At 34.2% G+C, this 72,089-nt stretch overlaps 2 protein-coding genes across 2 annotated transcripts in view; one reads left to right on the forward strand and one right to left on the reverse strand.

Moving 5' to 3' along the window:
- Nucleotides 1-14,895: 14,895 nt before the first annotated feature.
- Nucleotides 14,896-38,545, forward strand: LOC123548601 (uncharacterized). Its single transcript, XM_045336021.2, has 4 exons — nt 14,896-14,961; nt 16,225-16,678; nt 18,985-19,098; nt 37,723-38,545. The coding sequence occupies exons 1-4, from the start codon at nt 14,959-14,961 to the stop codon at nt 38,178-38,180; spliced, it is 1,029 nt and encodes a 342-aa protein (XP_045191956.2). The 5' UTR covers nt 14,896-14,958; the 3' UTR covers nt 38,181-38,545.
- Nucleotides 38,546-68,903: 30,358 nt separating this feature from the next.
- LOC128558083 (uncharacterized) overlaps nt 68,904-72,089 on the reverse strand; it is an 11,322-nt gene continuing 8,136 nt past the window's right edge. Inside the window, exons 4-5 of the mRNA XM_053546900.1 lie at nt 70,984-71,253; nt 68,904-68,973 (exon numbers count right to left, since the gene is read on the reverse strand). Coding sequence (XP_053402875.1) covers nt 68,904-68,973; nt 70,984-71,253 — 340 coding nt within the window. The remainder of the gene's footprint in view (nt 68,974-70,983; nt 71,254-72,089) is intronic.

A 72,089-nucleotide genomic window follows, 5' to 3' on the forward strand; every position in this document is an offset into this window, starting at 1 on the left:
TTTGATTGATGGAAAGATATTTAGAGTAGTATTTAATATGTATTAAAACATCAAGTCTTGTGTAAAGCTCAATGGCACATCCGAATTCTTCACATCCGAAATTGGTGTAAGACAAGGTGAAAATCTTAGTCCAATACTTTTTTCTCTTTATTTGAACGATCTCCAGTCATATCTGGAGGCAAACGGTGCCGTAGGTATAGAGCTAGATGATATTTTCAATGATCAAACTTGGTTTAGACTGCTTATCTTACTCTACGCAGACGACACCATTTTAGTTTCTAATAACGCTGTAGATTTTCAAAATTGCCTTAATTGTTTTAATAATTATTGTAATCAGTGGAAACTTGTTGTGAATCCCAACAAAACAAAAATTATCATTTTTGGTGCCAGAAATGTTGCACGCTTTCAATTTTCATTAGGAAATAACGTTATCGAGGTAACCGATAAATATCATTATCTTGGACTAACTTTCTCTGCATCAGGATCGTTTCTAAAAGCTCGGCAACATGTGAGCCAACAGGCTGAAAAGGCCCTTTTTCTTCTCTTTACAAAAACAAATAATGCTGATCTGCCACCAGATTTAACCATTAAACTTTTCGACCATACAATTGCACCAATTTTGACATATGGATCTGAAATATTTGGTTAGAAAACCTTGATTTGTTAGAAAGAGTTCAAAATAGCTTTCTCAGGAGAATATCATTCTCTCGTAAAAGTACCCCTAGATATATGCTTTATGGAGAATTCGGGAGATATCCCATAAATATTGATGTATATACTAAAATGATTTCATTCTGGTCTCGCTTAGTTTTGGGCAAGGAAGACAAGTTATCACACAAAATTTATATCTGCATGCCGAATCGCCGATTTAAATTTCAAATGGATTAATAAGATAAGAGAAATTCTCCAGAGCATAGGTAGACCAGATATTTGGTATCAGCAAAATCAAATTGTCAATAAAAATACATATAAATTAGTAAAGCAAATACTTCAAGATCAATATAAACAACAATTTTGACATTCGAGGCGAATACACGAAGTAACGAAACATTGGAGGCGAAATAACGAAATTTCAGAGGCGAACACACGAACTTTTGTATTAATCACTTTTCGTGTCGGCGGGTATCAAAACTTCGTTATTTCGCCCTTCTTTTGTCGTGTCTTCGTGTATTCGCCTCGAAAGTCGAAAGGCGAACACACGAGAAATAAGCAGTTTTCGACCTTTAGACCTTTCGTTACTTCGACCCGCCGACACGAACACACGACAAATGTGCAATTTCGTCCTCTTGTGTATTCGCCTTCCGGTAGGCATGTGCATAACAATTACACATATGCTGCTGAAATGAATATGCTATCTAAATAAATTGTTTTACCATCTATAAAATAATTTTTGTCCTAAAATGAAAGATAATGATTTGTATTCCATAAAAGATGTCATTGTGTAGATATTTTATCACTAGTATAAACTTTGTATATACATTAAGCTTCTGTCAGTCTTACAGGGCATATCTTTAAATATACGCCGACCTGAACTTTGAATGCCATCTAGATAACGTGTTTTACCATTTATACAAAAATCTTCTCCATTTATGTTAGAAAATGTTTCATATGCAAATAAACATGTCACTCTTCAAGTATTTAAGTTCTGGTATTAATTTCATCTATACATTACACCCCATTTCGCGCCATTTTTAGGCTGGCGATATTCGCCAGACTATTATAACCATATATCGAGTTTCTGGAAAGTTCAACAGGTGCTGAGACTGACAACACAAAATATAATTTCGTGCGCAATTCAAATAGTCCGCCACGTTAATCAGTTTTGCCATAGAGTTGTATAAAGATTGTTAAACTAACCTGTTTCAATAGATCTACTTGCGCAAACATGTTATAATAATGTTTTATTTTTCTAACGGTAAATACTTGAAAGATAACATTAGAAAATATTACATAATGATGGTAAATTAATTCGCCTCCATGAATGAAATGTCCGTATGAATGGAACTCAACGTTGACCGCTTCGTTATAGATTATGACCTCCGTCTATAAGGAGCTAAGTAAACAAACGCTGGTTCCGAGAAACAATCGTCGATATGAATTATACTGCGCATTATTCGACGACCTGACATAACGTGGAAAATAAAAAGATATAAAATATCAATTAAAATGAACTTATAGTGATATGAGTTATGTCAGGTCTTATATTTAGGGCTTAAGTTTTAAGAAACTATTCTTTCAGATAATTTGCTATAGGTACTAAGGGACGTAATCGCTCCGTGATTGCCCCAGTAACGTGATAAGAAACAAATGACCACATTATACCTGTTTTTAGGCTATTTTTATACTAAATTCGTTTTAAACATTCTGACGAATACTAAAAGACATAATGTAAAAAGCGCTTTGTCACAAATTTGCTTTAAGGGTGGGGTGTAGATGTAGCGAGTTTTGTTTAAACACACGTTTTCAACTTTTTTCAGGTTATATTAAGATAGTGGACCCGTATTGGTAATGTTTAACAAATGCACTAACTTGATACAGTTCTGAAGTTAACATATTTCGCACTGTGATTCATCTTTAAATGACTTTTACCGTGTCGTTGTTGTTATGTTATGTTATGTCTTTTTTCCTCCATCTGAAACAAAGACAAATTTCAAAGTGATAACCATTGTGCAAAACGATCACAGAGAATTCATTTTACCAAATATTTTTCTAAATGAAACCTCAAAATATTGCGTAACGATTATAAAACACAAAATAAAATTGGCGATAACAATTTTTCTGGGGATCCTCGAGTAAAAGGATTTAATCGGAAAGAAATTAAGCTCCAATTTTTGAAAATTATGACCTTGCTCTATGCATTCATAAAGAACCATAGGGCAGAAGTAAAACCTACCTATATACATTTATTCAAAACTTTGTAAAAATAAATGCAAAATCAAGAACTTTTACAAATGTAATTAAGTAATTTTCAAAGATGTCTAAACATTCACCCTTCAGGTCAAATTCATTTGAAACAGCAAGAAATGACTAAGAAATGGCTAATCAAATAAAACATTTCCGCTTCTGTACGACAGATCAATGATAATATGTCTTAAAAAAACAACAGTTCATCTTACTCGAAAAAAGAAAAATAATGAACAAAGTTTGGTCCTAGTAGGGTTTGAACCTACGCCCTCCTGAAAAATAGTTAAAGTAATCTCATGGAAGGAATTGAATACTCTTCAAAAAAAAAACAAACAACATTATTACGGGTACGTCAACTTTCCTAACCATCGTATTAAGGAAGCAACATGACTAGACAATACTCATTAACAGTCCGGTTTATGGCGGGGTTCGAGCCCAAAATTTCCCTCATACCGACAAGAAAATCGCCCCATTTGATCAATGTTCATACATTCACACATAATGTGTGTGTTGGGTGGGGGATTGCATATCGAAATATAGATGTTGTGTTTGTTACCTTTATATTTTATCTGATATTATGTCCCTCAATGTTTATTATCGCTTCGTAAGAAACATATATTATATAAATATTGCATTCCTGAGGCGCCGAGGTCAATATTCATATATCTCGCGGTGAACATTTTTCATATCACCCTCTCAGAAATGCAATATTTATTTTATTATACCGAAAGCTTATAAGGGTCAAAGCATTAGCTGGAAAATCAACATAATAATTTATTTAACATTAAAAAGTAATTACTAACCAAATAATGAATACAGAATTAACGACTGTTTACTTGTTAGGACTCATAATTTGTGGCGACTTTGCTGTAATAAGACTTTTTTGATAGATTTTTAGTCGAGACGTTTACATATCGCTGACCCCTATATTTATTCTAATATTTCAACGTTGCGTCAATCAGTAGCATTCGATAAACGGCGATAACTTTCTTTTTCTAAATGAAACATATAAGTGTGAGCACTCATTTTCTTAGTTAGATCATTTCGAAACTTATTGTTGTAGTTTCGATTCAATATTTGATGAAAAATTGTTTTCGAAATATTTTGCACGTAGCATAAAAAAGAAAATAATCAATGCGAAAGTATCAATCTCTCAACGGGTGATATGAAACAATAATATCACATGCGCAGAAAAACAAAATAACGCTGTTGCGCATGTGATATGAAATTATGGATCATATCACCTGCGCAGAAATTGAAAATAACGATTTTGCGCATGTGATATAAAATCACTGGGGAATATGATATATTATTCAAGTTATACTAATGGTAAATTTGCATTGGACATTTATGTGAGGTATAATAAAAACGGTTATGGCACGCCAATTGTCCAATAATAACGTTAACCCAGGTGTACGGTAAAAAAAGTAGAATTAACAATTACAGATAAACAAGGGTTTTCGAACGTAAAACCAGGTTTTTCTAACACTTATCCATATTTTCGGGCGGAAACACGCCCGTGAACCCAGGTTTCAACTAGGTTTTTCAATTGAACTTTGAATTTCGGCCGTTATTTTAAGTTCACGAGCGTGAACCTATGTTTATGGGAGTAAACCAGGGTTCTCGGGTGTAAACCATAGTTTACGAACGTGAACATATGTTAATTAACGATCGAGAACTTAGGTTTACGACCGTGAACATGGGTTTACAACCGTAAACATAGGTTAACGCTTATGAACATAGGATAATGACCAAAAATCATAGTTTTGTTCGAGAAACCAAGTTTTTCGAACTTAAACCTACGTTCACGTTCATAAACTATGGTTCACGCTCGTAAACCCAATTTCATGGTCGTAAATATAGGTTCGCGTCCGTATACAATGGTTCTCGGCAATCAAATTATCCAACAATTACATATTTTGTCGAAAAACTATGATTATCGAATACCAGCATAAATGTTCGAGCGAACACACAGTATAACGGGCTTAAACTATAGTTTACTCTCTTAGACCCATGTTTACGTCCGATAAACTAGGTTTCTCGATTGAACTTGGATGCACAAGTTAATCAAGATCACAACAATACCCTATGCTCGCCTTAGTTTAATATGGAAAACCCATAATATCTAAGATTTTGCAAACATCTTTCCTGCACAGTTTCCATTCAGTGTTTTGTGGTGGCCAGCCTTTCTGTACTTTCAGTACTTTGATTTATTGTGTATTAAGGCAGACCCTACACGAAAAAATTGTCGTGTGTTCGTATCGGCGGGTCGAAGTAACGAAAGGTCGAAAACAGCTCAATTCTTTTGTGTTCGCCTTTCTCATTCCGAGGCGAATACACGAAGTAACAAAATATTGAAGGCGAAATAACGAAGTTTTATTACCCGCCGATACGAAAGTGATTAACACAAAACTTCGTGTGTTCGCCTCTGAAATTTCATTATTTCGCCTTCAATGTTTCGTTACTTCGTGTATTCGCCTCGAAAGTCGAAAGACGAACACACGACAAATAAGCATTATTTCGACCTTTCGTGTTTTCGTTACTTCGACATTTCGCCTCGCCGACACGAACACACGAAATGGCAGAAATCAGCCACCATAGGAAGCGAATTAATAGCCTATGTGGCATGTAATCCGCTGCATTAATGTATAAAATGATGTTAAACTGACGTATAAAATTTTTTAGAATTTTATTTGCAGGCGTATTATACAACATTTTCAAGCCAAAAATCAGCCATAGTTGTAATTACGTCCAAAAAACATTTTCTGATTAAAAAGGCATCTTGTTTGTTCACAATTAAATTCACATGCTAATTACTAAAATTGCACGAGCTGATGACAATTTAATAAGATATTTAGAATATAATCACTGCAAACAATAGGTATTTATAACTTAATGAAAATTTGAAAAAAAATAAATTTCTAATACAATTACCTTTTGAAATATGACACAAAAAGTTTGTTGAGTTTCCGCGATGACCAGCTTCTGTAGCCGTTTCCATGGTTACGGCACACCGCTAGATTTCTACGACCGATCTTAAAAGTCAGTTCTTATTTTACTTAATTGTTTTTTCATAGTAAAAAAGTTTTGTATGATGGGCAAATTCATAAACAGGTTAATTACGCACAAAATGCAACATGAACCCATTATATGATAGTTAATATTTTAATGGGTTCCAAGGACATATAATTTGTTGCCGTATTCGTTTTTATTGCACGATAAAGTATTATGCTTTTACGTTATAAGGTACCCATCCCATGTTTTTCAATTCGTTTGAAATTAAAATCCTTGAATTTCAAAATACAGAGGTAATTTTAGAACTCAAGGTTGTGCATTTATTTCAAAATGTAAACAAGTCGTTTATAGCAACTAAATCAAATACTTCTATAAAAAAATAAACGACCCCGAACAAATTCCTCTTTGAATCTGTGGAAATGAGGCCCTTGGTAAAAAATCTTGTTTGAGCTAGTTGATCTGTAAAGACACTCGACAATTTCCGTGCGCTGACATGTTCTCGTCTGCTATTTCAGCATCCTTTGGTCCTAATATAACAACCGGATAGTGTCGAAATCAAACACGGAGATCACGTAAGGCCTAAAAATTGTTTCCGGTAACATGCTAAAAAATAGAGTAGGTAGGTCGATAATTTTGTCAAAAAAAATGAATATAAATAAGGGATTATGTCTTTAGAGCATGAGTAAGTTGATTTCTGTCATCACTGACCATGTGTAAAGCATAAAAGTGCAGTTTTGCAACTTTTTGTTAAAAAGTTAAAAACAATTCTCATATGCCGTAAAAAGATTTAGGGTCGGGTCAAAAATTTAGGGTAGGTCGGGATACCGGAAACAAACAATTTTAGGCCTAATCAAACGGAGACCACTGAGTGTCCTTAAACATAGGTATCACTGAAAAACTACAAAATTAATGTAAAGCGTCTGACATTCCTTTGATGTAATGTTCTTCTTCAGTACTTATTTCAGTACTCTCAGTGTTTGAATAAAAAACTTTAATACCATTTTTAAATCAAATTTACTAGTTATTTCTATATCGGGAATAATTCTAATGATTCCGTGTGAATGATTATTTACAATTTAATTTTCACACTTGCCGTGAACGAGAAGCTTTTAAATGTCTGTTTAACAAAGTACCAGCCATTACCAACTTTTAGTAACATCGATCTATCGGAAAATCGATAAATTTGCCTATATGAACAAAGAAGGAAAAAATCACTTAAACTTAAATAAAAAAAGTTCTATTTGGAAATCAAAAATTCGATACCCCACAAATTAAAGTTTGATTTATTCCGGATATTATGAATATTTATTTTAAAAAATATTTTAATATTTGGTTGGTCCTTTTTTACTTTAAATAGACCCACCTCAGTTCATATAGACTCTGTAGGAAACGGGTTAAAAAAAATGACTTTTTCAAATATAACAGATAAAATGAGATATTTTCCGCAAGTAATCAAAAATTCGATACCCCTAAAACTGTAGAAAAATTATTCAGTTTTCGTTATGTGTAATTTGTTTTAAATTTGATAATGGTTTGTTTGGTCCTTTTTGCATTTTAGTGTGTACAGTGAACATTTCTTTAAAAATCCGGCTTTTTTCCGCAGTTATCCGTAAGTATTCGGAAGCAGTTACGGAAAATATTGTCGTCTGCTAGCCTGACTTTGTCGGTTCAAGTTGTTATAGCTCAAAGCCTATGAATTGTAGGCAACTTCACATTGACAAAAAAAAAAAAAAACAAACTGAGATTGTAATAAGACAAATTAAAACAAATTAATTGTTGAACTCAGAAACGCCGAAACCTAGATCTGCTGTCGTTTAAAATAACGCTATGGAGGATTAAGTGTTCATTCGCATTTATAAAATATACAAATGCTTTTAATTTTCATCGCAAAAAAGATACTTCAAGCAATTAATTCTCATGTGTTTCTGTAAAATATAGTCTGTCAGTAATTGAGTTTCAAAGCATTCTTAAGAAATATAGCGATAATTAATTTCCAGATACCTATATTACCTATATTATTTTTTGCCGCTTGTGACATTTTTATTGCCGCGGCGGTCCGGGTCCGATCTCTAACGCGGTCATCTTTTTTTATTCATATGGGATTTATTAAAAATAATTTTGAAACAAAAAAATTCATTTTCTATTATTCATAATATGACCAAACTTTAATTTGAAAGATAGCCTTGATGAACTGATAATTCTGCTTCTTTCCGAATCTCCTTTGTATATATTATTCTGTATTCTTAAATTAATGCATGTTTTTGGTACATTCTTAAGTCATTCGTTTAAAAAATTGCGATATCTATTATTTGTTTTAGTCCCAAGATTGCACAAAATCACATCAAGCATAAAATAATTTAATTGTAACAAATATCTTAAAATTACCCTTTGACGTTTATTGTGTATTACAATATTGCCTAGGGGTAAACAGTATCCGTTCAGTGTTGTTTCAAGCCGGACGTACTTCTTGTTCAGTAGGTATATATGGAGAACTTGGCAGATACCCATTGTTTGTTAATCGTTATGTACGTATTATTAAAGTAATAAGTACTGGTGTAAAGTTTTGAATACAGACAACATTGTGATGAGTACAGTATATAAACAGGCAGTGAACGATTGCAATAAGGGTTATAAAAATTGGGCATTACAAGTTAGAAAATTATTAAATGATTATGGTTTTACAAACGTCTGGAATGATCCTTACTCAGTTAACCTAAATACATTTGTTTACGCATTTAAGCAAAGAGTGATAGATAGTTTTATCCAAGGGTGGACTGTTAGTAAGGAAAATAGTGGTGTACTAGAGTTGTATAATTATTGTAAAACAACATTTGCTTATGAATCGTATTTAGACCTCGTACCACCTTCTTTAAGAATGTACCTAACACGCATTAGAATTTCGGCCCATTCTTTGAGAATTCATACAGGTAGATATTCAAGAAACAGAATTTCAAGAAATGAAAGATACTGTTTATGTTGCAATAGGCTAGATTTAGAAGATGAATATCATTTTGTTTTAATTTGTCCTTGTTTTGAAGAAATTCGCAAAAAGTTTATAAAAAGATATTATTACACTAGGCCAAGTATGTATAAATTTATCGAACTAATCCAAACGGAAAATAAAAATAAGTTAACATTGCTAGCAAAGTATATGAACAATGCATTAGCTTTAAGAACCTCAATATTAAGTGCTTAAATTTTTCAATAATACATGTGAGCTATATAGTTGGCGAAGCCCATATATAGTTAAATACAGTGAATATTTTATATTTAGTTAGTATTGCATATTTTAATACTAATTTAAAGTGACATTATGCGCATCTTAAAGTTCTATTGAAGCAATTTTCAGTCGCTTTGCATTAAAGGTATTACATTATGTAAATGCCGCATGTCTTAGAAACAAAGAAATTGGACTAATGAAATAACATTATGTTATTTTGCTGTTGTTATTGTTTTTGCAGTGTTGTGTTTATGTAGATTGAGATTACTATAGTGGGAAGGAAATAACTCTTGCATGCAGTTCATTTTCCTAAATGCAGTAGCTGGATTAATGCTTAAAAATGCGCATAATACCACTTTTATGAATTTTGTACATGTATATAAATGTAATGGATGAAATAAGTACCCACACGGTTATCAAAGTTCATCCTCATAAATCGCTGATGAAACGACTACTGTTTCAGTTAGATTGTTTGTTTTTTCTGACTATTTATGTAATGGTGGTAACTTAGATTGATATAGGTTTATTTATCAACTAGAAGTAGTATCATATATAGTTTACGTGACTATTAAAATGTTATATGTGTGTATACTATGTATACGTTACAACGATGTACGTATGTACAAGTTGAAATAAATTATATGTTCTGTTCTATGTTCTGTTCATAAAAAATATGTTACCCCACTTACTACAAGTGATAGGTATTTTTATGGTTTTATGGTTTTTGCGTTTTAATATGTTTATTTCACTTTCTTCTGTCTTTATATAGTCTTTTCCCTTTCTTTCAGGAACTTTGTTTTTACGATTTTTACACTTATTTCATGAATCGTATGGCAGTACAAATTTAGAATTCACGTCGTTAATAGAGTTGTTCCGTAAATATTTACTGAGTAAAGATCTTGGCCCAAATTTCACGAAAAAAACTTATTTATTCTAAAATTATAATTTAGTTAAGTTTGCTATTCTAAAATTGAAATATTAATTAAGTTATTGTTATTTAATGTTGATTTTTTCCTGTAACGATATATTTATAGTTAAAGTATACTATGGTAGTAGCATTTGTCAGCAGTACCTATTCAAGTCACGCAAATATGATATTTCTATTTAGGCACGATATAAGAAGCTTAATCCTTACCATGCTAAATTACAATAATAAACTTGTCAATCTTTCAATTTGGACAGTACTATGAAAAGGGTGCATACCAAAAAGTTACTGACTGAATGGCAGACAGTGCAGATGATGATCAGGCTGCACATCCGTGCAGACTGATCATGATCTACACCGATCGCAAAGGAAGAACAAATCGTGTCCAGAATGGTAAGGGTTAAGTATTTCCTTTTAAAGGTATAAGTCTTATTTCTATACTTCTTTTTCTTTAAAGCGACTGGTCTCCAAATCGTTCGACAACAAAAATATTTTTTAGATATCTTGAAAAAAAGCTATATTTCTTATGAAGGCTTCAAAACTTAATTACTGCAAACTTTATGTTACGGAAATACATGAGAATTTGCTGTTTTACTACCTTTTACGATAAAAATCGAAAAGCGTTAGTGATTTAGAATTTTGAAAATATTTTAGAAACAAAAGCTCATACTCTAATGTTCATAATATGTGAAAGAAAGCGCGTATAGAGGAAGTATATACGCTTTCTAAATATTTTAGATAACATGTTCATATTCATGAATATTTATTTTATTTACAGACAGTTTCTTGTGCGTAAATATTTCTTTTCTGTAAATAGATATATGTTAGCATGATATTTCATGTATTAAAAAGAAAGTAAATCTATGTGTTCGATGTATAAAATGTAACGATTTCTAAATATTTCAGATAACATATTCATATTCTTAAATATTACTTTTATTTGACAATTAATAAAGTATTATATAATTTTTCGATTTGTTCCGATTTTCACTTTAATAATTATTAAAACTTCATTCAGGTATGTCATATAGAAAAACGCCTGCCTGTAAATGCATCAGATAATGACCAAAGCTGTTAATTATCGATTTTTGCTACCGTGTTACTACAACAACAACAATTAGTACGGAAATCAACGAATCCGTCCGGTAGCGATGATATTGGATTATTGGTTTTATTGATTTTTATGATAGGTAGATCTGCCCCGCTTTATCGGTTTAGAGATGTTACTAAAAGTTGGTAATGCTCAGTTTAAAAACAGAAAATTTCTAAAACAAACTAGTTTTAATTAACGTTAACAAACCAAACGCTCGCAGATCTAGAAAGGTATATACACAAAAAGGAGCCGCAAGCATGAAAGCACACAAAGATGAACTGTTTGCATGATAGTACACATATGAAAATTATCCAAGAAATACATGAACAACTAGAAAAGTCGCCGTATGACCACAATTGTGTGGGTATAATGCTTAGCACAACAGACATAAAACAAACAAAACACACACACACAAAGAGAAAAAGCAAAAAACAAACAAGAAAAACATAAAAATACATAAAATAAAAAAGAAGAAGAAAGCAACAACAACCACACACCAACAAAAAAAAAAAAAAAAAAAAAAAAACAATGGTGAATATTTGTATTTGCTGTCCTGTTTTTCCAGTAATAGTACGCAGTAATCTTAAAAAAATTCGACTGTTAATATTTTCTGTAATGTGATGGTCATTGTACTAGAGTAAAGAATACGTCTTTTTTTGCTACTGCAAAGCATTTTAGTGCATGAAAACAACAACAACAACACCAAAACAACCACAACAACAACAAAGAAAACACGCACGCACTATACGATGGACTTTACATTTTATTTTAGGAAAACTGTATTTTACAGAGATCTATTCATAAAAGCTTTAAATACTGATGTAAGGCAAGTTTGATCGTGAGCGGGAAACATACGATTATGGAGAATTTCTTTTAATTGGTATATATATTTGTTGATACGTATTTTATAAATGTGTTTTGTTTGAGAATGTTAAAACTAACGTATTTCTTGCATCCAGTGATTTATTCAAAATCAGATCAACAGTGTTTTATTTAATCAGATATCACCTATTTCCAAAGTTACAACTCGTTTGAATGGGTCAACCGTGTTGTTGTACTTAAAAAATAGACTGGCCCGGTTTATAGGTGTGTCAGGCCTACGGATATGTATTGTAGCTTCTTCCCCTTCCGTTTGGATCCGTCCATGTTTACAAACACGTTTGTTTGTTTTATGGACTGAAGCAGAAACTAGACAAGGGGAGCTACAGTATGTTTTTCTTTATGTAATCATGTGCCTTCGGATTCAGGCTGCAGTTATAAATTCATACATGTAATAACAGAACAGAACAGACAGAACATTTATTTATTAGTCTTAAACATATAACAACTTATCGACATATACGTAAACAATTATATACTGCATGGCATACGTACTACATAGACAAATCATACATTTTCATGGAATTCAAAACAAAACATAATACATACACAAATAAACAAACAGCAAAAGCACAACAAGCACAAAAAGCACAAATGCGAGAATCCACATAATAATACAGGTAAAGGTGAGAGTTACTGTACATTCTCTCGAAACTGAAACTGTCTCAATTTAAACGCTTTAATGATAAACACAGCTAATTTAATGAGGACACTTATTTTTTGAGTTTAGTAATTCAATGAATTTCATAACACTCAGATGTCTATAGTAGTAAGTATTAATATAAATCCTCCTTAGATCACTGTATAATTTGTATTTTATGATAAAATGAAATTCGTCCGCAATGTCATTGAGGTCACAGAGGACACATTTTCTTTGTTCTCTTGGCACTGCTTCGTTGCCTTATCTGGATTTCTCAATCAGTAAATCGTGCGATCCTAAGCGAATATTTGCTATTGCCCGCCTGTAATTTAAATTATTTAAAACAAGTAATTATTCGGGGATTTCAAATGTCTGTTTGATTTCTTTGTACAAATAAAGAGATGGATATACATTCATACTATCTCGCCATTCCGATATAAACATGTTTTATAGCCTCTGTTTAAGAATAGGTATAAACAATTCAACCTTCACAGATGTAGGGAAGTACCAAACTTCACCAAAACCTGTTGAGTTCAATAAATTTCTCACTTGCAATGTCCAGTTATCGATTTCTTGTTCTGTTAATAGGGGATGAAAATCCCCGAGACGGTAACGTCCGTATACAGTTATTCGTCTTTGTTGTTTGCATATACTGGGGCAATTTTTTCGATGTTTTCCGGTTCCGGTTTATGTACACGTCGCAGAATGGTTGTCTGCCTCAATATCCGAGCACCCCGAATCAGTCACAGAAATTCGTAAACCGCGCCAACATGATTCTTTTACTTCTTTTTCGTAATGAAAACTGTACATGCAACTGAAAGACACTTTTAAAACAGTAAGGAAGTGTAAAGGCCGTCCAGTTTCTGCTTGGAGTGCAAAAAACAAAACAAAATCCTAAGCCAGTGCGAGAACGCGGTGAATGACGTCATCGTCACGGCTTCCCGTAAATTTTGCAAAGAATGATATTTGCTGTAAGAGGTATGATGACACAAAATGTAAACTTCACTGTTAGAGCGAAGTTTCACTTACTTTTAATTGTTGAATATTTCTTTGTAAGTGGATATATAAAAGATAAATCCCCATGCTAGGCGGTGCCTTAATTCATATAAGGGAATGAAAATCCCCGAGACGGTCACGTCCGTATATAGTTATTCGTCTTTGTTTTCTGCATATACTGAGGCAATTTTTTCGATGTTTTCCGGTTCCGGTTTATGTACACAACGTAGACTGGTTGTCTGTAAGAACATCCGAACACCCCGAACCAGTCACAGAAATTCGTAAACCGCGCCAACATGATTCGTTTACTTCTTTTTCGTAATGAAAACTGTACATGCAACTGAAAAACACTTTTAAAACAGTAAGGAAGTGTAAAGACCGTCAAGTTTCTGCGTGGAGTGCAAACAAACAAAAAAAATCCAAAAGCCAGTGCGAGAACGCGGTGAATGACGTCACCGTCACGGCTTCCCGTAAATTTTGCAAAGTATGATATTCGCTGTAAGAGGTATGATGACACTAAATGTAAACTAGTTAGAGCGAAGTTTCACTTTCTTTTGAGCAATGAGTGTTGAATATTTCGTTGTAATAGAATATGAAAAATAAATCCCCATGCTATGCAATGCCTTAATTCATATTAATAACATGCTACCCAGCAAACTATTCAGGATACAATTGTCTCCTGTTATGGAGTTTAAGAAAATATTTAATTATTCTAATTTTACGGTCTATAATTAACGGGTACCGACCCGATTCTCCATATACTCGTATATTACTCGTGCTCATTTTGGCATTTAGTATCCATTTTATAAATTTCCGATGAATCCGTTCAATACACAACAATAACAAATCTGTCACTTCCCACGCAAATAAAAAACAAGACACGAAATAAAATAATTGATACAAACCACAAGATCGAAAAAGACAATTATCACTTTTCTTTCATACATGACATTAAAATGTGATATTAAACTAATAGATTATCAGCCCCTCAAGTTACAGACAATCATCTTCTACATGTTGCACGAGAATCTCGTGCTTTCAGACATTCACTGTCAACGGAGAAAACTTAGTGTCCTGTTTTCATCAATTATGCATTAAGTATTAATTGAGTCGCACATAAAATAGCTGTAATGGCACAAAATAAAACTCGCAACGTTTATAAATCAATTTATTTTATATTGCTCAATTCCTGCCTATAAGAGGCCGAGGAAGTTTTATCTGGCCAAAGGTGTTCCGGAAACCGGATGATGTAGTTATCACAGAACGGGAAACTGAGTTGTGATATCATGGTAAGGGTTTCCGAAAGGAAATTACGAATTTCCACATATAAATGATCACGGAATAGGGAAATGTTGCTTTTCTTTGTGTGATATAACAACACAACTTGATCCGCTTCTAAAAGGGATAGACTAAAATTGTGGACTGATAAAATATTATTTCGAAGTTGTATGGATTTAAAGTGTGATTATGTCATTTTGCATCGTTTTTTACAGTTATTTTCTGAAATATTTTGTAGCAACTTCTCGCCGCTTGTTATCATACATACTGTTTGGATCTAAACATCTGTATTTTTGCTCATTTTGGTTTGAAATATATATACTTATTTGAATATTTTTAAAGAAACTTTTAATTATTCCATATTAAAACATAAAAAGCCTTTTATATATATCATTTAATTTTTATCTGGTATATGTCATATTTTTCGAGGAAAAAAAGTTTTTCTGTTCATGCTTTCATGAAACGACCATTTAACTTTTTCAATAAGCGATTAACAATTTATCCAAGATTAATTTACACGTTTCTATTTTTATTCTTATTGCTAATATTAATCGACTTGCTATTTTCTCTCAAGTGGATATTTGCTTCTGCAGAACATCATTAATACAGTATATAAGGGTATAAGGGTAGTGGAACCAGTTCGACACTTGGCACTTCCCGTTCAGTTACGTGTTCTCCGTATGCGAGACTGGTATTGTACAGTTGCTGCGAAAAAAATAATTTTCTATGCGGAAATACCGTACGAAGAAAAAGTGTAGATTAAAGTCAAACTGGAATTATATCAGTTAAACTTATAAAATACAATTACATTTGCAACAAGGCACAATTTATCCTTTTATTCTTTACTAGTAAAACCCAGACAGGTATGCCTCTCACACACAGTTATAAGAAACTGCGTAAAAAAGGCTTGTGAGAAGATTTTTTATTTGACAAAACATACAGTTGTAAGACAGACAGCATATCCCTATCTGTGGTGTTTTGCATGCGCGAAATTTTAGTGTCTGTGTTTTACGATCTCATGAAGATTAATATTCACCAATATTTTGAATTCGAAAGTTGCATTATTCGCGAATATTAGCGAAAATAAAATTACCGCGAATATTGCCAAATCTATGGTATACATTATAAAGAAGACAAAGACACACAGCAACTCTGCCATATGGCTGTTCTGAACAATGCGGTATATATGTTACAAAGAAAAATAAACAAAAAAATCCTGTATAAAAATTTCTCGGGAAAACAACCCACTTTACTTTATATGATTTTTGTTTCAGTCATTGCCAAATTATTACAATGTTCAAGGACACCGGCATCCAGGCTTTCGACCTTACCAGGTACAACAGCAATCATTTATTCAAACATGGCCTGAGCAAAACATTAAAACGGCCTATGATTATAGGGATGTACAGAATATACCAGGGGAATATTTTGGTCCTAACCAGTTCGAAAATACAGACACTGGGAATAGAAATGTAAAGGATGTGGAGCGCGGTCACAGTCCAAAGTGTAATAACTATGGTCAGTTACACAGAGGAAAGGGAAAACATTCACAAAAGAGAACCACTTTAGAAGATTGTTTCTGTTACAAAATGCCATATTGCGGATTGCTAAACAGTTACGCTCGAGACACATGCGGTAATCAACATTATCTAGCAGATACACATATCACAAACCGAGCCGATACTCCACGACATGAATATTTCGACAATTTCCCATCCAGAAACCAAGGTAAAGTACCTTTTTAGTGTCTTTGATTTAATTTAAATGGGTTTAAAGTCACACCGATTCAATTTAGGTCATATCTATTAAATTGCTTCTATTCAACAAATGTTTATACCAGCTTTTATTTACTAGCACCAGACTTGGATAGTAAATTTTAAGGTTGTTCGTGGGCTGTTTTTTTTTATTTCATTTTCTTGTTGAGAAATTATTAAAGAAAACTACATTTGAAAATCAAAAAATTTGAACACTCCGTTTTAATTTATAACGACTAAACGTCCATAAAATACATTGAATTTTTTCTCTATTTCCCCCCACCCCTAACACGGATATCTCTTTATTTAAGCCCATTCTTATCAAAATCATTTACTAACCGCAAAGTGTAAACATTTATACTATACTTAACTATAACCTCGAGTTTGAGAAATGTTATCACATCAATTTCAATGCGATTATGAAACGAAAAACGGCGATTTTTCTTGAGAAATATATGCGCTGCCAGTGGGCGCTCCTCTTATAATTTTTTACTCGAAACGATTTTATTTTGCCGCAAAAAGACAGATGTTAGTACATATAGACCTGATACCAGTCTTATATCTCATACTTTGAAAATTTCGTAGGAAACCCGCGAACAACTATAAGTTTCTGACATTCAAATGCAAAAGATTTTTGTCCATTCCCGTCAAAAATAACTTGTATAATAAATCATATCTTAAATATATTGTAATATGTCTTTACGATAGATGAATAAGCTTTTGTAAATAAAATATAGCAGAAAATATTATCTTTGTTTGTTGTTGTTGAGTTTAAGGTCACATCGACACAATTATAATTCATATGTAAACTTTGAGAATTATTCGGGTAAGGAGAAACACCTAGGTCAGCAGCGGTATGATTTCCCTTCATGAAAAAAAAATCTACATTCCAAACGAGGTATTTGAACACACAGAGGTGAGTGGAAATTGATTCGAAGTTAGCGACTTTAACCACTCCGGCATGGATGCCCCTTCTTTTCTCTTGAGTTTTGTGACTAAGTGCTTGTTATATCATAAATACGGAGGGATACATCAAAACATTGAATATTTAAAGAATATAGACGAAGTGCAGCTCATGTAATACCTTTCCTTATATTCTCACATTATACACATCAGTTAATAATTTTAATAATGGCTCAGTACCCTTCAAAAACACAGCTTCAGAATTCTGCTATAGCATACATCATGAGGTTGAATTATTTCAAAGTTATTTATGTATTTCTGAGGTCTATCGTAAATTCGTATTGTCTCATGTACCCCAGTGTCTTGAAATTTACAGACAAGCAACCCTAATCATTTTTGGCATAAACCTAAATTTTCTGGAACGACATTGTCAGTCCGAAATAAAAATCACATGAAGTTTTGGTCATGTTTGATGGAAGAGCGATAATTTTAGTGAAACAATTGCACTGGCTGAAAAAGAGATCCATTTCCAGTCTGAAGTGCGATTATTTCATGGTGAAATTGTACCAAAATGTCAAGTACGCACTTGATGTAAGCAAAACGATACCGGTAATGCTCTACATGGTAAAATAAATGTGGTAATTTAACCTAACCCGAGTTCCTTGGTTCCATCCCAAGGTATACCAACAGATAAAGTCACCTCCTGACTAAGACCGCGTATAAGCGATAGAGCACTCACCAACTTAGTCGTTGTTCTTCGGTCTCTGCATTGTTACAATATACTACCGATCCTAAAAGTAACTTACAACTTCTCCACATGAAGCAGATGTGGAAGACGATTTATAGTAGATGTAATCAGGAAGTCACCATGGAGACACACCTCGCATGGGATTCGAACCTCCTACTCGTCTTGTGATCTTCCTTTTTAGCTTACTGGTTGGCGAATTCGCTCTCCGGGCGAAGGTTAAATTCTCTGCGAAGGCTGTGTCTTAAGTCTTCATCTTCAACCTATGTGAAGTTGCCATTGACTTGCTCCCAACAATTCAGCTTGGTACAGAATCTACATTTGTTTACTTCCGTTACGTAACTGAAACACTGTTGAAAACTGTGTTATCCTATATCAAATAGTACCTGCATAAATATGTAATCAACCTATAAATTATCTTTCTTTGAAACTTACCAGAGTGGGAGCATAGTCCAGTGGTAATAGTCCGTGTATGGAAGCTTTACACCTAGCACTCTGAATTCTACAATTGGAACGTCTCCGTATAAATTACTTACGTTCATTTGGAGGAGTCGCCAATATGGGTTACCAGTGGAGACAGCTAATAAACTTAGATACACACAACTTGAAACTGCTGTATTATTCTTTTACAGATCCCGCAGACAAAAAAGCGCGTGTGGATACAACAGTTGGATTTCCCAACATGCATTCAATGTGGCCTTACCGAATGATTGGAGAACATCTTGAGATGTCCAAAACTAACGCAGGTATATGTTGATTAGTCACATGTGCATGACTTCTTTAGAAACTTAAGTACATTCCCAAAAGGTTTGAGTTTTATCTCTGAAAACTAAAAGATTTATGCATGATTTATACACAGACATAGGGGTTGGGGGCAATACTGGAAGTTTTGAAGGAGGGCCTACCCACACATACATATGATCCCAAAATATCGAGAGAAAAAATGTTTTCAAACAAGATGATTGTAAAGTCTAGCTGATTAGTGCAACGGAAAAAGTTGATTTTGGTCGAAAGCCTCAGACAAAGCGGTCAGTTTGGCGCTTGCATACCAAGGCCAACATATTGACTCCTTCCATTCAGCAGGATAGTGGTACTCATTGAAATACAAGTGTCGTATTTTAAAGTTTATAGGGGCCTCCGTGACCGAGCGGTTAAGGTCGCTGACTTTGAATCACTTGCCCCTCACCGAAGTGGGTTCAAGCCTCACTCGGGGCGTTGAATTCTTCATGTGAGGAAGCCATCCAGCTGGCTTACGGAATTTCGGTGGTTCTACCCAGGTGCCCGCTCGTGATGAAATAATGCACGGAGGGGCACTTGGGGTCTTCCTCCACCATCAAAGCTGGAAAGTCGCCATATGACCTGTAATTGTGTCGGTGCGACGTTAAACCCAACAAAACAAAAAATAAAATCTGTATAGATGATCTGCAGGATAAACTTCGAATGTGTTGGTTCAATCATATAAAGCTCGATTTTATGACGTACCATTTGGGTCAAAAGTCTGAAATCGCTCGAGCGGTACCATAATATACGGTAAGCGTGTAAATTTACACGCTCATCGTGTAAATTTATACGTTAAGCGTGTTTTTTACACGGTTAGCGTATAAAATACACGCTAAGCGCGTAAATTTACACGCTTACCGTGTAAATTTACACGCTCAACGTGTATTTTCGTTGACCTGGTTCCTAATTTAGAATTCGAGCGAATAGACCAATCAAAATTTAGTTTAGAACTGCAAAAATGACTGCATTCACAGCGGACCAGTAGCATGGTCGTCTTCTGTATCAATATGAAAAGAATGCATACAGCAGTAGTTTCTTAAACGAGTGTATATTATTAAATGTGAAATAATTTACAACTAAAAACAAATGGAGAATAATTTCATTGAAGAAATTGATAATATTTATTTCCGGGTAGCCAACGACCGGCTGCGCGAAGTCCCAGTTATGTATATGATGCGTACCTGTAACTAACAAACTTACACTGAAATGGATAATAATTTATAACTACAGCGAAATGGAGAATTATTTCATTGGCGAAATGGATAATATTTATTTCTGGGTAGCCAACGACTGGCTACGCGACGTCCCGGTTATTTATTTGATGCGTAACTGTTACTAACAAACTTAAATAAAATTGATAATAATTTATAACTACAACGAAATGGAGAATAATTTCATTGACGAAATGGATAATATTTATTTCTGGGTAGCCGACGACCGGCCGCGCGAACATCCTGTAATATTTATCATGCGTACCTGTAACTAACAAAGTTATTACTGAAATGAATAATAATTTATAACTAAAAGGAAATAGAGAATAACTTCATTCACGAAATGGATAATATTTATTTCTGGGTAGCCGGCAACCGGCCGCGCGAAGCCTAGAAAATGTATATTATGCGTTTAGTTTTTTTTTTTTTTTTTTTTTTTTTCCCCGAGTTAAATCATATTTTATTGCTTATTACTGTTTACATTTATACTAACAAACAGCAAAAATGTACATGTACAGCCAAGAAAATAAACAAATAGGTCGGGCCACAAGTACATGTAACTAACAAACTTATTACTAAAATGGATAATAAATACAACGAAATGGAGAATATTATTTCATAGCCGAAATGGCTAAAATTTGTATTACCTAAATGGAAAATAATTTTATATGGAACATTTAAAGATCAATTATTTATACCAAAGTATTTGTCTTATTTCCTTGCTCGACCTCGCAGAACTTACAACATGCCGCAATAAGCTTGCATGATACTTGTAATATAATTAAAAAGTTGAAAATGAAATATTCAATTAAGTCCAGCCTTTCATATTGTATCCACTTAAACTAAAGTGAGGATGAATTCATTCCGTATTCAAAAATAGTAATCATCTTAAAATTGTTATCATTTCTATTGATTCTTCGAATTGAAAGTTTTTATTTGAAAATATTAAATGGCAGCGGTCAGATTTAAGAGAGAGAGAGAGAGAGAGAGAGAGAGAGAGAGAGGAGTGGGGGGGGGGGGGGGGCGTGTAGCAGCAGGGAAGAGTGTTCTAGACTTGAAATCTTGTTCTATTTTTGCGGAATTCAGCTTTCTCATAATTATTCTATTAAATTACGGATGACTTTGCGCACGATACAGTTTCAATATGAAAATGATCCAGCATGTAAATTAAAAAATAGAAAATTACAGATTTATAATAGCAGGAAGGTCTAATACGTATCAGTTGTTCCAGATATTAGGTATTTCCCATCAGTAGTAGTTTAAGTCCTTGATTCATATCTAACGAATTTACATTTTTTTGTTACTACACGTTCATCGTTTTAAAAATAAATGTCCATTAAATTTCCAAATATATTCTTACAGATTTTAGAATACTAGATATCCTGTGAAATGTTTATTTTCGTTTCACAAGACAGCTCCGCCACGTGATATATTAATCCGTGTTCGTTCATATATAGTGGCATTGATGACCGAAGACATTAAATTATATCATATCAAAGCCATCTTATATGCTTCAGTAAATTTTATGATCCGCTCTAATTAGTGAACCTCGAAAGGATTTCCTGTTCTGATAACCTAGGTGACATATGTTTTATCATGTCATTTTGCATAAAAGTTACGTAATGATTTCCGGTAGATCACTTAAAACAGCAACTTCAGTGACATGGAGCCGCTCGATTCCCCCACCCCTCCCCAATTATGTACATGTCATTAAAGTCGGAGAAAAATAAGTACTATTATTATTTATATACGATTTATCACTAATTAGAGCGTGTGTGTCATAACAGATATACTTAAACTTTAAACTTCGTGTATTTTTGTTATAAAAACGCACGTGAAAAGGTAGCCATTAAGTATATATATATATATATATATATATATATATATAACTCTTGGAACATCTTTTGGTCAGTATAAAAGTTATAGCGAAATAATTGCAAGATTCCGTCAGTGTAATAGTAATGATAAGTTATTTAATGGGGATAACATTTTTGGTTTGTTAACATACGGTTCATTAACACAATTATTTGTTATTATTACATACTCGTTTCTATTCCCCGTTGAGTTAAATGGTACCTGAAACGTCAATATTTTTAGCTCACCAGAGCACAAACTGCCAATCTTATTCAGTTAATTGAAAAAAAAAACACATAATGTTTACATTACATTTTTACGTGTAGATACATATGTAATAAAAACGGTTAAATCATTGCATCGGGATATATGTACACGTTCTTAGCAGACTCGTAAAATTGCGCAATATTTCCTCTGCAGAGCACGTGCATATTTCCCGATACAAAACTAATAAACTATTAACATGTAACCTTGACGGCTGAAGTGAAAGATATGAATTAAAATGATTAATATGAACAAACGTCATTAGTGGCAAAAACCATATGTCGTGATCCTAGGCCCAATGTCAAAGTCGAACCATGAAAAGAATTCAATATTTAGAAAACATCACAAGATGAAATTACGTACAAGTGGTAAAATAATGAATATGTGGGATTCGGGAAACAACATCCCAAAAACTTTTAAAAAGGAAGGGTTCTGTAATTATGGCTGCATGAAATCAAATTATTGTAACAATAGAAGTAAACCAAAGAGAACATAACTACAAATTTTATAAAAATGAAGACACGTCTTAAAGAGAAAAATATTGATAATTGAAGACGGAAAATAAACGCATGTTGTGACAGATCTGAAATGCGAATTATTTACATCTAAATAAAAAAAAAAAAGACACTTGCGACAAGGTATATCACAACCTGACTTTTAGGGGGAACACTGTTAGAACTAAGGCCGTGGCAATTCATTATTATTGTTATTGTACTGATTTAGACATAATTATGTAAGAAAGTCTTTCGGAAGCGTAGACAAAAGTAGACCAGGTTTGACTGACTGTTCATGAGATTTTAATGATATGTGCAACTTCCCACATACCAACATACCCACTTCTGCCTCTATTATGAAAGAACATTGAATGGACTGCCTGGTCCCAAAGAACAAAAATATTACTAGCGCTGGCAGGCACTTGTGATGTGATAGCAAAATAAATGAGCCGCGCCATGAGAAAACAAACATAGTGGCTATGCGACCAGCATGGATCCAGACCAGCCTGCGCATCCGCACAGTCTGGTCAGGATCCATGCTGTTTGCTAACAGTTTCTCTAATTGCAATAGGCTTTGAAAGCGAACAGTATGGATCCTGACCAGACTGCGCGGATGCGCAGGCTAGTCTGGATCCATGCTGGTCGCAAAACCACTATGTTGGTTTTCTCATGGCGCGGCTCAAATGTACATCCGAGCAGTCTGGTCAGGATCCATGTTGTTTGCTAACAGTTTCTCTAATTGCAATAGGCTCTGAAAGTGAAGAGCATGGATCCTGACCAGACTGCGAGGATGCGCAGGCTGGTCTGGATCCATGCTGGTCGCAAAGCCACTATGTTGGTTTTCTCATGGCGCGGCTCAAATGTACAAGAAAATCCTTTGAAAGAATAGAATGTAACTGACCAAGCTAAGTAACAGCAGACTTGGTATGATTGAGTCTGTAATGAAATGGGCAACACCCAACACGCAGCATGCATTACTTAAACGGCACTCTTAAGAATATTGAAAGAACTGTATGATGACATAATAACAACACAAAAGGACAAAATTAACCAGTCAGTTTGCTGAAGAAATATTTAACTGATTTAACTGGCAATTAAACCATGTATTAGCATCTCTAATCTTGACTTGAAGAGAATTTATTAGTGTGGGATCAGTATACGTAAATCGCAGTTTGCTAAATATAAGTGTCATTGGCACAACTACCACACGACGCGCTTTTAAGTTAGATTCAAAACGTATTCGGTAAAATATAGAATGTTAAAAAAAACAACAAAAAAAAAAAAAAAAAAAAAAAAAAAAACAACCAAGCGAAGTCTATTAGTCATATTGTATTATTCTTTGAGATTTTTTGTTATGGTTTACGTTGTAGTGTAACTGTGATTAAGGAACATAATATTCCCTTTGTGTATTCATCCTTGTTCTACTTTCCCCTTCAACCTCATCTCGAGAGTGGTTTCAATAAGCTTGAAGCTTTCATCACAATCGAGCTAAAACAAATTAGTATAAACTAACCTCATCCAACATCCACCCGCAACCACTTTTTTACCTCTTACCCCTTCCTCCTCCTCTATCTATATTTTGCATATTTGCATAAAATTTAAATGTACTTGTGGGATTTTTGAAGCAACCCGTCTGTAATATTTTCCATTACAGCACCTTTTTGTTGTGGGCCTACTTTGCATTTTTAGTACTCTGTGCTTCCAAGAAATCAACCCTTACCTGTTGGTTCTGCTCTCACATTACTTGGAAACCTCTACTTCCAAAATATCTTATATTGTATTGTAATGTACTTTTACAGCTGTCTTACGTGCCATGTAGCTTTCATAAAAAAATCGCCCATACTTTACTACAGTGTATTTAATTTTACTTTAAAATAAAGCTCTGTTTATATCAGAGCTAGGGGCGTGATGTGTGTTGAGCATTTCATTAACTCTCCTGAACAGTTTCAAACAAACCGACTTTTTGCATGGTTGCTTTCTTTGCGACCAAAAGATCTTTTAGATTTAATTTCACGATTCTTACTCATGAAAGGCTTGACAGATTTAAAAAAATTGTTACACAGGTGTAACATCAAAAAATACAGATCAACTTCGACTTTGCATAAAAAACACCATTTTTTTGACGTAGTTATGGACCCTTTCCAACTAAAATTGGTATTCTATTTTTTTTCTATACATAAATTGGTATTTATTTTTGTCTAAAACTATCCAAAAAATCATTTTATGTTTGCAATAATTATATTAAATCTAACAATAATCGATAAATTCAAACTTTCAATATTTTGTATGTTATCAAAACAAAACATTTACATAATTAACTGTATAATAATGGAATCATTGTCTAAATGTAACACTAGACTCTCACAAACACTCGTTTCAGTGTTTTCACTTCAGCTTTAACAACTTAAATTACACCTTCTTGTGCCCATTTTTCTCTTACGGTTGCAATACTTCTGTGACATGACCGTATTGTGGGGCTATTATTCGTCACTCCTGTGACAGTTCTATATATAGCTAGTTTCAACAGATTGTGTACTTATTAAGAATACAAAGAAGATATATGTTTTTCCGCACCTTTGAAGTAAAGAAGCCTTACTATACTTTGTAAAAGTGTAGGCGTCAAACTATCCTTCTGTTGGAGATCTAAATTTGAGTGGGTTGAAAGAAGGCAATTAGTCATATTGTATCATTGTTTGAGATATTTTAAAAAGGTGTTGTTTCTCAAATTCCATATTCAGACCCATTCACGTGTACAAACTAAGAAGCCAACAAGAAATATCTTTAAAAATGATGGTCGGCGAATTGTAATAAGGAAAGAAGTTTATGAATTTTTCATCTAACATTCATCTTTCATCTAACATTTTTCAAATTGCAAATCTAAACACCGCACTTTAACAGTTTAAATGGTTCTCTTTTAATTTTTCGCAAAGGTTTCGTAGGGTTGCAATTTTGTTTCGTTTATCCTTAGACGAATAATTACAGCAGTAGTTTGATGAAGATTCATGAAGCGGTTCATGAGAAGAGGTCATTAAACGTGTTTATATTTTTAGCTAAATTGGTCCCTATCCCCATTTGTAACAAAATAGCAGGAGACCTTACGATATTGTTACACATTGAGTTTGATAAAAATCCATTACATTTTAGTGCTTAAGGAGGTAGGTTACCTTCATATTTGTATGTGCGCATGTCCAACCGGAAGCTAATGTGACGATTTACGACGACGTTTACGACAAACTAAATGTGTTTGTATATTCATTCTTCTGAAAACAAATCATGAATTTGTCTTCGATCTGATGCTTTATGGTTTAATAATGCAGAAATAATGAATAAATTGCAGCAGAAACGCTTCAAAACAATGTTGCCTTAAAATGACGTCATTGACGTCATGACGTTACGTGTCAGTTACCGCGCAAAATTAATAGCTTTTATCTTGAAAGTACGTAATTCTGTACATTTTCTTTATTTTAACTATTTTCAAATAACCATTATTTGCTGAAATATTTTTTTACGAGTCTTTTGGTCTGAATAATAATCAATATTTTACTTCTTTTATGTAGTTATATTGAAATGTTATGCGGAATGTAAGAAAATGGATGATGGCAACCAATGTTATTTGGAATATAGTTGGGTGAAAGGCTACTTGTTACGGCCATTTTCAAATAAAAAGTCTAGCAGTTTGATTTGTAATACCTATTTTTCAGGTTCCATTGATAATTTGTTACTTACATACTAAAACTAAGATCTAAAATTGTTCAAATTTCAGTACAAAATTGTGGTTTCTTGAATTGAATTGATGTTACCATGGAGACGAAGCCCGTGACCTATGTATCTAAATGTAAAATTCAAAAGCGTTGACACTGGTCTATTTAAGAAACACAGCTTCGGCTTTTTATTTTCATTTCAACAATATCCATGAGAATAATAGCAGCACGCTGAACGATTTTTCCATGAAAAATGGCAGACGAAGGGTACTGCTGTACGTATTCTAAGCTGTGAAATTTGTTTGAATAAATGCAAATAACACGAAAATGTAACCTACGTTAGAAATAATATGTTTTAAAGCTACATCAGCTAGAAAGATAATCTTATTCAATATTTTTTTTAAAGAAATTACGACAAACAGCAAGATATAAGCTATTTTAAACATCTCTGTTGCCATGGTTACTTTAAAATTTAAGAAAAAATAGGGTACCATGTAAAGTTCTTGGTATTTTGCTAATAATATTACCCAAATATTTCATGTTGGTCATTAACAGAATGGCACTGAAGCCGTCGAAAATCCCTATTTTTATACATAGTTGTTTAAAAATCAGAGAAAATGCGTTACCATGGAAACACGAGCCCCGCGACATATACATTTTAAGCTTATATTAGAAAGATAACGTGCATACCAGTAAAATTATCAATTATGCAGACTTCTACGGATATCAATGAAACTAAAATACCCTGAAAAGTGTTAAATATCCGTATTTTCCTTCTTCTTTCAATATGAAATACCTTTGGAGGGTCATGTTCTTCAAACCTGGATAAAAATTGAACTTGAAGGGACAGAGACAAACGAAATTGAGATTGTAGCAGTTAAAACTTCATATTACACGAAATACAAAAACATGCTGCTGTTCAACTAATTTGAATTTACCCTTGTAACAAGGTATCCTACCTCCTTAATGCGAAGAAAGGCATATCTACTTTTAGCTATAGTGGTCCCTAATAGGGCCCAAGTTCCTATATAAATAAATTTGGAAGAGGACCTTATAATGATGCTCCAGACCAAGTATGACAAAGATCCACCAAGCTGTTCATGAGACGCTGTATAAAGGCATTTCTAGTTTTAGCTCTAGCAGCCCCCAAAAGGGGTCAAATGTCCCAGCTGAACAAAGTTGGCTGCGGGCCTAATAAAGATGCTACAAATCAAGTTTGATTAGAATACATGAGAAAAAATCAATTAAAGGATTTATTTATTTATTATTTTTATTTATTTCTAAAATAGGCCAACTGATCCCGCTTTAACAAATGCATATTCGCTATTCATGAATCTTTGGACAATGACTTCACACCTATAAAAAAGTGAAGGTCAAGCAAAACATACAATTGTAATTATTTCAATATTTCTGTTTCATAAGCAAAGTTTGACCGCAGTCATATCACATAGATAAACTGTATGCAGCGTACCTTCATTTCAGTGTAATGAGATTCAGTCATTATATAGCATATATATAATGAAACAGATTTCAACTGAGTTCGAAACAGATTTCAACTGAGTTCAGTATTTGCATACCATACTAAAGAAAAATATACATATATAATAAATCAGTCATATAATTTATAACAAATATATCAAAGCAAACAAGTATTCATTTTAATATGCAATCTGAATAAGTCACAATCACAAAAGCAAGAAACCTTTTCATATACAGACGACTATTGTAACAAGGAAAATCTTTTAAAAAGCACTTCTCTACATAAAAGACTCTTATCACACCCTTATTCATGTGATACGCAGACCGTTTTCAGCTCTTTCTTTAATTTGATATATGTTGATATTTGAACAGGTTTTTATCATATTTATTAAACTTACTTATCATTTTGAGATATATCAATATTCTTGCTAAATATACTGAGCCAAAGTTAGCTTTAAAACTGTGAACAGCGCCGTTTAGGATAAACGCTTTGTCTACATTTCACTCAGCGTAGCACAATCAACAGAGTGAAAGAAATTGACACTCTCGTACAATCAGGCAGAGTGTTGCATAAATCTTCCATTTTGATAAATTATCTATAATGCGTTATCAAGTAGTTTGATTTGCAAACTGAAGTCACGTGGCATAGGTAACGAAAACGAATTTAGACGGCGTTCGCCGAAAAACATACAAAGTTTAGCTAGGTTAAGCTCAGCTCAGTTAGCCTAACATGGAAAGTAAGGACTACGAGTTCACGTGCATGGCCGGACGATTAGACGAACTGAGTTATTCATCCTCAACCTGCGACTCATGTGTTGTCTGTTATCTAACTGATGTGCGTCACATCTGGCCGGAAGAAAATCCCTATCGAATGAAAATTATTTTATAGGAAAGCACAGAAAGCATACCATACTCCTCGAAACGATCCTGCAGCAGTGTATGCGTAGATGTGTAGATGATTGACAATCGATAGGGATTTTCCTCCGTCACGGAAAGCATACATCGACCTATAATAAAATATTTCAAAGAACAATACAGTATGACTAATACAATATGACTAATAGCCTACTTTTAACCCAGACTAATTAACATCTTCAACGGAAGGATGATTTAACCGCCTGCACTTCTGTACATTTATCAGAGAATAACAGGTTGTTGTCTTTTTATATCAGTTTTATCGGGTGAGTTTCATATGGACTGGAAGGGGTGATATTTACCAAGCCGCTTCCACCTATATTTTCCAAAACTGATAAATTTGATATCAAAAGAAGGCAGTCTCTTATTCTTTGCTCAATGTAACTCATGTAATCTTCCGAAGAGTATAAATTTCTGTTTGTTATTTTGTAATTTACTCTTTGATTCAAAGCTTTACAGATTTGTAAATTATCGCCCATATAAATAGTCTAATATCTGGGCTATGTCAAACATAAGAATTAATTGGTCATTCCTGTAAAAACTAAGTAAACGTTAAGACTGAATAAGTAACATCCGAAAGCGTCTCTTGACGCAATACAAATGTCCGGTCTCTATTTTTACCATACCATTTCAGCCTTTCCGATGTGACTTCTGGGAAATGCCTCGATAACGAATGCTTCAGACCCAGAAATACGTAACATTTCAAAGACTCCTCGAAACATTTTATTGATGAAGAAGCGAAATGTTTAACATCTAACGAAGTAAAAACAATTTAAAAGCCATCAAAATATCGTTCGCATTGTCTTTGAGGTATATTTAAAGTTGATCTTTTCCTTGGTACCCAGTAACATTTTCAACTGGATGTATACATCTAAAACGTTTTAGAGAAATTGGCTAAATCCAACTAAACTAAGATTTATTGCTGAAAAAGGAGATTCAATTCGGAATCATGGAACTGATACTAGTATACAAAATCGTTGATATTGGCGGGCCAATCTAAGGTTACCTCAAATCAGGTGAATATTTTCATGCAGGAATTTCAAACATTTCTTCAAAATTTGTAAACCACATTTTTGAGAACAAGTAGGACAGGCTTGTACAGGAAACAGAAATAATATTACCTATTCGAACTACACACGCTATAACTCTCATCGAGAACATAAAATTGTTCGTTCTCCCGTAAAATAAGAAAGATGACGGCGCCCCTACAGAACAATAATCAAAACTAATCTCAGCTTTGCAATGAAAGTCATTGAACATTTCGCCATGTGTCACTCAAAGAAACCTTACATTCTAAATAACAATATGTTTCAGAACAATACAGTTAAAGCTATAACAGTTCAGTCTCTCTGCATTCTTGTCTTTTTGAAATGACACTAAATAGCTTTTAAATACATGTGAAATAAAATATTCATTTCTTCACTATTCGTACAGTAAGAGGTAGCTTTTGTTGTAACATACATACATACTTTTTGTCCGCAAAGCGTTACCTTCCGTAGAAACACATATAACATTAACAGTAGAAGAAAAAACCTTGGAACGTTTCTTTTCATGAACCCCTGAGTGGATATTTGTCAAATTTGGTCAAAAGCACTTCTCAAATTTGTCCAAATGGTTGGCTGTAGCCAGGAGCATCCGTCCTTGTTCTTTCCTAGAATTTGATCAAATGGTTCTCCTTGGCTGCACCTGCTGGCTGCCAGATCTAAAGATACATAATAAAACGACTTTTTCATACGAACCGTTCGATAGATTTTCAAAACTATGTAAAGGTCAGTAGAGCGACATTTTATGGTCTCCATTGCCGTTTTGTTGCGAGTTCAATATTCTATGTAGCGATCGATGGGATGTCTGGCGATTGCGCTTTGATATTTTGTCTGGCGATTGCGAGTTCGAGATTGTGTCTGTCGATCGCGAGTTCGATTTTCTGTCTGGCGGTTGTGAGCTCGATATTCTGTCTGGCAGTCGATGCTCAGTCTGGCAATCACGACTTTGATGTTCTGTGTGGTGATCGCCAGTTTAATGTTCTGTCTGGCGATCACGAGTTCGATGTTCTTTGTCACAAGACAAAACACGAACCACTAGGAGTAGCTACTCTCAGATGATACAGCCTCAAGGCAGCCCCGGGAATGGAACCCTACACCAGTGAATGTATGGATGTGTAAATATTTGACATAAACACACAAGTACATAGACAATGTAAAACAGTTAAAAAAAAGGAATCAAGCAAACACAAACATCATTCACTTTCACCTCATACAGAGCGGCTTCTCCTCATTGCAGCGAAAAAGGTACTGCCATGTCATCTAGGTATTGCATTATATCAAATAAATAGTACGAAAGACCCGTGGTGACATTTCAACTTCATTATTTCACGATTTCTGCTTCATGATTTCACGATTTCCACTTCATGAATTCACGAATTCACGATTTCTTCTTCCTGATTTCACGATTTCCACTTCATGAATTCACGATTTCCACTTCATGAATTCACGATTTCACGAATTCACGATTTCACGAAAAAACTTCACTATTTCTTGATTTCACGATTTCATGATATCACGATTTCTTGATTTCACGATTTCCACTTCATGAATTCACGATTTCACGATTTCTGCTTCTTGAATTCACGATTTCCACTTCTTGAATTCACGATTTCCACTTCATGAATTCACGATTTCACGAATTCACGATTTCAAGAAAAAACTTCACGATTTCTTGATTTCACGATTTCCACTTCATGAATTCACAATTTCACGATTTCTGCTTCCTGAATTCACGATTTCCACTTCACGAATTCACGATTTCACAATTTCAGCTTCATGAATTCACGATTTCATCATTGTGAAATCGTGAATTCGTGAAGTGGAAATCGTGAAATCGTGAATTCATGAAGTTGAAATTGTGAAATCGAGAATTCGTGAAGTGGAAATCGTGAATTCATGAAGTGGAAATCGTAAAGGGTATTCCCTTTAGCCAGGCTAAGCGCTTTAGGCGTATTACTTCGGATAATACCATTTTTGACAAGGAAATGGACAAGCTCAGAGAATACTTTCAAGCACGTAACTACCCTGAATGTGTTATAAATGAGGCATTAAAGAAGGCCTCTTCTCTATCAATGCAAGATGCTCTTAATTCGTGCAGTAGCAAAAATACGGATAAAGTCATTCCTTTTGTATGTACCTACAATCCATCTTTGCCCAATATTGGTAAAATAGATAGATTTTTTATTTCGATAATTGAGCAAAACATAACATAGTTACAATACATGCATATAATAAAATTTATAATCAAATATAAAAGTTGTCATATGAAGTAATGTGTTATGAACTATGTCAGTCACATCAATATCAAGGATGACACAAGAAAGAGAAAAAAATCTCTTATTTCCATTGTGGTCCTTGGTACCAATGGTCTGACATAGAGAGGCATGAAACATTAACATGAATATATATAAAAAAATTACCGAGTTCATTATTATAAAATAACGTATATGTTATGCATATGTAATTATAATTGCTCAATTTATGATTCTTAATTAAATGAAAGACATATGAATAAATAGACACCAATATCACATCAATATCACAGTACATTGTAAAAATATAATTTCTTAAAAAAATGCATTACAACCAGGGACTAGATAACAGAAAGAACACATAAGTTCAGCAATGAAGCTTATCGTTAAGAAAGTGGTCCTTTACCGCCCTTTTAAAACTAGATATGTTGGGCAATTGTCTTATGTGGGGAGGCAACATGTTCCATAACTTGCAGCCCAAGTAGGAAAAAGACTTTAGGCCAAAACCTTTAACTTTCGGTGGCACAAATGACCCATTTTGGCTAGATCTAGTTTGGTATGTGTGAACAGAATCCTGTTTAACGATATGATGACCCATGTAATCAGGGGATTGACCATTTTTTATTTTAAAAACATGACAAAGAGTAATTTGTTCAACTCTTCTGGAAACGGGTAACCAGTCTAGGGAAATAAAATGATGTTGTTCAATATGACATCTATGTTCCAAGTTCAATACAAATCGGATCAATTTATTTTGTGTAACCTGTAGTTTGTCCTTCCAAAATTTTGTTAAACCAGGATACCAAAATGAACAAGCATAGTCAAAATGGCATTGAATAAGGGATAAAACCAAAAGTCTTTTAGTATGTTCATTAAGATAGGCCTTCTTTCTATAAAGAAATTTTAACCTGGCATTAGCTTTCTTAATAATGGAACTAGCCATAGATTCACCAGTTAAACTCTGATCTAAGGTTGCACCCAAGTATTTGACAGCTGAGGTAGGATTAATAATTTGACCATTACACTTTATATTAAGGTCCCTATTAGTCCTAAGTTTAGGCTTGGAACCAAATATAATAGATTCAGTTTTACCCAGATGTAGAGACAATTTATTATCAATTAACCATTGACTAACCATTTCAAGATCTTTAGCTAGATCATTTTCAATAGATGACTTAGTTTTACCAGAGACCATTATAGCATAATCATCAGCATAGAGTAACAGTTTATTTTTAACCACTGCAGACATATCATTCACATAAATTAAAAACAAAAGAGGTCCTAGTATTGACCCTTGCGGAACACCACAAGTAATTTTACAAGGCTTAGAAAAGGTTCCAGAGACATCTACAAGTTGTTGTCTGTCAGATAAATATGATCTGAACCAACGTAATACATCAGGGCCAAGACCAAGGCCTTCAGGTTTCATAAGAAGGATAGAATGATCCACAGTGTCAAATGCCTTCTGGAGATCAAGTAAAATCATGCCTATGAGATGACCTTTATCCATTTCAAACTTGATATAATCAGAAAGATATATGAGACATGTATCAGTTGAAAATCCTCTTCTGAAACCAGACTGAAACTTGTACAATAAATTTTTGTCATTGAGATAGGAATCAACTTGGTCATAAACAACCCTCTCAAAAATCTTGGAAATTATGCTAAGTATGGACACAGGGCGGTAATTACCAACATCTGTTTTATCATTTTTCTTAAAAAGGGGAACAACTCTTGCAGATTTCAACTCATCTGGTACTACCCCTTGAATTAAAGACAAATTTATGATATGTGTGAGAGGACAAGCTATAATAGATGCACTATCTCTAACAAACTTGCAAGGAATACCATCCAGTCCAGTAGATTTACTTACACTGAGTTTACTTAAATATTTTAAAATTTTATTCTCAGACATGACTGAAAAAGAAAAATTATTAGGAAAAACACCTTTTTGTGAGTAAAAAGAAAAAACAAAATTCCTTCCATATCTTTGGAGGGACCTAGGCAATTTATCTACCAATTTAGAAGCAACTGTTGTGTAAAAAACATTGAATTTCTCAGAAACTTTTTGCTTATTAAAACATATCTCATTATCATCATCCATTTTAAGACCAATGTTAGAACGAGATGATGTATTAGACTTCTTAGATGGCAAGCCAAGGTTCTTGAGTGCATCCCAAAGAGACTTAGAATCAGACTTGTTTTCTTCTATTTTCTCTTTAAAAAAATTCTGTTTTGCCTTATGAATTAAGTATTGAGTTTTATTTCTGAGCTGCTTAAAATTTTCCAAACTAACATCTGACCTATCCTTTTTATACACATGAAACGACTTATCTCGTTCATTTATACTTTGTAGAATTTCATTGGTAATCCAGGGCTCAGTGCGTTGTTTTATTCTAACCTGTTTGACAGGTGCTACGTTATTTACAGCTGTTAAAAATATAGATTTGAATGATTCCCAAGCAAAAGAAACATTATCACACAAAATAACAGAGCTCCAGTCTGCATTCAATAAAATATTCTGAAAATCTTCTCTATTATAATTTTTCATGGATCTTACTTTAACATTATTATGCACACCTATAAAACTTTTACTAACTTTTCTTGTACAATATGTCATTTGATGATCACTTATACATGTATTTATCACACCAGACTGTATAACCTTGTCAATGTCAGACACTAGAATGAGATCAATTATAGTAGATGACAATTTACCAATCCTTGTAAAATCAACAATTAACTGTATAAAATGAAACATGTCAATAAAAGTTCTCAAAGTAGATGATAAAGTACACTTTTTGTTATTTTTAGACACATCAGTGTTGAAGTCTCCTAAAATCACTGTTTCAAATGAAGTAAAATGTGATATATTCAAACATACTGATTCTAAAATATTATAAAAGTTCGACTGTTTTGGAGGACGGTAGATAACGCCAAAAATGATGGGTTTCGTCTTCGGTAGTAAAAGTTCACACCAGATTGCTTCAAGTTCATCATGTAAAAGATCTTTCCGTGGATTAAAAGCTAAATCACTCCTTATGTAGATACAGACACCTCCACCATTCCTGTTTCTGTCTTTTCGTAAGATGTTGTAGTTTTCAATGTGAATTTCGGTATCAAAGATGGAATCGTCCAGCCAAGTTTCAGAAATTCCAATACATGCTGCTCTAGTTTTATGAGCAAGTAAACGAATGTCATCAATTTTGGGTAAAAGACCATAAATAAAATAATAAACCAATATTGGAATCTTTTAAAGTATTCTCAACAAGAGAGTGTTAGACAATTATATGACTATAAACCCAAGAATATTCAAGATGTTTTAGTTCATTCTAGGCTGAGTAAGAAAGACAAAAATTGTAGTGTAAGTAAATGTTATAGACGTCGCTGTACACACTGCTTAAATATTAATGAAGATAATTCACTTTCTAGTTCCACCAATTCATCTTGTTATAATGTTAGACATGATCTGTCATGCAATTCAACCGATGTTATTTACTTAATAACATGTAATAAATGTTTTAAACAGTATGTTGGACAAACGCACCAGCAATGTTCACAAAGAATGAATAGTCATAGATTTGATATCAACCATTATCCAGAAACTACTACTAATGTTTCTGAACATTTTAATTCTCAAGGACATACTATCCAGGATTTCTCTTTTATGCCCATTGATAAAGTAACTAATCCTTGGAAAAGGCTTTTAAAAGAGACTTCCTGGATGTACCGTTTGGGCACTGTGTCTCCACAAGGAATGAATTCAAAAATTCTGTATTAATGCCTTTCTGAAATACTTGTTATATATGTATATTTTATTACTTGTATGTATTCCAAATTCAGTTTTTACTGGTGCCATTCCTTAATCATTGCACTTATACTGCATTTTTTCACCAGGTTTTATGTATCATACTATGATCCTGTTAATGATTTTTACGCCAAACTCTTTGTTTAATTTTGACGTTGTCGTCATCGACGTCGTTTGACGTTGACGTCACTTCCTTTGTTATGTTTATTTTGAACCCTGAAGAAGGCTGATGTAGCCGAAACGTTGGTTAAAAATAAAGTGACTTGTTTTTAAAAAGTTTTTGTAGTTTTGACTACTTTTAATACTTATATTACATCAATTTTAAAGTCATACACTCAATTGAAAATGTACAAACATGTATTTCCATAATCGAAAGGAAGTTTCCTGTCAATATAGACTAGCAATACTTTATTCTACCAGAATGTATTACTCATTTAATATACATACACACTCGCTATTTTGGAAAGCGTTTACTATTTCTTGCTTGGTTGCGTTCTGTGTTTCCAAAGGGTCTTCTTATAAATTTTGTTCATAAAACATCACTGTTGTTTCACTGAAATAAAGTCCTAACTCGTGTAAATTCATTCTGCAAACTTTGGCATCATCATACAGGCTTACGCATGCAAAACAGACTTACTTTTAAATAGTTGATAAATGCAGAGGACCAAAATCTTGTTTTGTATTAACGGTTTTCGGTCAATGGATGCAGATTAAACTACTTACACCAGACAAATAGAATCTCTCGGACAGAACATTCTGTAGATTAGACTCCCACTCAAATTATCACTTTTAACATGCTTCCTTGTCTGGCAGCAAATTATATATTATTTGTTAATGACAAGTGCCTGATTACTTAAATTTCCAATCAGACTGCTAGCGCCTTTGATCATGCTATACTTAATTTTTACTACTGAAGAAATATACTTTGTTAAAGTGAACGGATCATCACAGGCAATGAAAATGCTGTCAATTTTGGAAAAGGATCAGGCATCCAGATATAGATTCTACATATCAGTATCAAACTTTAAAACACCATTAAAGACAGCGGACCCATAATCAGAATTTTCCGTGCGATTACTTATTCTTGCATAAAAACCTTTTTTTTTTTCACTGGATCTGCCCCTGTATTAACGGGAGAAAATCGTGTGCAAAGAAGGCAACCCGCGTACTGTTAATACATGATTTTTATCTTTGTAATGCTTCGCTAGGGACGTTTTTATTTGTTTCTGTGCAGACTGACATCTGGCATATGCGTCTTGTTTCTTTCATAATAACATCTTATGTCGGAAAGCCGTAGTTGTACTATACGCATGGAAGACATTTCACACTTTACAACACAATATGAAGTTACAAGTCGCCGTAATGTGATGTAAAATTTGTCTGTATGACTTCAAACCCATCAAAAATGTAAGGATTTATATTCAGCTACCTGGGTGTTCATGCTGTGAGAAAACACAGTTGTTGTTGAAAAAATTATATACTAGTAGGTAATGCAGAAGTAAAACCATGTGATATCTAGACGCTGCAGTACTATTTGACTAAAACATGTTTGTGTTATATAATTTTCAGGCTCTGGTCAGATACAGTTATGGCAGTTTCTACTCGAACTTCTCTCTGATACCTCCAACTGTTCTTCGATTATTTGGGAAGGTCGAGACGGCGAGTTCAAACTTTTAGATCCAGATGAAGTCGCAAGGAAATGGGGTCAGAGAAAGAGCAAACCAAACATGAATTATGACAAGCTAAGCAGAGCTTTGAGATACTATTATGATAAAAATATAATGACAAAAGTGCACGGTAAAAGGTATGCCTACAAATTTGACTTCGCAGGACTCGCGCAAGCCTTACACCAGAATCTTGAGTCAGCACCAGGGTATACCTGCAGAATCAATACCGATTTCCTGTTCGAAGCGAGCGCATCTTCATTGAACAAAATAAACGACCAAATGATTCAAACGCCAAACGCACCTTTACAAATCCATTACAAAAATCAGAAGAGCAATCACCTTTATGCAGTGCATAGGTAATTGTCATTGTGTGACACTTACAGAATGAAAATGAAGGCTTAAATCTGATTTCCTATAAAACGGCAAACTCGTACATTACATAAACTGAATTGCTGATATTAAACATTGCCATGACGTCAAGCCTTTTCCGTGACCCATGTATTTTACATTTTACTTACTAGTTATTGTCCGGAAAGCAATTTAATGAGTGTTTTATACACTACATCAGAAATATCTTTTTGTATTTTTTCTTCAAGTTTAGATTTTAACAATGAAACAAAATGGTATTGAACTAAAGACTGGTCAGTAGAATGAACCATGATCCAGTGATTTATATAAGGAGTTATGAAATAACTTTTATTTGTTTAAATAGATTATTTTCACACGCCCCGCTTTGTTTAACAAATAAACAAAGAAGACAGAAAGTGTGACGTTATAATGAAACAAACCCACTAATTTTGCGCCCTCGTGAAATATAATTCCTTCGCGTCTGAGCTCCAAACAGAGATTTTATTCAACAACAAAGGTTCCGCGTTGGATTTATTTCTTAAATATCTGACATCTGAGGCATAATGGACACTTTTAGACAATACCAAAAGGCCTTTTGAACTATTAGACAGAGTTCCAAAAATCTCAATATACCCTTGCTCCGTTGCGGCCCCCCGTGGGATATATGTTTTTTTTTTCCAAATGCAAATATTTTTGTATATATGAGAAGCAACCATGTCGGACTAAAGCCAAGGAACTTCCAAATCGTAAGAAAGTGCTAAAGATTGAGTCCCCATTAGCAAATAAAAATGTCAATGCAGACGGGGTGACCCCTGCGAGTGAAACCTTTAACTTTCTTTACCTCCGGGGAAAGCTGAATGTCATATAACGTCATTTGCTGTGCAGTTCAAAAACATACGTTTGCCTTGCAAATACAAAAAGGTGCTAAGTGTCCTTAGGATATAATAAACAAAGTAGAAAACTAAAGTTCGCACAGGGGCCTCCGTGACCGAGTGGTTATGGTCGCCGACTTGAAATCACTTGCCCCGCACCGGTGTGGGTTCGAGTCCTACTTGGGGCGTTGAATTCTTCATGTGAGGAAGACATCTAACCGGCTTACGGAAGGTCGGTGGTTCTACCAAAGTGATGAAATTATGCACGGAGGGGCACTTGGGGTCTTCCTCCAACATTAAATTTGGAAAGTCGCCATAAGACCTATAATTGTGTCGGTGCGACGTTAAACCCAACAAAAAATAACAAAAAAGATCGCACAACACGTCATAAATGAAAATGTTTCAGGCTCGGTTTGATTGAGCCTATTCATTGATGGTAGCGGAAATGCAGTCTGCTGCCCACGCCCTCTAGCCCCGAGTTACAAGTATAAGTATAAACTTAGAGACATCCGCATTCATACAGCGATACACGTGAAGCCTTCAACGATACACAGAGCGCAATCCTACGAAAAATATGGTGGCTGATTTCTGCCATTTCGTGTGTTCCTGTCGGCGAGGCGAAACTTCAAAGTCACGAAAACACGAAAAGTCGATATAATGCTTATTTGTCGTGTGTTTGCCTTTCGACTTTCGAGGCGAATACACGAAGTAACGAATCATTGAAGGCGAAATAACGAAATTTCAGAGGCGAATATACGAACTGAGGGTTCATTTCTATAAGGAGAAACTCCTTCATAGGAGACTGAGGGTTCCATTCCGTAAGAGGAAACTACTACTGAGGAGACTGATGACAACTTTCTGTAAGGGGAGAGATCACTGCATAGGAGATAAAGGGTTCCAGTCCGTAAGAGGAGAGACCATTGCATTAGATACTGAGGAATCTTTACTGTAAGGGAAAACCACTATGGGAGTGCTCTAGTATTCTCACCTGCATCACCAGAAGTCCTACATGGTTTTCTTCAATGTCCATCCGTACTTGAAAATAGCATAGCAACGGTTTTTTTATTAAGAAATGTAGTCTCTTTCTGCTGTGCCCACGTTTTCAAATACTGTTTGCTGGTGTAGGACAATCGGATTCGAACTAAATACATCTTTCTTGCAAGTGTTCTTATCACAACGCTACCGTGACAGTCGAACATGTATTAATTGAGTGGACATTTGTGGTCAGGACCCCTAACACTCCGCCCTAGCGAATGTTTTGGCCAATATCTTACGATTTGAACAGCTGGAGATCATAAAACATGTTAAACTTGTAATTCCATCATGTTTAAAAAATGCAAATTTTAACATGCTTTGTAATATAACATCAGTTACAGTGGAAGTTACAAAATAAAAAGTGGAAGACCACAGGTCGCCCATCACAACATTAACGAAAATGTTGCAGACTCGGTTTAACAATAGTCCTAACGCATATCTACCAGTCCTTAATAATATTCATAGACTCTGTAGCTATTCTGTCAAACGACACCAGTCATGGACAAATGACCTTCTGGCTTTGATGAGGATGACATTAAAAATTCCGGATCAATTTATCTTCTTTGGAACAATATCGTGCGATACCCACTTTCTACATGCCATGGGTCGATAGAACTGCGTATCACGATTGCTGCACTACACGATGTTTGTTTACTATGGAGCAATATTTAGGCAGATATTACATCTTGTTTTGTTACATGCCGTGTTTCCATTGGACAAATTGACATAATAAGTTTGACAATTGAAAATACATCTAAAACATATTTCTTTTTGCATGTCCTCGCTAATGTATAATGTATGATATTCGTTTGGTTAACTCGTACTTCTTCGTAAGTTAGATACTCGTCTTAGTTTTGGTCATGTTGTTACATTCCTGTTTCAGCTGATTGTAAACATCGCTATGTGTCTATGACGGTATGAACAGAGGTGATTCTCATACTGATTGATTAAGCGATGTATTAAAGAGTAAGTTTGTATTGTGACAATTGCCATATATAATTATGTTCAAATTTCATTTAAAGAAATTTTCAAATTATTACATTATTTAAAGGATAATCAATCCAAACGTCAGAAGTACGAAAAAAATATTAGATAAACAGGCGTCTAATATAATCGAGCAAATAAGCCAAAGTCACTCAAATACACATGAATGTGGCACCGAACATTGTAATATTGCAAAATGTTGTATCTAATTTCAATGCAATGAATTCATCATGTAATATTGTAGCATATTTTAAATAAGAGCACCAGAAAAATTCTCTCAATTAAAATTGCATAAGATGACTGATTTGCACGGAACAGATCATTTTAAATGTCAAAATTATGAAATCCACTTTTTAGAAAGTGACATCGATTTGTAACAAAACAATATGCATTTTTTGCCTCAGTAATGTTCCACAGTTTCCCCTTTGTAGTACGTTTGGTATTGAATTAGAGTGGATATCCAGCGCAGTACAGTATTCCAAGTGTAAATTTCACAATATCTCTTTATTAAAATAGCGTAGGTGGTAAAAGGAGCATTTTATTACATGCTGAAATTACAACAGTCGCCACATACGTTCGGTTCGTCAGTAAATGATGGCAGAGACGGATGGAAGTGATTGTGATGTGGTGGGAAGGGGGTCCTTACCCCAACTGTTTTTTATTGATAGCATAAATCTTTAACAAATGCAATAGGAATACGCAGGCATTCTCTGTTGATTGTGGTTTTCGTTACATAATTGGATAGAATAATAAGTATATGATAGTGATATTAATTTGAATATAGTATATATATATTGTGTTATATTCATATTCTTATTTTGAAGTGATAAGGCATCCAGTATTATTCAACAATATAACTTATAAAACGCCGAAGTTCTCGCGGAGGTGGAGAAAATAACAAACTGTTGTCTCCAACATGTTTTCTAATATCTTAAATTGCGTTCGCGGAAGATAATAATTAAGTCCATGTTAACTGAAAACATGTTTACAGTAACGAGATATCTTAAGTTAATTAAGACAGTTAGACATAGAACTGGGAAGGTGTTTGAATGGAAAGGTCATGACAATGGTGTTTATTTTCCGCCACACATTACTAACATGAGGCATGTGCTTTATTTATAGCATTCTAATATAGTATATTGATCCGGAGAATCAAGTTTAATTAGCAATAGAGATCAACGCAAATAACCATCAGACTGCACCATCTTCTAAGGGGTATTTACCAAAAAAGGTACTGGCTGAATAGAGATCAATGCAAATAACCATCAGACTGCACCATATTCTAAGGAGTATTTACCAAAAAAGGTACTGGCTGAATAGACATCAATGCAAATAACCATCAGACTGTACCATATTCTAAGGGGTATTTACCAAAAAAAAAGGTACTGGCTGAATAGAGATCAATGCAAACGCCCGTCAGATTGTACCATGCTGGACGCTGTTGGCTCCACACCCGCAACCAGTGTAGATCACAATCAGCCTGCACATCCATGCAGTCCGACAATGCTCTACACAGCCAGCAAAGGTAAAACCAACCGCGCCAAGCTATGCAATGGTTAAGATGTAAACCAAAAATATGTATTTTCAAGCAACCAGTAAGGGAGATACTAAATTATAAAATAAGTTCTTTACTATTAGACATTAATTTATTATAAATCGTGAAAGGAGAATGACAAACAAGAAGTTGCTTTTATCTAAGAGATAATAGTAAAGCATTTCAAACTAGGCAATTTCCATATTACTTTTGACAGATCTTAATGTTATATTTTTATGAATAAATGTCTACCCAATTTTTACACAAAAAAGAACGGACAACATACATACACACATAAACAAGACAGTACACTACAACAGTAAAAGGATACCACTACTTCTGTCAATTTATGATATAGGAAGACATATAAGGGCGAAAAAAAAAACACATAAAAAAACATGTTATAAAGGAGACAAGATCAGTGAGAGTCTGTTGTAAAAGGGAGCCTTGAACAAGGTGGAAAACAAAAAGCAAACTGTAAGTACTGGAGGTGAAAAAAAGGGAGAAAAAAATAGAAGAATAGAAAAAGTTCAGCTGGAAAAAGATAATAGACTCTAAATATGTAATTAATCTCTATTCAAAAGCAAAGAAGCATATTCACTCCATACTTCTCTGAATTTATTTAATTTATTATCTTTTTTGGCATTAAACATCTCTGTCTTCAATAGAAATTCCACTTCGGTTCTGAACATCACTATATTTGGAAATATATTATTCATTCTACATTTTAATATTGTATATTTAGCCACTAAAATTAGATTTGTTGTAGCTTGACTAAATTTTTCATTTCCCAAAATCACATCCACAATAGACCAGTTTGTATTCAAATTGGTACATGTACATTTGTCTCTTAGCCATCTTTTTACATCATTCCAAAAAGCAGTAGTAAATTCACAGTCCCATAGCAGATGTTTTATAGTTTCACTTTGTCTGTTACAAAAGCTGCACAAATTATTGTTTTTAATGTCCATTTTTTCTAACAAAGAGTTTGTTCCTAGTATACTATGGTTTATTCTGTACTGGAACCACTGCAACTTTGAATTCTTAGTGACAATAAATGGGAGTCTATATAAAGATGACCAATTAAAGTTAACATTCAGGTTTAATTCTTCGCACCATTTTCTATTAGAACATGGAAACTTACTAGATTTTAGCAGTGAGTCATAAATAAATCTACAACCTTTCTTCTTACTATTGACAATTTTGACTGACAAAGGTTGTACAGGACTGTCTTCTTTTTTTGCATGATGAGGAATTCTCAGACTGTTAAGAAAACTTCTAACAGATTCTACAATATTTTGATATTGTAGGAAATTTGTGTTTATATTATGCTTATTAATAAAGTCATTAAAGGACAAAAAATTTCCATTTCCATCTAAGAAATCATTAACTTAAATAATGCCATTTCTTACAAATCTTGGAAAACAAATACTTGTTCTTCCAACTTTAAACATACTGTTATACCAGACAGGTAAGGAGCAAAGTTCACTCCATGAGTTTGGGCATTGTAAGCTCAATTGTGTGAAACCTATGAACACATCTTTCCAGAACATGTTTTTGACAGTAGTTATTTTATTTTTCAAAAAATCATTTCGATATTTTGTCAAATCTTTTCAGGAAAGGGTATATATCTTTCACTAGATTAAAATATTTAGTATTGTAATTAAGGTATCTTCTAAGCCATGTTATCTTCAAAGCTGACATGAAAACCTCCAGATTTACCATTCGGAGTCCTCCATATTCATATGACTGAGTTATGATATTACGTTTTATTTTGTCTGGGCCCCCAGACCACAAATATTTGAAAAACATATTTTGAATTGTCTTGACAATTTCATCACTAGGGTTTGGTAGACTCATAATGAGGTGGTTTATTTTTGGTAATGCTAAAGTCTTAATCACCACATTTTTGCCAATTGGAGTGATTTTTCTTTTTGACCACTGAATAAATAATCTCTTAATTTCTTCAATTTTCAACAAATAATTAGTTTCAATAATGTTGTTCAGGTCAACAGTGAAAATAACTCCAAGTAACTTAAAATATTCTGATTCCCACTGTAAATTGAGTTCAGGGCAAATGCTTAAGTTGCTTTTTTTCATTGAACCAATCCATATAGCTTTAGTTTTTTCTACATTGATTTTAAGACCTGAAAGTTTAGCATACACATTTAAAGTTTGCATGGTATTTTTCAAAGACTTTTCAGTTCCATCTAACATTATAGTAGTGTCATCAGCATATTGGGAGAGTAGAAGCCACGTTGGACCCTGAACTAATCTGGTAAATGCCCATTAATGGTCACACTTGATACAATATCAGTATAAAATAATTTAATCCATTTAATAATATTTTCTCCAAAATTGAAAAATCTTAGGACCGTATACATAAATGTCCAAGAAATAGAGTCAAAAGCCGTTGAGAAGTCAATTAGAGCATTCCTGGTAACTGGTGTTCTTCTGTATATTGCATAACATCATACACTAACCTTATATTATTACCCATATACCTTCCTGATAAAAAGCCAGTTTGATCTTCGCTTATGAGTTTACCTAATACTGTTTTCAAACGTTGGGCAATGCTGCCTGAAGCAATTTTATAAGATACATTTAGCAAGGAAATGGGCCGCCAATTCTTTATATATCGTTTATCTTTATCACCTTTTGGTATGCAAGTTATGACCCCTTGTTTAAGAGAAACAGATAATTCTCCCGTTTCCAGAGACTGATTAATGGACCGTACCAGAAAATGACCTATATCTTTCCAGAAGAATTTAAAAAAAGCTGCAGTAAAACCACTGGTTCCTGGTGAGGAATGATTAGACATTTTCTTTAGACTTACCAAGAAGGTCAAGGTCAGGTGAGAAAGGTGGTTGAACATTAATTACCTCTCGAAAAATTCTGGATTTATCAAAACAGCTGAAATCTAAATAAGTTTAAAACTAATGTACGTTCTTGATAACTTTAGTTACAACACTTGTGTAATGGATTTTTTTCTAAAATTTGAAACTTGAAGGCTGTTTTTAACGACAATGTGTAGACAATAGAGTCGGACAAAGGATTTTCATTATCACGTGGTCACGTGATCATTTAGTGAGCGGTCATTTCACTAAAACCGGTTTAGCGACGGATAAACATCAATAGAGTGATAGTAGTTGGACATATTTGAGTTTCTTTAGCTGTGTAACTATGCATTCAAGACGTGGAAACAGAAGTGAATCCTTAGGTGGATCTTCTGTTAATATGGAATTAAGTAAAAAAGAAAATAAAAGTGACAGATTACGGAAGGAGAGTGAGAAAACTGACAAGCAAGCTAAAATTGATGAATTGATGTCTCTACGGACAAAAGGAGATATGAAAGCGTGTAATTCAGATAGATATGTCATACTTTTGATTTTTAAATCAAGATGTACTATCAAAATCATGATGCTAACAATGATCTATCCAGGTTAACGTACATGTCTATTTTCATTTTCTTCCCATTTGTTAACAGGGCAATTATCTTCCCCTCGTCAGACCAGCAGTTGGCAACTTCTTCTTTTGACGTCAGTTTTTCTAGCATTTTAGCGTTTTTCAAAGTTAAATCTTCTCTGTTTACGCATCTGGAGCCTTTTAGTTTTTTCCTAGCACTTATCGCGTTTAGTTTGTGTGTTCTATGTACAAACTTACAAAGCACTGGTCGGTTCCCATCGACACTAAACTTCCCTAGTCTGTGTGCTATGTCAATGTCTGTGACCTCTATTGACATGTCTAGTTTGTTCTTTAACAGTTTCACGACCTTTTCCTCAGTTTGTATTGGACTTTCGTTCTTGTCCGCATCGTCCAAACCATAAATACGAACACTATTTCTTCTGGTACGCTGCTCTAACTCGTTCAACTGGAACTCACTGTATTTTATTCTGTCGTGATCATAGTTTATCTTACTATTTAATTCCTTGTTCCGTTCCTTAAGCTTATCATTTTCTCCTTTAACTCTCTCTACTTCTTCTCTCAGATCACTTTTAGAGTTTTTTAATTGTTCTATTTCAGACTCTGATGATTTCAACCTTGACTTGACAGATCTGACCTGTTCGTATACTTTATCGATCTCTAATTTAATGTCATCGCCAATGTCAGATTTTAATACATCAAGCTTATCATTAAAGAGTTTTTCACTCACCAGACCTTCTAGCCGTTTATCCAGAGCTGTATTTATGTATTCCTTTGAGGCAAGCTCATAAACTTTCTCTTCTAATCTTGTCACTATTTTCATCAGAACCTTAAAGTTTTAGAAAGTGCTAAAATGGTATGAAATGTTATTGTTTTTGACTGTCAGTTACATGTAACTGTAATGTTATATATATAGGTGTTTTTTTGTTAATAGACATGTACGTTAACCTGGATAGATCATTGTTAGCATCATGATTTTGATAGTACATCTTGATTTAAAAATCAAAAGTATGACATATTTATAGAAAGTGTTAAAATGGTATGGAATGTTATTGTTTTTGACTGTCAACTAACTGTAATGTAATATAAACAGGTGGTTTTTTTCTGTTTTTTTTTTTTACAGCAAAGTTTTGTTTCCGACACTGTTTTCGGCACATTCGGAACATGCTAAAGTTCATTTAATAAAAAAAATGTTATATTTAGAGTACAAATATAAAAAAAAACAGTATAAAAAGTCACACTCTTTGCTGTTAACTGTCAAATACCGACGCCGTGTGTAACACGTGCTTCTATTTATTTATTTATGCAAATTAGCTGTCTCGGTTATTGAAGTACGCACTGTCGAGATAAGCGGAAGCTGATTGGTTAGTTTTTGTTTTTCGCCTTGGTTTTTGTCAATGATTCTATTAATAGAGAAAAAGGTTATTTTGATTTTGTATATATATTATATAAAATAAACGACGAAAGTTAGATTAATTGAAAGGTCAATTAAATCAATGTAGCCGTGATAGTAAAGAATAAAGGACATTACATCATAACTTTGTTTTAATATATCATAAAATGTGTTTTTGGTTTAAGCGGCGTACATGTACACAACAAGTAAATTATCCAAGTCATAAGCGGCCAAAGCAGGAAATAAAACGAAAGTTACATGTAAAAACACTACTACATGTTAATTTCACAATGTTTGTTTGGTGTATTAACTGTATTTAAATAGTTCAATGTGCGAGATGTAATAACAATTTATTTCTAATAGTACAGTTAGCACATGCGATGAATTGACAACGGGGTTTAATACTCATTATCTTTTTCTCTCTTACACGTTTAGATCTACATGTATTACTTTTTATTAGTGCTACTATCTTGGTAAATGTCTTTTTATTATGTTAGAGTCTTTTCTCCTCGACTCAATACTTATGTAATTAACACAGCCTTCAACAGCTAAAGCAAACACAAATGGAAACTTTGCTTAATTGGTCATTTTTTTTTTGTTTTGTTTTTTCTTTGTAATTTTTTTTTCTCAAGTGCAGCACTGGAAAACTCAGGTTCATATTCAAAAGAAAATGATATTATACTTTTTAATACATTTTCCATGTAAAATACATGCTTAAAACATGACTGAATCTATAACATTTGTTTCAATGAATGTACAAGGGTTAGGGGATAGTAGGAAAAGACGGGATGTTTTTAATTACTTAAAAAGGAAAAAACATAATATATATTTTATACGAGATACACATTTTACAGATAAAGAAGTGATATATATTCGTGCACAGTGGGGTTATGAATGTTATTTCAGTAATTTTAGCAGTCAGTCTAGAGGAGTTGCGATACTTATAAATAATAACTTTGAGTTTAAATTTAAGAGTATAGAAAAAGATCAAAATGGTAACTTGATCATTTTACATGCATTTTTAGCAAATTGTAACTTTACCATGATTTGCCTTTATGGCCCGAATACAGATGACCCAGGTTTTTATTGTTATATAAAAGACAAAATTGCACAACTGGAGAACCCATTTATAATTGTAGGTGACTGGAATTTGGTTTTAGACCCAAATATAGATTGCTTTAATTACTTGAATATTAATAACCCTAAAGCCCGTGAAGTTGTTCTCCAAATGATAGAAGAGTATAATTTAATTGACTGTTGGAGAGAACAAAATATTGAAGAAAAACAATATACATGGTTTAAGAGGAATCCTATAAAAAGGCTAGACTAGATTTTTTCCTTGTTTTTGGGAATTTGTTTACTGATATGAATCATGTAGAAATTACACATGGTTATAGAACTGATCACTCAATGATTTTATTAAGTATTGAGTTTGGAAAATTTATAAAGGGTAAATCATATTGGAAATTTAATAAATCTTTACTCCGAGATGCTGAATATGTAACACAAATTAAAAACTTGATACAAGAAATTAAAGTAAGGTATGCACAAGAAACACAGGATTCTAATGAACCATTAGAAGAAATAAGCAATGAAATCATAAGATTGAATATTGATGATAAACTATTTTTTGAGACATTATTAATGGAGATCAGAGGCAAAACTATTTCTTATTCTGCATATAAAAAGAAACAGGACAGTAAAAGACAAGACATTTTAATAAGTGAAATAAGCCAAATAGAGAAGCAAAATAACATTGATTATAATTTACTGGAGACAAAAAAAGCTGAATTGACTGAATTAAGATCAAAAATAATGCAAGGAGTCTTTATAAGGTCAAGAGCAAAATGGGTTTCAGATGGAGAAAAGCCTACTAAATATTTCTGTAATCTAGAGAATAGGAATTATATTTCAAAAATAATGAACTGTCTGTTTTCATCATCTGGTACTTTACTATCTAGCCAAAATGAAATTATGAATGAAGCAGTTAAACACTATAAAAATTTATATTCATATAGACACACTGAAAACATTGATTTAAACAACATTTTGTTAAATGATAATATACCTAAGTTAAGCGAACATGAGAAAGAAAGCTTAGAAGGATATCTAAGTTACTCAAGAAACTTATTCAGTGCGTGGTTACTTTTAGAACTATAGCGACCGACTCCAAGACAAAACTATTTTCTGGAAGCGATAGCTTGACCTGCTGTTCCTGTAAATACTGCTATACAATATTGCGTGTAGATGCATTGCCACGAATAAGGCTGATAAATCGTAAACCAGTTTGTGGGCGACGTCTAACGAACTGTTATCGGGCTAATTCTAGTACCTTGTCCTTGTAAAACTTTCCAGTTAAAGATCTATCGGGTGCTCTGGGTGATTGCACAACGGGCCGTTTGAACTGAACAAAAATCTGTGAAAAGTCGTTCACAACTTTGAGTTCATTTTTCTGTAACTGGTCGATCTTGCTCCTTTCTAAGTTACTGTTGTTTTTTTCGCCTTTGATAAAATAATGAAATAATACACTATTGTCTCATCCCTTGTGAGAAGTTCATTAAACCACCTTTCATCAGCATTTTTGTATATTTTAGACGAATATTACAACATCACACTCTTTAGGCATTTTGGTCAAAATATGGGATACCCGCGTTGCACAAACCTTAGATAATTGTGTTAAGTCAGTATTTCAGGGACACCTTCCGATGAAATGCCCACTGATACAGCTATTTCAGAAACTTTAAATATCAGATCTTCTGATATCATAAAGGAGAGTTAAGTTTCTTTTATTGTTCAAAGACTAGAGCTTTTCAGCATGTTTTATTTCAGACTATGCGAAAGCAACACTGGGAACATCGGATCACAGTTTTTTTAACTTATTATTTAAAGTTAATGACAGATGTCTTTTATATTTTTTGAAACATTTAAAAAATCTTAACGTAGACCAACACTTTATGGTCAATTGTGAAACAAGTTCTATAACCTGTACATCTATTGATCACAGTCGGCACTTCAAGAAATCCATGACGACGATAAAGTGAGAGAATAGAAACAAGTTTTCCTTTTAATATTGAGCGCCAACCAAGGGTGCTACTGGTAAATTTTGGTTTGAAGCGACCGGGGATCAAATTCACGACCGCCCCCACTCGAAGCGGACGCTGTACATCTAGGCTATCGAGGTACTTTAAAGGGATACTCGGGTAGTTTTCCAAGACCTAGGTCCATTACTTTTCTCTACGAAATTACTCAGCCAATTTAAGGAAACAGAAACGGGCTGTTTGTTTATAGTAAATGAATTGTATTGAAAAAGAAAAGCGAAATCTTAGTTGATAAAAATTTTTACAAGTTTAACTAACTTATAAAATATAGGCTACATGTGTCTTCCTCCTCAATTAGAAGCTAGAAACAAAACGTAACATATATGGTACTTTCAGTATTATTAAAATGGATTAAAATCATACACGTTTGTTTCTTAGCTACTTGAATATGAAATGTATACAAGTTTTAGTGAATATAACCGTGTATATTAGTTCTAAGTTCCTTAAAAAATGTTCGCTTCTCAGATTGTATGTCAGTTTTGATTTCCTTAAAGGGATGATTAAAAAGTTTAACATGTATCGGTTGTTAGACTTACTGTTACTCCGTGGTGTATGTCAAGAACGCTAGAAATTTTTTATTCCCGACTTAGTCATGTTTTGTTCTTGATCTGGCATTGTTTAGAAACAAACACTCATGTTCTAATATTTAATTGACCAAAGTTCAATTTTAAAGAAAGATCAATTTTTTAGCCAGGAGGAAGTCAGTGCCTTTAAGAACCTAAAATAAAGTGATGAAACGTAAAACTACTACACGGGCTAAGAATACAGTTGTTATGGAAGGACAAAACTGAAGTCTAAATGTTTCGAAACTGAAAACTACTTTGGTTTAGTAGAAAAAGTAACAAGTTCACATCTACATCTAAAAGACTTCAGATGGGCAGGTTTAAACAAAATCTTTACTGCAAAGCGGACGAGCTGAGAAAAAGGTACAGTATGTAAATACCATGTAATGGCATTGTAACAACGGCCTCTGCGAGGATCAATCATTAGTGCAGCTATTGTACCAGATGTACTATTAAAACGCCTTTCATAGTCTGAAAGAGCAAGTAAAATAAATTAATATGTCGTTCATTTAGTAGTAATCTATGCTTTCCAGAGCATTATAATTTCCTGTTAAGGTAAATTAATAGCAGTAGTGAACTATCAAGTTTGTGTAGAGGGAAATACAGCAGGGTTAATAGAGTGTATATGGTTGAAAAAAATGTAGTTCGTCTCCATTTTAAGATTTTCTCTGTCTGCGTCTGAAATCTAATCTACCAGGATAATTACAGGACTAAATTAAAAAAAAATGTAGCCTCCGTAGAAGCATTTTTACGCAAAAACACAGCCAAAGTAGGCCAAATACAAGAAGGGACAGCAGTGGAATGATTTAGGTCGCGTTGCTTCAAATATTTATATGAAAGATATTAAAGATGTGTAAGTGGATATAAAGTGTTGGGATGGGCGATTGGAAGTATCACTACATTCGACACAAGCAATATACATAATGCCACATAAAATTAATCGGAAATAATAAAATTTAAAATTAGGGGAACCACTTTGGAACAAGTCAGCTGCCTATGGCGTTTTAACACGTTTCGGGTCTGCCAACCTCATACGTAACCTACGTTTAACTAAGTAAGAAAGACAGTGGCACAGTACTAGCAGCTGTAAAGGCTGTTGTCGAGATATACGATTGGCATATAGCCAACTACGATTCAAATAACCCGAGGCAATAGACAGTAAAAAACTGTATAACGTATTTATAATACTGCAAGTCCTTATGTTTTGTCTAAGAAGGAATAGTTTTTGTTAGTCGAACACTTATTATTTATTTTTCCATTTCCCCGCATGTCTGGTGTAATGTAAAAGACTAAATGTGACATATTCAAACTAGATTTCAGATTAGTGTTTCTGAAAATACTTGGCTGAATTCAAGCGAGAAGTTCCCAAGAAGAAGTCATTTGAAATCTTTATTAGCATTATGTGGCAACTGGCTCATGGCTCCAAATTGTCGGAGAGTCATAGTATTGACGAAACATTATAACTTTAAGGAAAAAGTCAATGAAATCTGGGACGGACAACAACAGGACCTCTACAGATTCTAGTTTATCCTGAGCAATCGGATTCAGGTGAATTAAAAATGAGATAGAAATTCAGACAGAAGAAAACCTTTTCCATTTTTACCGGACAAGGCTCTACTCTTGCTTCTGGGGCCAGGCGTCGGAATCGGCACCACTGAAAACGAGATAATGTGTCGCAAATATCATCATGTTATGTTTTAAGCAGCGTATTATAGCGCACACAAGGGTCATTATGCGGTTTAGAGGTCATTGAATTTAAAATGTGGACAACCGTTTGATTGTCACAGTTGAAGACAGTTTTCTTGTTTTTGATATGTTCGCCCCAAATATATAGGTATACAAAATATGTAGGGATACAAAAATTGGAAAAAGTTCAAGTACAGTAATTTCATCTGTTATGCCGCATGTCTGGCCATGCAGCGCTACACCACTGACATTGAAAGTAAGCACCAAACCCAAAACCTCCAGCACTATCACTGAACATCTGATGATCAGCATTTGCTGACCAGTTCCGGTCATAAATGACTGAAATTCTATTGTAATTCTTGAAATACTCGAGGCAAATATTCAAGTCAACACTCATGGCCTTTGTTATTCGGAGGTGATGAAAAGGCTTTGTCAGACCGCAAGTCGCATCTATAAGGCACCGACAGAAATGTCTGCCCGGACGAATTAACCTGCATGCGGAATTTAAGCTCCCAAAGCCAAATGCAATGCATGTTTTTCTGATTGGCATAACCGTAGGGGCACGGCTAGCCAAAGAATCGTCTGTTTCAGTAAGTTGCATGCGTCGTAACCATAAATTCTGGTTAATACTCAAAATTTATAAAATTTTGACCAATATTACCTGGGTTAGCTGAATCTTGTGTGTCTAACAATCTTATGTGTTCGGCCTCAGAGTTCTCTATCTGTTCTGTCTGAACGGCCTCATCTGTCTTATGTCGTTTCTCAGCAGTTTGTGTCTCCTTTGCTGTTCTCGTCTTTGTTCCTTTTCCTCTCATTTTATGTATTAATTCAGATAATTAATCCAACTAAGAAATTCGCTTTTTAGACATTGGCTTTCTCGTGGGAAAGGTCAGCACTAATGACGACACATTAGTCCGGAAATCTTTGACAGTTTATGGAAACGTTAACGATAAAGGGGCTTTAACAATAATTGAAAGTCGCACATTTGCTATAATAAACCTGGTTATTTGAGAGATTTATGCAATGAGTTAATATAGAAGAAATTATGAATAGGGTCAGTCCGAGGTATCAGTACAACAGTGTAACCAAATCCTTGTCTTTGTTTGTATATATGTAGGTTGGCAGCCCTTATAACAAGTGTTTTTGCCACTGTATTCATGGATCACACAACACCAAACCGTATATATTGAAATGAATAAACTAGCTCGCTATTAAAATATTCCAATTTAACTGTAACCACAAAGTCCGAACGTTCAAAAGATGTATGACAAACATCCACTCCCTCCATCCGCTGTTTTGGTATTAAGGAGTAAAGCATCACAGAGTCTCAAGTTTGCGTCGCACCATTAGGAAAACAAAGCGAGTAACTGTAGAGGGGTCAGTCACCAGTCATGCACATCTTATTTGGGAACATTTATAAGAAAGGTTTCCATATAAATAAATTCATGTCATCTGAAAACCTACAAGTTTTTTCAGTTAGACGTATGGTGATGCAATCTGTCGTTTCTCGTTATAAAAAGTGTTTTGACAGAACACATGATTGTCGGTCCCGACCTTGCAAATGCAGTTTATTCAGTGAGTCAAGGCCTGCAGCAACTCATTGTTTTATACAATGATTCATTTACATATATGAAGTAATTTTCCTCTTTAATACTGTTATCTGCACGACCTCGTATTTAAAACATGTAAAAAAATGTTAAATCACTGAATAAAGAATTTCAGTCTTCAGTGTTTTTTCTCGGGCAGACAACCGACTCCTGTGTACGCTATACATAGATCCTTATTGGTATACATGTACTTAAAAACGAACTACAGCCTTAGAAGTACAAACGGCATTTATACTGGTGTTTGTTTACAGGGAAATTGCCTGAATTAGAGGTAATTGAAGCAAAATAAAGGTTATACACGCTACGAACTATATCAAATAACATTTCAATTATGAGCAATTTCTAAAGGCAAGTAGGCTTTCTCATGTACCCAATACATGGAAGATTATATGGCTTGCAAATATAATGATCTGGAATGGTGAATAATTAGTTGCCTGTCGGAGCGGGCGATTATATTTGACAAGCTCTAGGATCTTGCTCATTGAAGAATAATCTTTATTCAAAGAAGATGTTAAATTGGGCAGGAAAAATTTTACAATATTTTATCGCGAAATATGATTCTTTTTAGTACGAATCAGCAATTGTTCAACCTTTTATGTGAAAGAAATTGTTTAATATGTTCTGTATTCAAACACAACAGTGACAAAAGCTTGAAATACTGTCCAATCTGTTGTTTCCATGATAAGATTTTTCCTTGATTTCTCTTTGAATATTAGACAAAGTCATCAGACTACAGTTAAGTAGTAAATTGTTATTTTGACTTTTAAGAAGTTTCTTGTACCAGCTGATTATCTTTTGGGTCAATGCAAACTGTAGCCAGAATACCGACGAGAGTCCCAGATAACGGATTTGAAACAGCAGAGGTTTCAGAACGAGATCGGGAGAAGGTTGCATGATACTAATGGTAAGACTGTACAAAGTAAGTTTACCTAGACCTACATTATAAAATAAAGCTATGTCCAGCTCATTACACTGAGCAGATGGCAAATAGCTTTATTTCTTAATCAAGATTCAACTTTAATCTATGCAAAAAAGGTCGAAAGTTTCCTCATGGTCAAAACCATAACATGCATTTCCGAAGATTGCAGAAAAGTAAAAATTTCGGTAAAAAATATCTCGATGTTTTTATGAATATATCTGGAGATTTTTCTGTTTATTTGTCTTTCTTTATGAAATGACATGCAAATTCATTTTCAAAAACAGCTTCTCAAGATAAACAAACTCGCATGTGTCATTGCCAGTCAATTAAATTTCGCCTTGATTGACCATTCCAAATATTCTCTACACAAGCCGACCGGTTCACAAATTTAATGAAGTGGTGGAAATGAACATGCTGAAAAATTTCACCTAAACTGGGCGGATAACTTTAAGAGAGGTTTAAGAAAAGTATGAATACCTAAGCGCCTTCTGTTACGGAAACACATACGGTAAAACATAAATATACCACAAGAGTACCAGACTGTCACAAAATACGCCCTTCATCGAACTTGGCCTAATTCAAGGGCCATAATCAAAAAGTGCCTGGGGCGATTTCGGTGGTTATAGCCGAGATATTATGCCCACAAGCATTGTCAACAAGTTTGGTGAAGATCGATTGAAATCTGTTTAACTTAGAGAGTGGACAAGGCTAAATTCGCAGTTTTTCGAGTGATTCAAGGACCATAATTCAAGAGTGCCTGGGGCGATTTGGATGGTTATCGAACTGCCCGAGATATTACGCCCACAAACATTGTCAGCTAGTTTGGTGAAGATCGGATGAAATATCTTCGACTTAGAGAGCGGACAAGGCTAAATTTACAGTTTTTCGAGTAATTCAATGTCCATAATTCAAGAGTGCCTAGGGTGATTTGAGTGGTTATCAAACTTGGCCGAGATATTATGTTCACAAACATTGTCAGCAAGTTTGGTGAAGATTGGATTCACTCAGATAGCGGACATGCTTTGGACGCCGAAAGCCCGCCCGCCCGCCATGGGTGTTCACATAATATGCCCCGCTCTTTCAGAGACGGGCATATGATAATCTGAAATGGAAATACTATTTGGTTTTCTGATTCCTTTGACTGATATTTAACTGAAAAAAAATCTTATTTTAAAGACAAAACAATGATAGCGATGGTCACAGGTTATGCCTGACTCTGGAGAATGTATTTAACATACTGGGTCTTTGTCTAAAATCGTTTTAAGTGAATAACAGTTACATAGATATTCACCGACCGACAATCTGAAACAGTTATACACATTACAAATATTTTATTTCTGTTTAGCTAAAACGTTTTGTAAGATAATGATAGAGCTATGATCACAAAAGACAAAAGCAGAATTCATCTTATTCCTTTCCTGTTTTAGAAAACTTTATTCGCTTATCAAATTACTATTGCTAAATTTTACAAAATTGTTAAGTAAACAGTGGAGGCTTCGGCCCAAATGCAGACAGAAGGAACAAAATATGCCTATGTAAAGAGGGTTATTATTGGCTGTGAAACACAGTTTTAATATGCGTAATTTCTAGACTATCGTTACATATCACCTTTATGTAAAAATGTGTTACATCTCTACCGTTGTTGCAAACATGGTTAGCGTAACGTATGTCCGGCCTATTAGTAACAATGAGAAATTGCTGAATTAAAACTAATTAAAAACAGTTTATTTTTCCTTGAGAAGGAACACTTTGAATTGGTAATTCACACTTGACTGAGGAACTGACCTAGAAAACTGTTATAATTACAAGCTGGCCAATCAAACTCCGTGACCTTAGAAATAACCTCTGTGGACTGACCGGGTAGTATTTTGAATTGCCGTATTCGCTCTTAATTACCGTATTTACTCAACTGAAAGTGATAACGGATTTACTTTGTTGTAGGATTTAACAACTTACATGTATGTTAGAGTAAATACTTTTGAAATAGCGGACTTGACATTTTTTTTTGGTATTAGAAAACAACATAGTTTTTTTTCAAAATTCTAGTTATTTTTGTATTTGGTATAGAAATAAACGCACCCTTAGTGCAAAATGTAATGCCCCCGGGGGCGCTTAAACGTGGGGATACGGAATGTCAATAAGGTAGAATGGTCTTGTCCTTGTGTCCGATCCTGGGGTTCCACACACTGATGACAAATATTTAAAACAGACATTGCAACCAAAATGTTACAAGATTATCATTATATATTTATATAGATGTGCCCTAGAAGGAACTTTTGCTCTGCTTTAACTTGTTTTCTGCTAATTTTGAAAACGCTATGAAAATGTAGGGTGTGATATAACATTTTCACCTATAAACTTCAATTACAGACTTTACGGATACACCGCTTCAAGAAAATCATGTCTGTCAAAATGAGATAAAATATATAAGCGTTTTTCTTTAAATGCATGTATAAACGATAGAAATAAACAGGCAGCAAATGCATAATAATTTGAAACAAATGAAAGGCTTTCATATTTATTTGATTTTGGCGGGCATGTTTGTTCTTGAAGTTCGCTATACTTAATGCAAAACACTGATATTAATTCCGGGGATTACAAAAATACTTTTCTTACTGTTTTGTCTATATTAAGAGTAAAATACAAATGTTGAATATAGTAAAAGCAAAATATGCTTTCGACTAATTACACATTATTAGACATGCTCTTAACGTAGCATAATTGCAATAATAGACGACTTTTCGAAAACCGCTGCTGGTCGTGATGAGGTGCAGTTGTTTAGTAACAGTCATACAGCTCATCAAACTAATAGTTTGGAAAGCATTTTAATATTATAAACTTAAGCACATACTAATCTTAACCGCCCGCCCGCTTAGCTCAGTAGGAAGAGCGCAGATCTATGAGTCGCGGGGTCGATTCCCGGGCGAGGCGTATGTTCTCCGTGAGGATTTGATAATAGACATCGTGTCTGAAATCATTCATCTTTTACCTTTGAGTCATGTGGGTAAGTTGGCAGTCCCTTGCGGAGGACAGGCTGGTACTGGTACAGAATCCAGGAACACTGGTTAGGTTAACTGCTCGCCGTTACATTTAAACCAAAAACAAACAAACAAACAAAAAAACAACTTACCTATACATTTCATACATACAAATGCATCAATCATTTCCTTGCTAATTTCCAGCAATGATAGTCACTTACCTAATAGTCAGTATAAGGATGAATGAAGCTTGTATGAATAATTGTTCAAAAGTTCATAATTGTATATACAAGTTTTCAATGTAAGCTGTTTAATGGAACAAACATATATGTAGGGGATTGTACTTGGTTAAGAAAGTACATTTTATGTTAACACTCTCTCTTTAAATAGTTATTGCATACTGTTTTGTCTCCTTTATTGCTATCTTAAACATTAAGAAGCCCTTTTCCTGCATTAAATTATAGATATTATGAAATACAAACGGTAACTGCGGATAATGTAAACTGAAGCTGGCTTACGTAAGTCGCTCTCAAAGTTGACAAAGACTACAAATAACAATAATGCTGCGCCCACCGCTTTCCCAAATACATTAATGATTCTCAAAATTATTATAAAAGAAAAGTAAATGACTTAAACACATGCACATAGCATACAATTGATTGTAACTTAAGACATGTCGGTTAATTCTAGTGGATTAGAAATGACAAACCGCAGTAATATTGCAATACTATTTATGAACAGATATTTCAAATGACCTTCACCGCTGAATTCAGTATATCTAAACGAGCAACACATTAATGGTAGAAGGTGACATTTCAGGGACTTTCTATTATGTTCAACATTGTGATTGTCTATCACATGTTCTACAAACGTGCTCACATTTGCTCCATATGTATTGTGACACAATGTTGCACGAAACATGGTACGATATATTCTTTTCTTTTTTGGCTATTTCTTTGTTTTGATTTTAACACACGCTGACGCGATTTTGCAGTTTTCCCGCTTTGAACTGAGGAAGAGTTTAATAGCAGTTTCTCCGGAGATTGTTTTAGCATGGACTGTCACATGGGTTAAACCGTCAAGCTTCTACAATATTTTGCTAGCTTTTTGACATGAAAGCTTGAAAGGTTTACATATCCTAAATGAACATACATAAGTAAGGGACAATCAATCAGAAGTCAAGGGAGGACCCTATCTGTAATGTTTTTTGTGTTGATGATACGTAAATGACACAGTGTTTGCTATATATTGAAGTGCAAGGCACGTTTCATAGCACAGTGGATATCTCGTTTGTATCACATGTAACAACACATGAAACTTTTCAATACATTTACTACAATTAAGATGAACAAAATATCGTCTAAACATACTGCTATATTTTTATCATTTTTGTTACATCACTGGTTGAAATCAAAGCAGAATCTTCCAGATAAGTGCAAACATTATACAGTACCGGTAGATGTCAAGGCCGCAGAGGGAGCAGCAAGCAATACCAGTCATGCCCGCCACGAGTAGAAACTGTAGCAGACGGGTTGCTTTTACAGAAGCTTCCTTTAGTTTCCTTACGGCGCAAGGTGTAACGTTATAAGCTGGTATCTAAAATCTTACGCTGGTTTTCAATAGCGAATGCTACGTAGAAAACCTCTATGACAAATTCTAAAAAGAGTTATTTTCTTTTTATCTATAAGGCTTTGCCAGTGTTCGTGCATTAAACATTGTTGACATTTGCATCTTGCGTCGCCAGATTAGTTTCGCTTACGCTTATTTTGCAGCACGAGTTCTATGTTTCAGAAGTATCTTACAAACTGCATTAACCTGCACAACAGCAGTATTCAATTTCCGTGTAAAACTCTATCCCTAACATTCAATTAGTACATGGAATTAGTGTTGTTATAACGATAACAGAGTGATCATACTACAGGATCTTCTTACAAACATGATTAAGGAGCTGAACAATATCGCACACAAACAAATTAACGTACATTGACACTGAAGTAAAGCTGTGTAGACAACGATTATATGTAAGTGTGCTTGATAAAGGACAATATCAATAAACTAACTCCCATACTGCCACTTTTAGAAATCGAAGGTCGCTAAAATGAGACAGAAGCATATAAATCACGCACGAAATGTTCAAGAACATGGGCTTAGAGCATGAACATCGCGATTTTCTAACCTCGCGCTCCTTTGTGGCTTCATGTCAGTATCTTTCAAGTCTTAGATAATTAAGCAATACCGATTGATGTCGACGGCTTTGCTGTTATAAGCTTTCCATTTCATTCAAAATAACAGGATAGAACTTCTCAGACTTCAGCTGTAGATCAAGCTAGTAACAGTAGTGTGGTATCGTATGGTATCCTATCGAATGTTAACTATTCAAAACCAAAGGTCTCTTTGGCCGTTAACTTAAGACTTCAATTCACTTGACCAGCGCAGCGGAGGGGTTCGAAACTATACATTTTGTCAAATTCTTTCATGTAAATGGAAGCTGTCCAGATGCACATGGAAAGTAGGCGGTTCAAGGGTGTCTGCCCATAACTGGAACGATTTTGATCCTTGTTTAGTTCTTGTCCCACTCGATCTAAATGCCTTTCATGGTGTCGTTATAACTTTGTACCTTGCTGATATTTTAAATACATACATGAACAACCTCTGCTTTTAAAAATAGTGAAATTCATTTATCTAAAATAAATACAGCTTAACAAGATTAAACCTCAGATTTAGGGCGTCATTTTTGAACTTATAATGTATTTCTTTTATAGTAATTTTAAAACTAATTGGTATGAAAAAAAAATCAACTTTGGCGTTCTCAGCTACATTCTCCACACCAGCTAATTCCAAACCCGGACGGAGATGTTCCCGAAGGAACCTGAAATGGAGTCTTTATATCATAACTTATTCGTTGTGCTAAAGCATGCGCAAAATTACAGAATTTCGTTCATAAACATGTATATAATACCAACAAGATGTTACAATAAAGTCACCGCTATTACAAACTACGGAAGGCTTTATAAGGACTTGCCGAGTCAGCTTGTATTTTGCTTGGTTGCGTTCTATGGTTACAAAGACCCTTCTCATATATTTCACGAACTATCACAACAGTCTTTAAGTGTTGGCGGCGATTAAAATTCTCGACGTGCTTGGACTTATTGTTTTCCGGCCCTGGGAGTCATGGAGTCGTTTCAATGTCAATGTATAACAAAATTCCTCTAAAGCTAGGCGTTGACATATTCAATCACACCAAGTCTTGGTTGTGTTCTAAGATTCCAAACAATCTTCTTTTAGTTTTTTCACTAAATTTTACCACAGGTTTCTTAAACTTGGTTTTGAACGGAAAACCATGAATTGTGATTTACCCTATTATAGCTAGTCAGTAAGCTTTTCTTTTTGATGATGAGATGAAAAGTCTACTGTGAGAATCTCCTAAATCGTACACGTAATGGAGTCTCATGAATGGATATTGAACTTATAAAACACCATAGTAGTGAGCTGAAAATGAATATCATATATAGCAGGAAAATAGTTTGCTGTTGTCACTAAAAGTATAAGAGTATGGATAGTTATCCTGGATATCGTGATAGAATCGAATTAATATATCTAAAACAGTCATTTTGTCTTACGTAAAAGCATTGTTTGTTGTTCATATGCGTGTTATATTGTCACTCGAGATGCACCCTCGTGATATTATTGACTCCAAACAATGGCTTTAGTTAACGATAAAGTCAGTGTTTTTCTAATTAGCATACGGAAGCTTCTTTTTGTCAGTAATTTGTAGAGTTTTCCAGTTTTCAGGAAATACGAGAGTTCTCACTTTCAAAACGATATTTTATTAATGTAAAACTCCATTACATACGCGAACGCTTAATTATAAATATCTGCTATCGACTACCTCTCTGCAACGAAGAGAATGTTCTGCAAGAGTTTCGTCCCTTTTGTAAGACTATTTTTAACACATAAAACATCTCCGTCCGGGTCTTTAGCATGTATATAATTCATGTAAACCGTAGACAGACAAAGTATAGCCGTTGCACTTTCTAGATTTAAACAATACTGTAAAATCCTCTAATTTTGTTGGCATTTAGTTATATGACATTTTTAGAAATGACTATTTCATGGCGACAGCAATTGTGGATTTCAACTGTTAAAGATACGGTAAATAGAAAATTTTCCTACTCGCTGATTTTTTTAGATTTACGCAACCAGGAAATGTACAGAAATTAGTCGCCCATAAATATTTATGAGTTCGCAGAATTCTTCATTGTAACAAAATCATTTAAAACAATTTATAGGATTATTTCAATGTACTACGTAAGGCTTACCATCTAGATATGTAACACATCGGGCTGATTATTTAAAGTCTGTGCGTTTGCAGTATGGCAGCTGGAAGATATCAGCTATATCACATATGTAAATTTATATAAATTCGCCGTCCATAACTGTATATAATAAATAGACCGTTTACACACCATTTAAGTATGCTAGACACATACCTATGAAAATTGCGTGAAAAAATTATTGACATATTCTTCCGCCGGCAAAGTATATGTTATAAGAGGGCAAAATTATGTTTTTAAGCAGCCTCTCTAAGAAGCCACTCCAAATACATTACAGAATGACTTGCCTGTCAAAAGTCAAAGCAAGTAGTTGTGACTGTCGACTGACGAGCCAATTAATAAGTGTTTTATTTCATTATATCAGAAATGAATTATAAAGTAGTTTTCCTTAAGGATTTTTAGTTCAGCGCAGCAAACCTGTGCTAAGCTATAGACATGTCAATAACACAAACTATAAGCGTTTTATATCAGGAGGCATGTGCTAAAATATGAAGGACAATAACCTGCATTGTATGATCAATACAAATAGTTACAGTAAGATACTAACATACTGTCCTTATTCTGCATTGAATACTATTTTCAATACTGTTTTCATGATCATATATTATTTAGATTATAAATGTGTACGGTTCTTGTAAAATTAAGGTAGAGGACCATTTCCGTGTGATTACATATTTAGCAGTATAGCTCAGCGCGCACACGGCTTTCGGTAAAAGCCGAAGAATGCCGAACTACGTTATTTGCCGGTTGTCATTACGGGTTCACAATCTTAAGATATTACTGGTCTAATTAATAGCAAGGGCTTCTTTTAGCAGCTATATATGTACAAATTATTACGTCGTACCTGTATATATTAATTAACATTAAAACACCGGAAAAGTGGACAATTACATAAAACTGCAGTTTCAAGCATATTCTTACATATTTAAGAGTAGAAGGTATAACACGTTTGCTTTCTTTATCTACTATTCAAAAAAATGTTTGGCCACTGACAATGGTACTTTTATAATATTATGGTACGTATTAGCGTCCGAAATCGACACAACTACCCTGTCACAACTCTGGGTAGCTTACTTTGGTCTACAAACTCTGCCAGAAAGATGCTTTTTTGTATGCAGTTTTTGCATGTCATTGTATAAGTGATAATATACAAAGACAACTTAGCAAAAATATTTGAGCAGTTTAGAAACATAAAACAATTTCTTTAGCGATATTGTCTTGTCACAGAAATCTCTGTGAACTACGTTACCATTTTGAGCTGAACATATAAAAATTAATGCGTGTATAGATATATACTATGATCAGTCTCGAAGACAGTGAAAACATAGAAAAGGTACAGTATGAAACTATTTTTTTCATATTCTTGATAAATTTTCAAAAAATCCCCTTAAAATCGATACCCCGTTAATTTTACATTATTTTGTGTACTACGTTACCAAACAATACTGCTATATGCAATAAAAACAAAGGCGCATAGTTGATCAAAACACTTTCAACTGAAATCCTTATACATAAAAGTTGGTTACACTTCTTACTAGTTATATAATGATTTAGTTTTAGTCAGCATTAGCTATGCCCCCATACATTCCTGGTTTTATTGAGATCCCTAGTCAGTATATTCTTTAACTGTGGTGACTATATGTCTATTTTCAATAAATATCGCAGGATTCGTCACTGCTAGTCCAGTTAAGTGAATTCATAAATTTCATAATCCACATTTCTTAAAATACTGTAAAACAAGAATTTTGTGAAAATATAAGATATATGAAATTGTTGTGTTGTGTGTTCGGGTTTAACGTCTTTTTTCAACAATTTTTCAGTCATATAAACGACGGTGTCTACTTGTAGCAGTGAGCACAATGCCTAACTTTATAGTGATGCCTCACTGGAATATCTCGCCGTAGACACGTGACATAATACCCCACCAGTCACATTATACTGACACCGGGCTGACCAGTCCTAGCACTACCCTCTTAATGCTGAACGCCAAGCGAGGAAGCTGCTACTACCATTTTTTACGTCTTTGGTTTGACACGGTCGAGGATCGAACCCACGACCTCCCGCACTCAAAGCGGACGCTCTACCACCAGGCTACCGAGGCGGTTACTGTATTGTAATATAAAATGTCAAGAATGTATTTGGCTTTGGCTATGAAAAATTATGTAACATAAATTAACGGCAACGTCACATTTATAGTCTGCAAACTATAAAATGGTGAACTACGTTACCAAACATCATTTGTTTTTGTCCAAACGTGTATTGCAGATTTGCTTCTTCTAAATTCCAGTCTTGTTTTATTTATAAAGTGAAGTCATAATACCTGTAATTAAATGTATTGTCCTGTATTGAAACATTATTTTGCCATCCACAGTTAAACTTCATAATAAGATATTTAGAAAATGGTGTAAAACAGTGAGTTTTTTATACAGACACACTTTAAATTGCAAAAATCTGACAAAAATATAATTATGTCTGTGGTAAATATGTTCTGTTAAACAGTTTTGATTGTTTCAGTAAAATGTTAGAAAAAAGAATCGTATATTTAATGTTAGTCTAGTTGTCGTGCAGATATAATGAATGTATCCGCTTACTATATAACGTAGTTCACATAACGAAACTGGTATGTATGGTGTTGTTTCCAAAATAAATAGTTTTCCAGTATATGCATTTTTTAAATGTTGAAATGGGTAGCAACAAGGATTTATCTGAAGAAATTAAACGCAAAAATAACTGATTTAAGAGAAAAAAAAAACTTCAACAGATTTTCTCAAAAATTGTCCACATTTCTGTTTTTTTTTTATGTTAAACGCTGTCCAATTTAACACCGTTATTGAAATATGAGCTTTCAGTATTTTGTGAATTTTAGCATAAAAGTGCTTGTATTTATGTGTTCATTGTAAAATCTGCATATTATGTCTGATATTTCACATAGAAATATTTCATTGCTTATTTGAACATTGGGTACTCTTTCCAGCATAAATTTCTGACCTGGTGCACAATTTACAAATAGAATTTACATTGTAGGTTTCGAAGCATGTTTTAAATATATACCTTTAGCTCTGGCGGTCATTGTGTGCAGCAGAGCAGAATGTGTCGGCGATATTCACAACATTGTATGACATCGGAATTGTCATGTTCCACATTACTTGAACGACAGTTTCTATTTCTCTGTGGCATTGTGCCAGCAAATCGCAAAATGCTAACTAGGGTTGACTGATCCTCGTGAATTTACGAACCGCCAGCAGTTTGACCTGTGAAAGCCAGACAAGATTTTTCTATTTTTACCTCTGGTGGCCATTTTGTGCAGCGAAGCGGAACGTGCCGGCGATATGCACAACTAGGGTTTGTACTGATCACTCCTGTGAAGATTTGTCGAAATCCGGTCAGCAGTTTGACCTGTGACGGCGAAGGCAAAAACAATATGTCTCCCTCATTTTATAATATACAGGTTACATAAGAGCTAAGAAGAAATCATGGAAAATACCTTTAAATGTAAGAAAACGCAGTTTTAAGAGCTAAGGATACTATAAACATTTTTTTTCTCTTAAAAATAAGTAAACAGCAAGTGAAATTTAACATTCATGCAACATTCAATCAGCCATAAAACATTTCCCATATTCGACCTACAACACAGATACAGAAGGTTCTCGTCCGCTAGCCATGCCGTATGATATTATAAGGGGTGGTTTGACACTGCTCTTCCTTAAAAAAGGAAACGAAAACAGCTGGTCTCTTAAAAACATTCAGATTTTATGTTAGAAAACGAATAGTTTATTTTTGCTTTGGTTGTTTGAAAATTGAGTAGTTAATTATAATAATTAGTCAGAGCTATTTCTAAATAATAGCTGCAATTATTTATGGGTCTGCAGCATCTTCATCTCCATATTTGGTCATGAATTTTTTCAGTTGAAATTGATGACGTCAGTGACTATGACGTATTATCGACCCACTTGGTGCATTCATCATCCTTTTTTTGTTAAAGATGATGTCAATAGAAGTGTGGACAGATGATTTTCTTGGCTGCACATCCTGAAAGATCACAGGATCGTCTCACAGGGGTACGGCTCATGCCTAGGTCCGGGCCCTACCCTATAAGAAAAACACAAAGGAAATCATTTCACCTTGAGCAAAGTTCTATGTCCCTTCCGTTTTTCACTTGCTGTATTTTTTTCTAAAACTATATATGCCATTTGTTGTCTATTAAATTCTGCGCACGATGGTACCAAACTTTCTCACATGCGTGCTAGCAAACGCGAGAAAACTGCATCCGAACTTTCAACAATGTTCCGAAATATTGTTGTCGACAGAGACCGTGCCCAAACTCAAGCAACGATGGAACTCCACTAAAACAACTTTACAGCGATGGATAGGCCACAAGCTAATGCACATCAATGTTTGATAACTATTTATCCCTTTACCTCTTACACAAAAGCTCCGGTGAAGAGGCAATTCTGCTTCGTTTTTTGATCGCTGTATTTTCGTTCATATGCGTCCATATTGCTGAAATCAAAACGAGACTGACACACCTCCAGCATCCAATTTGTATCCGCATTTTTCATTGGCTGAGCCATATATGGAATATTCCGCTGCTGATTCCCTTCTTCGTATAACGTAGTAAAGTAGATAAATGCATTACGGGAACCATATGCAAAATATGTAAACAAACTTCCCCGCAATTTTTCAAAAAGTTCAGCAAGAAAATAAATACATGTTCGATATATATATTCTGATACTTCACAATAAAAGATGATCGTCACTTGGTTAGTCTATTCTAAATTCAGATGACACTGCACACTTTTATAAGTAAATCACAATATTTATAAATGTAAACTTCAGATTTTATGATAGAATCGGCGAATTTCTTTGCCGGAAATCTACGGGCTTTCACAAAACTCGCAAGACCACATAAATTCCTCTGGTTCCGACTTGATCCGAACACAGTTCCTAAAATCAATGAAATAATAACTTCAAAAGTCATGCAAACCAGAATTAGCTCGCCTGGAAATCTGGAAGCAGTTATTTAAAAAAAGAATACAGTAACACCTGTCTTAAATAGCCAGCCAAGAAAGTAAAAAAAGTTGCTGCTTAATGCAGACAATTTAAGGAATGAATAATCATTTTTGAATATGAGACACTGGCTGCTTAAGACAGGTTGGCTACTAAACAGAGGTAACCGCTAAAGTAGGTTTTACTGATGGCAGGCATGCACATGACCCTTGATAACAAGGTGAACACATACTGAAAAGAATTCAGCCTCCTACCAAGTTGCATAGGCAGTCCCAGTTTGTTGTCCTACTAATATGTTTTAGCTTGTTTGTTGAAAGCTTCAAGCTTATTGGAACCAACATCGTATTAGCTCCTGGAAAAATCAGTACTGGTGTCATGGTGGTGACCCAAGTGGGGCTAGCACTCATGACCCCCAGGTTGAGCAGTCAACACCTTACCCGCTAGACCTCTGCTCCATCTCTTCAATAAACGAAAAGGACTTCTAGTATTTTGTTATGTGGATGACATCCTTAAAGTCCTCCAATATAAAAAAAGTATGAGCCGCGCCATGAAAAAAACACATCCGTGCAGTCTGGTCAGGACTCATGCTGTTCGCTTTCAAAGCCTATTGCAATTAGAGAAGCCGTTACCAAACAGCATGGATCCTGACCAGACTGCCCGGGTGCGCAGGCTGGTCTGTTTCCATGCTGGTCGCAAAGCCACTATGTTGGTTTTCTCACGGCGCGGCTCATATCATATTAACTGTGTGATTATATTGCATTAACTTTTAGTTTTAAGCTTTTTTATTAGAATTGCCACTTAGCTGAGAAAATGAAATTCCCTGTCTATTCCATACTTTTCACTGATCTTTTGCTTCCTTTTCATCTGTACCATTCTATATTTATTTTGTTACAGATTAAACAAACTTTCAATAACAAATACCAAAATGTCAGAGTATAAACATTATTATGATGATATTAGTCATTATTATGATGATATTAGTCAGTGACAATAATTGACTTGACTTGTATGTTTGATAAGTTATTGACTAACACCCTGTACAGTTTGGAAGCATGCATATTTCTGCACTGCCTCTAAATCAGATCAACACAGTTTCACTGACCTTAAAAAATCCCTGACTTTCAAGATAAGTGGCAACCCTGTTTATGCATCTGAAAAGTCATTACAACTTTACAAGAACATGCTCCTGGAAAGTATACAATATAATCATTTTCAAAATAAAGCTATGTTGCAGCAAAAGTACATTTTGTAAGATAATTCTGCCTTACCAGTGATACCATTCATCGCAGATGTCACAACCTATCATGTGCTGGACGCCATCATCCGCATTTCCACACATAGGACAAACCCATACTGTTTCCCCATCGTCATTCTGAAATAACACACAAACAAAATAATTAGTTTTTGTGATCATTTTTATGTCTTAACAAATTTTAGATAATTTAATATTTTCCACTTTTTTTTTATAAAAGTTGCAAAACTGCACTTTTAATGCATTAAACATGATCATTGATGTTAGAAATCAACTTACTGATGCTCTAAAGGCATAACCTCCTTTTTTGTCTTTAACCTTTGACACAAAATTAATTTCCGAAAAGTCTCTATTAATAAAAAGAAAAAACATTCCAACCTACCTACCCTAATTTTTTTTAGCAATTTTTTGTTCCAGGAAACAAAGTTTTTTTTGCATCATAAGTGTGTCCTTAGAAATGAGTTTACCAAAGAAAAAATTGAAGCAAACGAGTGACGGTCACTGTTAGCTAACTGTCCTTCCAGTGTTTTACAATGAAGTAAACAAAATGGCAGCAAGCCAAATGACAAAATAATCAATACAGACATTTACATCACAAACACTGTGGATGCACTGGCTGCAGGGGCTTAGACACTTTCCTTTGGAGGTGAAGGCCTCAGGTTCGATTCCTGGTTACTATTGCATGCTTTCTTTTTAAAATGGCCTAAACATTTACCAAATAAGATCCTGACTTCGGCTGTTTTTTTATTCCTTTCTCTTTGTTCTACCGGCAGATACTTTCTTTTTTCCCCGGGATGACTTTGAACTTAGGGGCTGAGCAACAGCACTTGAACATGGCATATTAGTGTCTTTTTCAAAAGACTGAGGTTCTGCCGAAGAACTGGACTCAGTATTAACAGTTTTCCTCTTTGTATATTTGTTTTAGCTGCTGATGAACCCTGTTCGGTTGGTTCACTTTCCAACGGAGTTGCAGTTTCTTCTTCGATACTTTAATTTGTTTTCTGTGGGCCATGGTCTTTTCTACATGAAAACTTGATTTCAAGTCTTTTCTAAACTGTGCAAATAACACCAATAGGAATTTTCTAACTAGTTCTTGGTAAATGTTTCTATGATGCTTTTACAAGTTTCAACATTTTCAGTAAGTTTAATCACAGCAGCAGACTTTGTAACAGGTTCATTCAGCTTACCAGATATAATTGGAATAAATTTGCTTTTCAAGTTATGGTCACTGTTGATCTTTTCGAGACAGGAAGAAAACATTTTTTCACCATATTTGTTTAAATTCTCCATTACTAACAACTTCAAACATATTTCACACAATAGAATAAAAAAGTCAAACAAGTCATCTGGGATATGAGTTAAACTCCTAGCCACATTTTGTCTTCGAGATATGTCACGCAGAGATGCTTCATCATTTGTACAAGTTTTCAAATGTTCTTCTGAATCTGTGAAGAAGTTCAAAACTGTAAGAGCGTTTACAGTTTGTTCAAAGATACACTGGCTTTCACTTGTAATTGAAAATCTGTGTGTATTTTTCTTGCGAGTGTAATTATATCTTAATTTTGCGACACAGTAGCCAGCCACATAACGAAGTCTTGCTCTTGATGAACTTGTTATGAACCTTTTATTCAGGGTCTGGTTTTCTTCCTGGTAAAAATTGTTTTTTTGCTGCAACATATACTTTCTGACTGCAACATGTGCATTAACCCTTAGCCTTCTGGCGGCAGATGATTCTGCCTTTGCGACCAGTGCAGACCAAGATCAGCCTGCACATTCGTGCAGTCTGATCATGGTCTGCACTGTTCGCTATTCAGTCAGTAAATTTTCAGTGCAAACCCCTTTGAATAATAAATGGTATTGTCCAAATTGAAAGATGGACCAGTCCATTATAGAAATATAGCAGTGTAAGGGTTAAAGCATATGTGCATGTGGTCATCTGTAAAAGCTCCATCACAGTAATCAAATAATGATATACAGTTCATTCTATATTCAAGGCTTTAAACATGTCTGTGGACTTTAGTGTAGAATGAATAAAGTTCGTTGGACTTCACTGCCCTTGGTTCTTTTATATTTAAATCCGTAATACATTTTGACATAACTAAAAACTCTTTCTTGCAGAAGAGTTCTAACCTTTCCAGTGGTAAATCGGTAAGAACACTGTTTATAAAAATTTGAGAAGTTGTAACTGCTTTTGTTATCTTTATACTCTCTAAAACAGACTTGACCGAAAAGTCTTCAGGTACAGAAAAACTGTGAATATCACGGTCATATGAGTCCATTTTTAACAGAACTTGATCAAACTCTTTGTCAAATTCATCTTCTTCAGTGTCATCCAACATGATGTCTACATCAGTTGCAACACACTCCTGTGCTACATTAACAACTGCCTCTGGAACATTTCTGAAATAGTATGAAAAGTAAATGATAATAAAAAGTGTTATCTTTTCATTAAATTTGTTTTGAAATTACATATTGGGGCCCCATTTAAAAAAGTTCGTTTGTTGTCTCTAGACTAACATGAAAAACAACCAAATTTTGATCCAATTTTTTTTCACTGTTACAAAAGTTTATACTTGATAGTCTCTAACGTTAAAATACATATGGTTTTACTGTAATATTTCATGAATATGATTCCGCATGCTGTACCAACTTTGAAGTTTATGCAGTATTCAGAGACAGCAAACAAGCAATTTTAATGCGGCCTTACTTTCTGGGCTCATATTCTGAAAATTGAACAGCGGATGCATATCATAATTTAAACAAAAGTTGAAACATTTTTTTATGATTCATTTTGTATAAGTATGATGAGGATTTTATAAATATTTTATAAAACACGATAATGTACTGACAGATATCAAAAAATAGAAATCAACATAATTATATGAGATGAAAAAAAAATGAAACCCATGGCTAGGTGTTTACTGTATTGATAATTTTATACATTTTGCTTTCAACCATTTTTCTCAGCTGAGTCCCAAAATAATAGACAATTTTCTTTGCTCACTACTGCTGCAAAGAAGTTTTGGCAATCGTGAATGTTTTTGAAGTGCTCCTACTGTCTTTACAACACTGGCCCTATTTAACTTTGAAATAATATTTTACTTATCTGGAAAATATGTTTTGCTACTTGTATATATTAGGTATATATGAGCCTTATCAAGCAAAAAGGGACCTTATAGTAATTTGCTGACATTTCTACATTTTTGCATACTGGATTATAAAGTACATGAAATTCT

The sequence above is a fragment of the Mercenaria mercenaria genome, chromosome 6 (assembly GCF_021730395.1).
Source record: "Mercenaria mercenaria strain notata chromosome 6, MADL_Memer_1, whole genome shotgun sequence".
In the NCBI taxonomy this organism is placed as follows: Eukaryota; Metazoa; Mollusca; class Bivalvia; order Venerida; family Veneridae; genus Mercenaria; species Mercenaria mercenaria.

Coding starts and splice junctions, on each gene's coding strand:
- LOC123548601 (XM_045336021.2), top strand. Junction 16,679..18,984: donor TTTCCCATCCAGAAACCAAG/GTAAAGTACCTT, acceptor ATTCTTTTACAG/ATCCCGCAGACAAAAAAGCG. Junction 19,099..37,722: donor GATGTCCAAAACTAACGCAG/GTATATGTTGAT, acceptor TATAATTTTCAG/GCTCTGGTCAGATACAGTTA.